At 50.1% G+C, this 70745-nt stretch overlaps 2 protein-coding genes across 3 annotated transcripts in view; one reads left to right on the forward strand and one right to left on the reverse strand.

Moving 5' to 3' along the window:
• Window positions 1-12103, forward strand: part of LOC311622040 (uncharacterized protein) — a 12356-nt gene extending 253 nt beyond the window's left edge. The window contains exons 1-3 of one of the 2 annotated variants that reach the window (XM_084882742.1): window positions 1-469; window positions 7575-7698; window positions 8712-12103. The exon at window positions 1-469 is cut by the window's left edge and continues 253 nt beyond it. In XM_084882742.1, the coding sequence (XP_084738868.1) occupies window positions 7578-7698; window positions 8712-10114 (1524 nt within the window). In that variant the 5' untranslated portion in view covers window positions 1-469; window positions 7575-7577 and the 3' untranslated portion in view covers window positions 10115-12103. Of the gene's footprint in view, window positions 470-7475; window positions 7500-7574; window positions 7699-8711 lie in introns of those variants that run through there. The other variant, XM_084882741.1, reaches the window with a different exon arrangement.
• Window positions 12104-23088: 10985 nt separating this feature from the next.
• Window positions 23089-54329, reverse strand: POLR3E (RNA polymerase III subunit E). The gene is made up of 21 exons (XM_084882726.1): window positions 54178-54329; window positions 44924-44996; window positions 43454-43504; window positions 40504-40581; window positions 39712-39827; window positions 39294-39376; window positions 37763-37870; window positions 37459-37508; window positions 36461-36580; window positions 35513-35598; window positions 35345-35389; window positions 35172-35263; window positions 34273-34393; window positions 31013-31094; window positions 30321-30380; window positions 30096-30253; window positions 29781-29839; window positions 28945-29465; window positions 27130-27207; window positions 24687-24812; window positions 23089-23881 (listed from the first exon to the last, which is right to left on the reverse strand). The coding sequence occupies exons 2-21, from the start codon at window positions 44957-44959 to the stop codon at window positions 23825-23827; spliced, it is 2127 nt and encodes a 708-aa protein (XP_084738852.1). The 5' UTR covers window positions 44960-44996; window positions 54178-54329; the 3' UTR covers window positions 23089-23824.
• Window positions 54330-70745: the final 16416 nt, after the last annotated feature.

Raw genomic sequence — 70745 nt, forward strand, 5'->3', positions numbered from 1 at the left:
GCAGTCCTGTAAATGATAAGGGAACTGGAAGAGTACTAAGTACTGAGCACTGAGGACTGAGCCCTGAGATCATACAGGCACCTGGCCTCTGGGCTGGGCGGGCACTGAGCAGCCTGAGCCCATAGAGCCTGCTGGTTGTCAGACTCCCAACAGACCATCATTTTCCCCCACAAAATCCTGCAGATGCAGAATCAATTAGGTGTACGTGTTTGTGGAACTTATTTCAGGGCCTCACACACTTGTGGCCTCTGAGGTTGTAGAGTCCTGGGACTGTCAGCCGCTCCTGTAGCCCTTGGACCTGGGGACTTTGAACAAACACTGAGCCCAGACGCCTAAGGTCACAACTAGGACTTCATGATGTGAACCTTGTTTCTGACAACCAGTGTAGTGAGTGCGCGGTCCTCCAGACACAGTTTCCAGAATGTGCAAAGGCTTGGAGTAAAGAGTGAGCTGAATCAGGAACCTGCAGGTATGTTTTTTAAAATACATATTTTTATTGATTTTAGATGTAGAAATGAAGGGAGAGGGAGAGAGACAGAGAAACAGGGATGAGCAAGAAACAAGGATTGGCCGAAACCGGTTTGGCTCAGTGGATAGAGTGTCGGCCTGCGGACTAAAAGGTCCAGGGTTCGGTTCCGATCAAGGGCATATACATTGGTTGTGGGCACATCCCCTGGAGGGGGTGTGCAGGAGGCAACTGATGCTCAGAAATGGGTTTGAGTTTGCTGCTAATAATATCTAACCAGTCTTCTTTTATTAAAGTTCACTCCTTTGAATCTTGACAGTGATGGTTTTGGGCAGCTCTGCGACAAAGTCTATGTGGATGAAGAAAGAGAGAACCATACTGGCTTTTTTCCGCTGTCATTTCCTACCAAAGCACACCCATCTCTTTGCCTATGCACAGCCCCAAAAGAGGTGGTCATGTGATCACATAAATGAGGCCCATCACATAGGTCAGGTTCTCTTCCGGACCCCCTGAATTTGGCTGCAGCCCTGTGATGTGCTTTGATCAATGAAATATGCTGGGAGTGAAGCTGACAGAAAAATCTGGAAGCACTGAGAGTGGCCACTGTTGCTGTCCATCTCTGAGTATGTAGGAGGTATCTACCTTTTGTTCCAGTCCCAGGAGAACCAGGGAGGACATGTAGCATGACCAAGAAAGATACTTCTTTAGCTTGTTATCCACAATATCTAGCCCAGCGTTTTTCAACCGCTGTTCCGCAGCACACTAGTGTGCCGCGAGATGTTGCCTGGTGTGCTGTAGGTGCAGACAAGACAAGAATTTTATAATTTTTCACTATTTTGTTTACTTAATATTTCATAATAAAGTAATTATAAAATACTTTCTTTGTGTTTATTTGATTCCTATTCAAGAGAATTACTTTATATATAGTCAATATAGGCACAGAGTTAAATTTTTTAACATTTTCTAATGGTGGTGTGCCTCGTGATTTTTTTCATGAAACAAGTGTGCCTTTGCCCAAAAAAGGTTGAAAAACACTGATCTAGCCCATCCTAATGGTTATACATTGCCAACTCTACTCTCTAGGAGGCAGGAGAGCCTAACATTAGAAGCCAGAGCTCTGTTGTTAGAGACACATGGGTTTGACTTCTAGCCCTGCCTTTTATTAAACTCCACAAGCAGTCAATTTACCTTGAAATAATAATGCAAGTGAAGCATTGAATCCAGGGCCTTGCACATGTAGTAAACATTCAGTAACTCTTAACTCCATAGCTTCACAATGTGTACTGACTACAAACATGTAGACAATGTAGGAAATGTCAACTTGTTCACCTATGTATGTTTTCAAATTTTGTTTTTAAACAAAAAGGGTAGGATTATGTATATTCTATCTTAACAATGTGATATTTTTTGTTAAAACTAAAAATGTGATGACTGGAGTGGGTCTCTGGTTGAGTGTAGTCCCATGAACAGAAGGCTACCAGTTTAATTTCTGGTGATGCACAAGCCAGGCTTTCTTGGTGGATTCCCAGTAGGTGGGAGGGGCCATGCACGAGGCACAAATCTGTGTTTCTCTCTTTTGCTTTCCCTTCTATACTCTATACTAAAATTCAAATAAACATATAAACAATATATCCATTCAGATTTGTGGTCTTCAGGAGTAACTGAAATAATGTTTTTCACCTCAGTGAACATTCTAAAATGCTCATGGAATCTGAAATGATGTCTCCAAAGAAGAGGTCAGTTGCACTTCCTATTATAGAAACCTGGGATCAGCCACCAGATCCTAAAGTTAGCATTTCCCAGTGTCACTGGGGCGCTCCAGTACCAGTGTTTGCAGTGATCCATCAGTGACTGGGATCTTAATGCCACCCGTTGGGCCAGAAAAACTAAGTCACCCAAAGGGCAAGGCGCCCAGTGATGGCTGTGGTTAGCCAATGAAAGCTCAGGACAGGTGTATTTACCCATGGTGATTGGCTTGGGTATTACTTTCAGCTTCTTTCTCAAGGTGGGCATTTTGAGCTCTTTGTTCTGTTCACATTCTTAAGCTCCAGTGCTGGATTACAAGAGGATGAGCCATCAGAGGCAGTGCCCCCTTGTGCAGTGGTTTGTCTGTAGCTTGTTGAGCAGAAACAGCCAGTATTGAGACCTGTGTGCTTCCCTGACTCCATTTTTCTTGCAGAGTACTGTTCATCCTCATTCCATTTACCCTTCATCCTTGGGTGCATGTCAAGTTCTGAAGCCCAGGTCACAACATCCAGAATAGTGAATCACTTGTGGGTGATACATAGAGTATGAAGGAAAGAGGGTGACAGGCTGCTTGCAATGCCCCCCTGTAAGGTTTTGATTGGTGTGGCTGAGCTGAAAGAATTCAGGAATCCTGAGCTTGTTTTGTATCTAAAGGCAAACAAACAACAACAACAAAAAAGCAAAATATTGTGTGAGAAGTTTTAGTTTCATTCTCAGGAACCTAGGCCCATCGATGGTGGAGAATAAAAGAGGGACATTATCTGAAGTAGGGTTCTAAACTTCCCAACTGCTCAGAGGAAGAAGAAACTAGAAAGGAGAGGATACCAGTAGGGGGCAGGAGTAAGAAGTCCTTTAAAAGATAGCAAACTAGGCAAGAGTGTGCCTTTAGGACTGAGGCCCTGATGTAATGTGGTCATCTCTCGGTCAGCTGGCCCTGGGTCTAGGGAAAGATCCTGAGCAGCCCGAGCCCATGGATCCTGGCAGTGTTTGCAAGGCTCTCAGCAGACCTTTGCTTTCCACAAGTTCCTGCAAATGCAACATCGCTTAGGGATACTGGTTTGTGGAGCTTATTTCAGGGCCTCACTCTCTTGTGGCCTCTGAGATAGTGGATTCCTGGGACTTTCCTGCCACTCTTCCAGCATTTGGGCCTGGGGACTTTGAACAAACACTAAGCCCAGATCCTAAGTTCAGGTCTAGGGTTGTATGAAGTGCTCCCTGATTTTGGCAATTAGAGGAATGAGATGTAGAACATCCTCCCAGAATGAGTAAACACATGGAGTAAGGATCAAACCAGTTCAGTCTTGCAGGCATCCTCTTTTTAAAAAGAGGGAGGTAGCCCTAACCAGGTTGGCCAGTGGACAGAGTGTTGGCCCGCAGACTGAAGAGTCCCAGATTGGATTCTGATCAAGGGCATGTACCTTGGTTGCGGGCACATCCCTAATAGGGACTGTGCAGAAGGCAGTTGATCGATGTTTCTCTCATCAGTGTTTCTAGACTCTCTATCCCTCTCCCTTCCTCTCGGTAAAAAATCAATCCTACCTAATAAAAGAGTAGTATGCAAGTTAACCATCACTCCGCTACACCCACAAGCCACACTCACCAGCCAATCAGAGTGAATATGCAAATAAACCCAACCAAGATGGCTACAGCCACAGAGAGCAGGAGGGAGGCTTGGGTTTCCCAGGCAACAGAAGAAGCCAAGCTTTCCACCTGCCCTAGCCAGCCTAGGCCTTCACTCAAGGTTACAAAGTTTCAATTGTAGAAGGTAAATCCAAACAAAAATGGTGGCAGCCATAGAGCAAGCAGAAGGTTTGGCTCTGCTCCAGGCTTCAAAGTTTCAATTGTAGAAGGTAAATAAATTCCAGATACCAGGGCCTCTGCTTGGGTCGCCAGGGGTTGTGGCCGGCCTGCAAACCACCACAGGCCCCTCGCTCAGGCCGCCCCACACCCCAAGGGAAGCCCCACCCTAATCCAAGACACCCTTCAGGGCAAACCAGCTGGCCCCCACCAGTGCACCAGGCCTTTATCCTATCTAATAAAAGAGTAATATGCAGCTGAAACCGGTTTGGTTCAGTGGTAGAGCGTTAGTCTGCGGACTGGAAGGTCCCAGGTTCGATTCTGGTCAAGGGCATGTACATTGGTTTCAGGCACATCCCCAGTAGGGGGTGTGCAGGAGGCAGCTGGTCGATGTTTCTCTCTCATCGACGTTTCTAGCTCTCTATCTCTCTCCCTTCCTCTCTGTGGAAAATCAATAAAATATATATTTTTTTTAAAAAAAGTAATATGCAGATTGACCATCACTCCAACACACAAAATCAAGATAACTGCCTTCATGTGGTCAAAAATCCTGCCCCCGTGTGGACACAAGGTGGCCAGCAGGGGAGTGCAGTTGGAGGCACTGGCCAGGCCTGCAAAGGAGGGCAGTTGCGAGGGACCAGGCCTACAAAGGAGGGCAGTTGGAGGCGATCAACCCTGCAGGGGAGGGCAGTTAAGGATGACCAGGCGAGCAGAGGAGAGAAGTTGGGGGCAAACAGGCTGGCAGGGGAGCAGTTAGACATCAATCAGGCTGGCATGGGAGTGGTAAGGGGGTGATCAGGCTGACAGGCAGAAGTGGTTAGGGGCAATCAGGAAGGCAGGCAGGCGAGCAGTTGGGAGCCAGCAGTCCTGGGTTGTTAGAGGGATGTCTGACTGCCCGTTTAGGCCTGATCCCACGGGCAGATGGACATCCCTTGTGAGGTCCCAGATTGGAGAGGGTGCAGGCTGGGTTGAGGGACACCCCCCTCCCCCACCCCCATGCACAAATTTCATGCACCAGGCCTCTAGTAAAATATTTTTTTAAAGAAGTCTTTAAAAAATAAATAAAAAGAGGGAATTATTAAAAATGGGAGAAAATCAGATCTAGAGGAGCATTGTGACAACTTTGGAGTCTGCTCTGCAGATGATGGGAGTGGGGCAGATTTGCAGCAGTGGTGATCTGAACCAGGTCTCATTAGACTCCTGGCGGCTGCAGCATGATGAACAATATGCCTGTGAGGAGGAGGAAGAAAGACTAGAAAGGAAGCAGCTGTGATGGATTGGACCCGTGTGATGGTAACTGGCTCATGATGGTGGCTGTGGAGATGGAAGTAGCAGTTGCATTCTGGATCGGTGATTTAGGTGTGGCCACCTGGATTTTCTAATGTTGGGGTTGAGAGAGACAGAGAGGTAATAGAGTTGAAATTAAGGCTTGGGTTTAGCACCTGAATGTATGGAAACATCATCAGCTCAGATGGAGAAATTCATAGTAGGAAGTGTTCTGTTCATAGGAGATACAAAACTTCTATTTTCTGGCCTGTTAGGGTATTTCAGAGAGCAGTTCAAGAGCATCTAGAATTTTGATGGGCAGTTCAATAGGAAGACTGCCTTAAATGTAGTGGAAAATGTATAGACCACATAGGAGTTGCAGATCACCATTTGTGTGTGTGTGTGTGTTTGTGTGTGTGTGTGTGTGTGTGTGTGTTGGTTTTGAATTGGATGCCAAAGAGTATTTCAAAGAAAATGAGACTGTGTTTGGTGCTTATTTTCTTCTCTAAACACTTACCAGGTTTATTGTTGTTTGTTTGTTTGTTTGTTTGTTTGTTACCATTGCTGTGGCTGGGTTGTTGCAGTCAGTTTAGTGCAGTGGTTGGCACACTCATTAGTCAGCAGAGCCAAATATCAACAGTACAACGATTGAAATTTCTTTGAGAGCCAAATTTTTAAAACTTAAACTACATAGGTATGCACATTGTTATTAACTTAATTAGGGCACTCCTAAACTGGCCTTTGCTAAAAACTCACGGGGCCAAAGAGCCACATGTGGCTCACGAGCCGCAGTTAACCTACCATTGGTTTAGTGGAATAGCTTAGGGGCGTGAGTGGTCATCTCAGCTCGTGGGCATGGGGTAGAGGGCCACAAGTGATGGGATTTAAGTGATGAAAGGCTGAGACTGGTGCAGAGACATCAAGTGCAGTAACAGTGAAGGTGGGCTCTGAGTATCTGAGACCTGATGTGGTTCACATTACGTGAGGTGGGAAGGAGGGAAAACAACCAGGGACACAACACTTCCTCTATGGTTGTGAGCTATGAATTATGGGTAGTACATCACCCAGTTGGAATTTTCTAGGCATTCTCTGGCCTACTCAGTAATGAGTGAGGCCAAGGAGATGACTATGGGTGCCTAGGATATGGGAGTGCAGGTGTGAGACAGGTGTGGTAGAAAAAAATATTATGCACTTGGAGAGGGTATGTGAATTCATGGCTGCAGGGTCCTGGCTTTAACATAAGAATGAAAGTGGATAGAGCATCGGCCTGCTGACTGAAGGGTCCCAGGTTCGATTCCGGTCAAGGGTATGTACCTTGTTTGAAGGCACATCCCCAGTGGGGAATATGCAAGAGGCAGCTGATCAATGTTTCTCTCTCATCGATGTTTTTAACTCTCTATCCCTCTCCCTTCCTCTCTAAAAAATCAATAAAATATGTTAAAAAAAAAAAAAAAAAAAGATGGAAGAAGGGTGAGTTCATTTCTGGTGGGGACTGGATGGTATGACATGGGGAATTTAGGGTAATTCCTGAAAAGAGAAGTTGTTGTGGTTCTACATGCCAGATGAAGAGCTCACATTACACACACACAACTGCCGTTTCTTGTTGAGGGCTGCCCCATGATCAGTAGGAATGAGATAGCATACATCAGCGTCACCTGAGCTTGAAACCTCCACTGGCATGAGGAAGGGAGACGATAAGGGGGAAATACATTATAGAGGTGATAAATTAGAATTTTAAAGAAGAAACTAATTAGGAAACAACCTGTCCTTGTCACAGCATTTTTGTATTTCCAGGGAGTTTGTGCCTCTTGGAATGAAGCTGCATGAAAATTATGTGACAAAAAATGTTGTAGTGAAATGTAATGGCTTCAGCAATCTGGGTTTGGAGTCAGAAGGGTGAAGTGTGATGCCATGTTTTTTGTGTCTTGGAGGGAAATTGAGAGAAAACACACATATTACCTGACAAGACCAGTGCCAAATCACTCACACTCCCTTTATGTGCAACTGCTCTTTTTACCCTAAGTTCCTTACACCACTGTTATTGAGAAGGAACAGTGTGACTCACATTGAGACTCAGAGCACAGGTATCTCCTATCTGCTCAACCCCCATTGTTGTTGTTGGAATACACAGCATCAGTAGGACTATAAGGAAAGATTGACTTTGATGGGACCGGTGCCTGGTATCTTCTCTGATGTGGGGAGTAGCCCTCTACAGATGGATGTGGTGAGTTAAGAATATGACAGAATTGGAATATTAGAAGAGAATCTGATCATGGCTGAACTTTCCCCATTATGACAGGATATGCACCTTGAGGATGTGGTCATTGCCTTCTCTCAGGAGGAGTGGGGGATCCTTGATGAGGCTCAGAGACTTCTGTACCGCGATGTGATGCTGGAAGTTTTTGCTCTTATATCATCTCCAGGTAAGACCTTCACATCTCTCCTCGTGTCCTGACGTGACGTTCTCTCTTACTTTATTCTCCAGGCATACACACTCTCTCTCACAACCAATCCATCGGTTCTGCAAATATTCCTGTCGTTTCAAATGTGCTATGGCTGCCAGTGCTGAGCACTGTGGAAAGCCCAGAGCAATAGACTCCACAGACTTCTCTTACAACACTTGCTTCAGCAAGTGCTTGAAGTTTCTGGGAGTCAGGGGTCTTACAGACAGCTTAATTGATCCCACCTGCTGTCTCTTCCTGGAACGGTTATATTCAGATCCATGGCTTCCATTTCTACCCCTTTCCTATAGCTAAATTCCTGGGTGACTATCAGTGCCAGATTATGGTCTTTACTCGCATGAACCATGTACTGTTCTTGTCAGACCTTCCTTCATACCAGGTACCAGTTCTTTTCCATCAGTGTTCAGATGTAGGTGCCACTGGCTATACCACATTTCTACCTTATCTTTTACTGACTGTACTCTTTCTGACATGTCGTTTTACCTGTGACTTTCTGGCTTTAGGCTATGCTAACCTTTATGGCATTTTTACATCATCTGCTCCTGGGCATTGCTGCTTCTGCTGTATTCTTTAATACTGCCTCTGCTGTATTCTTTAACACATGTGTTATGAATTGCCCATCCATGCTTAAGTAGGTTTCAAACACCAACTACTCATTTATTCAATTTTTCTGGAAATAAGACATAAGCAAAATTCTGCAGAGCTTGCCTATGTCACCTGCAGCAAGCTCTACTGAACACTTTTAGCCTAAGAAAGGACTCTGTGTCATATTTCTGGTGTCGTCTTCCTTCCTTTATGTATGATATGCAGAGGCCCAGAACTTCACAGAATAATCTTATTAATGCTTCCTTCACATCTCTTCTTATCTGAAAATTGCATGGAGCCCAGGTGTCATGGGCGACACACTTTTGTAATGGAACTTCCCCCTGTCACCACAGTCCTCATTCGTTTCCTCACCTTTTTTCTGTTTTCAGGTTGTTGGCATAAAAAGGATGAGGAAAGGGCCTGTTCTGATCAGAGTGTGTCTGTACAAGGAGAGTCACCCATCAGGGCTTCCAAGACAGCTCCAGCAATCCAGAAGTCACATTCCTGTAAGCGGTGGTTCACAGTATTGAAAGATATTTTGCACCTGACTGAGTTTCAAGCAGAATACTTTGAACACAAATGCTTCTTCAGTGACTCATGTGTGAGAGACTGCTGTTTCAGTGCAAACCCTCACCAGCAACAGAAGGATGTCAGTGGAGAGATCTCCTGGAAAGAAGCTATGGTTAGACCCTCATTTATTACCAGGTGTAGTTTCTATTTATCAGAGGTTCCTTCAAACAACAGGGAGGTTAGGGAAGATGTCCAATCTTCCTCAGAGCTCCTCCAGCCCCAGACCTCTCAGAACACTGAGGAGCCACATGGTGGCAGTGAGGTTTCCCAAGAATATCTCAGTGGAAAAAGTCATCACCAGTGGGCTGAACTTGAAAAAGCTGCCAGCAAGAAACAGAAAGTTGTTGAGTGTCATGGTGTCTGTTCTGGAGAACTGATTTATGATTGTGACAATTGTAGGAAAGTTTTCAGAGGAATCTTTAACCTCAATCAACATATGAGAGTTCACACTGGAGAAAATCCATTTTGGTGTACATATTGTGGGAAGTCCTTCAGTCATAGTTCTAAACTGATTAAACATCAGAGGATTCACACTGTTGAAAAGCGTTTCAAGTGTAGTGAATGTGGGAAGTCTTTCAGATATAAGTCGCATTTCAACATACACCAGCGAGTTCACACTGGAGAAAAGCCATATGAGTGTACAGGTTGTGGCAAGTCCTTCAGTCAGAGTTCTAAACTGATTCAGCACCAGAGAGTCCACACTGGAGAAAAGCCTTATAAGTGCAGTGAATGTGGGAAGTCCTTCGGAAGTAATTCCGAGTTCAATAAACACCAGCGAGTTCACACTGGAGAAAATCCATTTTGGTGTACATATTGTGGGAAGTCCTTCAGTCATGGTTCTAAACTCATTCAACATCAGAGAATGCACACTGGAGAAAAACCTTTTAAGTGTAGTGAATGTGGGAAGTCCTTCAGATATAAGTGTGATGTCAATAGACACCAGCGAGTTCACAGTGGAGAAAAGTTATATGAGTGTACAGCTTGTGGCAAGTCCTTCAGCCAGAGTTCTAAACTGATTCAACATCAGAGAGTTCACACTGGAGAAAAGCCTTATAAGTGCAGTGAATGTGATAAGTCCTACAGATATAAGTGTGATGTCAAGAAACACCAGCGAGTTCACAATGGAGAAAAGCCATATGAGTGTACAGGTTGTCGGAAGTCCTTCAGTAAGAGTTCTAAACTCATTCAACATCAGAAAATTCACACTGGAGAAAAGTGTTAGAAGTGTAGTGATTTTGGGAAGTTCTTCACAAGTATGTCTAATGTTAATAAATACCAGCGAGTTCACACTGGGTAAAAGCCTTGAGTGTACAAATTGTGGGAAATCTTTTGCCAAATGAGACTTCACAGTGGAGATAGGCCTTAAATGTGTAGTGAATGTTTTCTTTTTCTTACCCAGAATAACAACACTGAAGGAGAATCTATGATAACACTTTTATCTTAATATGATCCCTTTTTATGAGGACATACCCTGTGCTAGATTCCCCAGGTTTCAGGTACCAGTGAGGCTTTAAGGAGCTCCTACCCTGTCTTTCCTGCCCAGGTCCACTACGTGATTGATGTCACTGTGAGGTTTATGGCTGAAGTGATTTCTTCTCTACCACCTGGCCCACCTCTACAGTGTGAATCAATCACAAACCCTGCATGTTCTTTTGTGCTTGAGTACATTTTCAATATTTTGAGCACACCCTAGGAAGTTTGACACAGTGAATAACCTGTTTGACTGCAGATAGAAGGGTCCTGGTTTTGATTCCAGTCAAGGGCACATACTAAGGTTGTGGGCTTGATCCCCAGTGGGATGCATAGAGGAGGCAGCTGATCGATGATTGCCTCTCATCATTGGTGTTCCTATCTCTACCTCTCCCTTCCTCTCTGAAATAAATAAAATTCTTTTTATAAAGGAACAACTGGCAAAATTTAAAGTCACAGATTTGTAAATAATAAATACAAAAAGAAATATTCTGAACTCTTGGCAGGATCTTCCTTCCTCTCTGACCAGGAATGAGCCTGACTCAGGGTTTGTCCAGAATACTCATCTACAGCAAAGAAGTAGTCCCTCTTAAGGTGGTTCTCACGCTGTGCTGTGATGATTGGCTTATGTTCCAGTTCCCCAATCTGAACCCCTTGGCTCTGGTGATTTTTCTGTTGTACCTTTCATTGTGTTGGTTCTATTTACTGCATGCCATGACTTGAAAGCACTGTTGTGATCTGTCAGCAAGCGGGTGTGAACAGATACATCAAATCTTCACTGCTTCTGAAGGGAGAGCATGATGGCAGAAAGACACTCTTTGCCCACAACCTGCTTATCTTGCATTGCTGCCCAAGGCCTTGAAAGAAAGCAAGCATGGCTTTGTACTTTTAATTTACATCCCAGGACCTTGGTTATTGATGAGGTCAGTGGTCACCCAGAAGAGGAGGATTTTGCTGTCCTGTTCACAATAGGAGTTAAGTTCTGTTCACAGCATGTGTTACATACATATAAACAGTGTTTAGCGGAACTCCTCCCCATAAACTGCAAAGGAGCCATGTGCCATGGAATACGAAATTTCATAGTCCTGTGACACTTGTTTTAAGACTCTGAAGTTAAACTGCTATTGAGACAGAAACACTATATCCATAGTGATGGGAGAGACTGCATTAAATTAGATCGAAAATGTCTCTTGAACGTAAATCCAAAAATATTCCTGGGCCTATTGGTTGTGTCCTTTGTGTACAGACATTCTCAGCACCTCCAAAATGTTTCCTGTAGCTGAAGTCATTGGCAGAGAAAATCATTTAATTGTTTTGAGGATTTCCCTGGTTTCTATAAGGTCATTTCTCAATATGTAAGAACTCAATGCTGGAGGAAGAATAATCCTGTAATCAGTCCCAGGATGTGTCTTTTGTAACCTGTCAGCATTCCTGTTGATTCCATGGCAGTAGTGTTCCCTGCTTGCCACTATTTGTTGTCATTGAGGCAAAGCTGTTCCTCTCAGGAAATGAGCACTGACATGCAAGAAAGTGCACTTTTGCTGAAACCGGTTTGGCTTAGCGGTAGAGCGTCAGTCTGCGGACTGAAAGGTCCCAGGTTTGATTCCAGTCAACCGCATGTACATTGGTTGCGGGCACATCCCCAGTAGGGGGTGTGCAAGAGGCAGCTGGTCGATGTTTCTCATAGACGTTTGTAGCTCTCTATCTCTCTCCCTTCCTCTCTGTAAAAAATCAATAAAATATATTAAAAAAGAACGTGCACTTTTCTAATGTGTGTTATTTTATCAGCCTTGACCTAGAAATAAAGCTTTGAAACATCTTTTACTGTATTCAAGTAGTGACAAAAGTAGACTTTCAGTTGTGACTACACAAACCACACTGCGTATGCTTTTAAAAAATATTAAAAATACCTATATTTGGAAGGTGGAGACAAGATGGCGACCGAACAGACGGACTTGTTCTGACCCTGGCCCCAGAACAGATAAAAGTAGCGTCTGAGTCACTCAGGGAATATTGATTGGCAGCTAAGGGGCAGCGGAACTCTAAAGGAAGGTAAGGAAGGGTCCGCTGGACAGGATTTCCTGACCAAGCAGCCAGCACTGTGGCGGCGGCGACCTCTCCCAGAGCTACGGGCTCAGAGGGAAGGCTGAGCCATCTTACCAGGAAAGGAGGATCTTCTCTGAGGCCTGGAAAACCCACAGAGAGGAGACCATCGAGCAGCTGTGACGCCCCAATCGGCGCAAACACGTGGATTCAAGGGAGTTCTTCAATCACCCACGGAAAGGTCAGAATTTGCGGGGAATAGTGTGAGGGATCTGGGTCCCCGCTGTGCCAGCAGCAACTGCAGCCACTGCGCACCCCGCGCCGAGCTGCACTGAAAGAAGGCTGTGGCTGCAGCAAGAACCCTGCCTGGGGAGACCCAGTGCTGGGTTTGGCATAATCTTCCCCAGAAGCGGGACTCTTTTAAAACACCAAGGGGCACAGAACAGATTGTTAAGAATCGGGGCAGTCTGACCGGCGTGGACACGGGGATTCCACAGAAAGGTTGGATTTTACTGGGGATAATGCGGGGTGTCTGTGTCCCAACAGCGAAAGCGAAAGCAGCAGAGAAGGAAAAAAAAGCGCGCACTGGAGCCCCAGAAATCTGTGTCCACAGAAGCCCCCCACTGTTGGGGCTGGCGTGATTCGAGAGAGTGGACGGGGGTCCCCAAGGTTGCTACTAGTGGGGTTCTCTAGGGAGCAACCCATTCTGATCCCACACGAGGGAGAACATAGGGGCTAGAAAGCAGTCTGTTTGTAAGTGCGTGCAGACTCGCCCATCGCGCACCTGGGCTGGTTCCCCTGCAACACTTTGCTTCTGATTACAAAGGAGAGAACACCCAGATTGGCTGACCCTAAGAGACAGCAGGGGAAACTGCTTTTCTGGAAACTGAGAAGCAGAGCCAGGAGAAATCACCCAGGATTCAGCTCCCAGGCAAAAATAAATAAACAAAAAAACAAAACAAAACAAACAAAAAAAAAAACGGTATTGAGTGCCACAGAAAAAGAAGGCTAGAGCAACCAAAAAGACGAGCCATCAATCCACATACACTGCCACCTAGGGTCTGGAGTACAAACTGACTGTGTTTATTAATTTTATTTGATCAAAAAACAAGAAACTAAGGGAGCGCCACTGAAGTGCAGCAGAACGCAGGGAACTGCAATACGAGCTGGACTGAGAAACGGGCATGTCAAATGGAATAACAGAAGTGAATTGGCCTTCACAACTGCACATTTTTTTTTGCTAAATTTATTTTTTATTTTTTTCATTTTCATTTTTTGCATCTTTTACATAAGAAACAATTTTTTTTCCTCACTAGATTTTAACTTTTTAATTATTACATTTTTAGGTTCAATAAGCATTTTTAATACTGCTATTTTCATTTTTTAAGTGCCATTTTATTTTCTCTTTATTTTACATTGGAATTAGTGTTCATTTTATTTTCATTTCTCCTTTAACATTGTTTAACCCTAACTCAACACGACCTTTACACCATCATTCTCTTTCTACCCCTCCCCCTTTTTGCTATCCTGTTTACCTTAACCCTTTCCTGCTTTAGATTTCCTTACTCTTTCTGTATCCCCCCTGCTAAAATTTCTACGCTACTTATATATCTTATCTCCCATCCCTAGTGTCAAGTGCATACACACCCCTCTCTGAGCTATATTAACTAGCAAAAAAAAAAAAAAAAATTGTTTTCCTCACGGTTCTTTCAATGCTGTTTGGGGGAATGCTGATTATATTGTATTTTTATGCTTTTTAGTGAGAGTATTTTGCTTATTCTTTTGTTGTTGCTGTTGCTCGGTATTTTCTTATTTGATTGGTTTTTGTTAGTTGTTATTTTGTTACTTCTGTTTTCCCTTCCTGTGCTGGAAATTAGGGGACGTTGTAGATTATATTATTCTCCAGGTACTGCTGACAGCATTTGTTGGGGTTAGTGGTTGTTCAATTGAAATTCTCTCCCCATATATATAGTTTATTCCCCCTTTCTCTCTCTCTCTCTCTCTCTCTCTCTCTCTCTCTCTCTCTCTCTCTCTCTCTCTCTCTCTCTCTCTCTCTCTCTCTCTCCTCCCTGTTTCCCAAATTCATTTTGACATTCTTTTTCCTATCTTTTTCTTTTGCTCCCTCCCTCTTCTCTTTTTACTCCTCCTCTTTCTCTCCTATTCCCTAATTTGCCTTTCCCTAGTGGCTACCTTTATTGGAAGTTATTAATATTGCAAACACATTTCTGTTCAGTGCCTTGTGTGTTGTACCTGGTTGTGTTGTATTTTGTGCCTTTAAATCAACGCAGGAGAGATAAATCAATGCAGGAGAGAGACATCCTGAAAAGAGAGACCATGGGGAGACAAAGAAACAGCCCACAAATGAAAGAAAAGCAGGCATCACCAGAAAAGGAAGTAAACGAATTAGAGGCAAGCAACCTACCAGAGCAAGAATTCAGAGTAACGATCATAAGATGGCTAAAAAGAATGGAAGACAAATTTAACAATATGAGTAAGACCCATGAGTAAATGAAGAAAAACAAGAGGAAATGAAGACGACTCAAGAAGAAATGAAAAATGACATCGCTACCATGAAGAACTCAATAGAAAGAGCAGACTAGAAGAAGCAGAGGACCACATCAGTGAGCTAGAAGACAAGATGGAAAAAAATACCCAATTAGAGCAGCTTCTAGAAAAAAAAATTAAAAAGCAGGAGGAGAGCCTACAGGAGCTTTGGGACAATGCAAAACAAAACAATATTCGAATAATGGGGGTTCCAGAAGGAAAGAAAACTGAGGTAGACATGGAAAACGTATTTCAAGAAATAATGACAGAAAACTTTCCTGAGATAGAGAAGAAAAAACCCACACAGATACAAGATGCTCGCAGAGTCCCAAGCAAAATGGATCCCAGAAGACCAACGCCAAGACATATAATTAAATTGGCAAATACCAACGACAAAGTAAGAATCTTAAAAGCAGCCAGAGAGAGACAGAAAGTTACATATAAAGGAACCCCCATCAGACTAACAACTGATTTCTCAACAGAAACTTATCAGGCCAGAAGGGAATGGGATGAAATATACAAAGTCATACAAAGAAAGGGTCTGAATCCAAGAATTCTGTACCCAGCAAGACTATCAATCAAAATTGAAGGGGAAATCAGGAGCTTCACAGACAAAAAAAGACTAAAGGAATTTATCTCCACCAAACCAGCAATGCAAGAAATGCTAAAGGGTCTACTGTAAAAATAAAGAAATAGGAAGCGAAGAAGGAACACAGGGGTATAGAATAAAAATGGCATCAAATGAGTAACTATTATTAATAACATTAAATGTAAATGGTTTAAATGCTCCAATCAAAAGACATAGGGTAACAGATTGGATAAGAAAACAAGACCCATACATCTGTTGTCTACAAGAAACCCACCTCAGAAAAAGAGATGCACACAGACTGAGGGTGAAGGGATGGAAAAAGGTTTTCCAGGCAAATGGAAATGAAAAGAAAGCTGGGGTAGCAATACTTATATCTGACAAATTAGATCTCAGAGTGAAGGACATAACAAGAGACAATGAAGGCCACTTCATAATACTAAAGGGAGCAATCCAACAAGAAGAAATAACCCTGGTAAATATATATGCACCCAATATGGGAGCACCCCAATACATAAAAAAACTGCTGGAGGACATTAAGGGAGAGATTAACAGCAATACAATCATAGTAGGAGATTTTAATACCCCACTGTCACCCTTCGACAAATCATCTAAACAAAAAATCAGCAAAGAAATATCAATCCTAAATGACTCACTAGACCAGATGGAATTAATTGACATCTTCAGAACATTCCACCCCAAAGCCACAGAATATACATTCTTCTCAAATGCACATGGGACATTCTCAAAGATAGACCACATTTTGGGACATAGGCAAAGTCTCTTCAAATTCAAGAAGATAGAAATCATATCAAGCATCTTCTCAGACCATAATGGCATAAAACTGGAAATTAACTACAATAAAAATAATCCAAAGAAATCAAACACATGGAGACTAAACAGCATGCTATTAAACAAGGTCTGGGTTACCAGAGAAATCAAGGAAGAAATTAAAAACATCCTGGAAACAAATGACAATGAAAACACAACAATCCAAAATCTATGGGACACAGCAAAAGCAGTTTTGAGAGGGAAGTTCATATCCTTACAAGCCTATTGCAAAAAAACTAGAAAAAAGTGTAACAAATGATCTAACTCTACAACTCAAAGAGTTAGAAAAAGAGCAACAAGAAAAGCCCAGTGTAAGTAGAAGGAAGGAAATAACAAAAATCAGAGCCCAGATAAACGACATAGAGACCAAAGAAACAATACATAAGATCAACAAAACCAAGAGCTGGTTCGTTGAAAGGATAAACAAGATAGATGGACCTCTAGCCAGACTAACCAAGAAACAAAGAGAGAGGACCCAAATCAACAAAATCAGAAATGAAAGAGGTGAAATAACAACAGACCCCACCGAAATACAACGGATTGTTACAAAATACTATGAACAACTCTACTCCAACAAACTGAACAACCTGGAGGAAATGGACATATTCCTAGAAAAATATAATCTTCCAAAACTCAATCAGGAAGAATCTAAAAATCTCAATAAACCAGTGACTTGGAAAGAAATTGAAATAGTCATGAAAAAGCTTCCAGCAAACAAAAGCCCAGATGGCTTCACAGGAGAGTTTTACCAAACATTCAAGGAAGAACTAAAAACTATCCTCCTCAGACTATTCCAAAAAATCCAAGAGGAAGGAACACTTCCAAATTCCTTCTATGAAGCCAGCATCACCCTAATACCAAAACCAGATAAAGACAACTCAATGAAAGAGAAATACAGGCCAATATCCCTCATGAACATAGATGCCAAAATCCTTAACAAAATTCTAGCAAATCAGCTCCAGAAGAACATCACAAAGATTATACACCACGACCAAGTAGGATTTATTCCAGGAATGCAAGGATGGTACAATATCCGCAAATCAATAAACGTGATACATCACATAAACAAATTGAAAGATAAAAATCATATAGTCATATCAATTGATGCAGAAAAAGCATTCAATAAAACCCAACACCCTTTTCTGATAAAAACTCTTAACAAGGTGGGAGTACAAGGATCATACCTCAACATAATAAAAGCTATATATGATAAACCCACAGCCAACATTATACTCAATGGGCAAAAAATAAAACCATTCCCTCTAAGAACAGGAACAAGACAGGGATGCCCACTCTCGCCACTCCTGTTTGACATAGTACTGGAAGTACTAGCCATTGCAATTAGACAAGAGGAGGAAATAAAAGGCATCCAAATTGGAAAAGAAGAAGTAAAATTATTCTTATTTGCAGATGACATGATATTGTACATAAAAAACCCAAAGGACTCCATTAAAAAACTAATTGACTTAATAAATGAATTTGGCAATGTAGCAGGATACAAAATTAATGCCAAGAAATCCATGGCTTTTCTATACACCAACAGAGAAACTGCAGAAACAGAGACTAAAAAAGGAATCCCATTTACCATCGCACCAAAAAAATTAAGATACCTAGGAATAAATTTAACTAAGGAAGTAAAGGACCTATATGTGGAAAACTACACGAGACTGAAAAAAGAGATAGAGGAAGATGGAAGGAGATGGAAGAACATACCATGTTCATGGATTGGTAGGATCAACATCATCAAAATGTCCATACTTCCTAAAGCAATCTATAGGTTCAATGCACTCCCCATTAAAATACCAACGACATATTTCACCGACCTAGAAAGAACTCTCCAAAAGTTCATTTGGAACAATAAAAGACCCCGAATAGCCACAGCAATCCTGAGAAAGAAGAGTAAAGTAGGAGGGATCTCAATACCAGACTTCAAACTATATTACAAAGCCACTGTTCTCAAAACAGCCTGGTACTGGCACAAGAACAGACATATAGATCAATGGAATCGAATCGAGAACCCAGATATCAACCCAAATCACTATGCTCAATTAATATTTGACAAAGGAGGCACGAATATACAATGGGGTCAAGACAGTTTCTTCAATAAATGGTGTTGGGAAAATTGGACAGACACATGCAAAAGAATGAAACTAGATCACCAACTTACACCATTCACAAAAATAAACTCAAAATGGATACAGGACTTAAACATCAGACGGGAAACCATAAAAATACTAGAAGCATCCACAGGCAGCAAAATCTCAGACGTATGCCAAAAGAACTTCTTCACTGATACTACCCCTAGGGCAATGGAAGCTAAAGAGAAAATAAACAAATGGGACTACATCAAAATAAAAAGCTTTTTTACAGCAAAAGAAACCATCAACAAAACAACAAGAAAGCCCACAGTGTGGGAGAACATATTTGCAAATGATACCACTGATAAAGGTTTAATCTCCAACATCTACAAACAGCTTATACAACTTAATAAAAGGAAGATGAATGATCCAATTAAAAAATGGGCAATGGACCTAAATAGAACATTTTCAAAAGAAGACAGAAGGAAGGCCAAAAGGCACATGAAAACATGCTCAAAGTCACTAATTTTCCGAGAGATGCAAATCAAAACAACAATGTGGTACCATCTCACACCTCTCAGAATGGCCAACATCAACAAATCAACAAACGACAAGTGTTGGCGAGGTTGTGGAGAAAAAGGAACCCTCGTGCACTGCTGGTGGGAATGCTGACTGGTGCAACCACTGTGGAGAACAGTGTGGAGTTTCCTCAAAAAACTGAAAATGGAACTCCCATTTGACCCAGTAATCCCACTTCTAGGAATATATCCCAAGAAACTAGAAACACCAATCAGAAAGGATATATGCACCCCTATGTTTATAGCAGCACAATCTACAATAGCCAGAATTTGGAAACAGCCTAAGTGTCCGTCAGCAGATGATTGGATCCAAAAACTATGGTACATCTACACAGTGGAATACTATGCTGCCATAAAAAAGAAGGAATTCTCATCATTTGCAGCAACCTGGATGGAATTGGAAAACATCATGCTGAGTGAAATAAGCCAGTCAATGAAAGAGAAACACATGACCTCGCTCATTTATGAATAAAGAACATTATAAACTGATGAACCAAAAGATAGATATAGAGACAGTATATCAACAAGTAGACTGTCAAATTACAGCAGGGAGGGGAGGAAGATCTGGGGGAGATAATAGATCAACCGAAGGACTTTTATACATGCATATAAGTACAACCAATGGACACAAAACTCTGGGGAGGGAGGGGATGTTTGTGAGGGAGGGAGGGGGGCAAAAAAAATCAATAAAATATATTAAAAAAAATAAAAAATAAAAATAAATTTTTTTAAAGTAAATAAAAAAATAAAATAAAAATACTGGAGAAAGATACACAGGAAATCCACAACAGCGATTACCTGTTTGGAGAGGTAAAGACTGGGCAGACATGGGACAGATGCAAGAGAGCAAGTTTCCACTGTATGGCCTTTCATATTTTCTAAATATTTATATCAAATAAAATATAAATTTAAAAAATAAATAAATAAATAAATAAATAATAAAATAAAAACAATGAAAGGATTTATTCCCTTCCATTGTGCAGAGGGTCTCCTAGAAAGGCACCTGAGCATTCTATATTGGCCCCTCTTACTCTTTTGGCCAAGAGTGACCCTCTTCTCACAATAGAATTGCCCACAGCTGCTGCCTGAGCTTTCTGTTCATGTCAAGATTGGAGCCTTGTGATGACTGATACCATGGATCTGTCTCTCACCCAGTGGGGCGGGCTGGGCACTCCCTGGAGAAGAAACCTGGCTTCCCCAAGATATGTGATCAGTGCTGGGGACCCGCCAGCAGGCATGGGAATCCTAAGACAGGAGCTGGGTGGAGGCAACGGAGGCATAGGATACCAAGGAGACAGAACTGAACCTCATATCACCCTGTTTGGCCCCAGAGGATGGCTGGTTAGCCAGAGACGGGAAAGAACTACCTATGACAGGCAGTCAAAGAGGGGCCATCAGGAGAGAACTTGTGAGTCAACTGAGGTGGGGCACAGACCCTCACCCCCAAAACTTTGCAGGGCCTGAAACCTCAGCCCTGCTGAGGGAGTCTCCTGCCCCCATGCCCAGCTCAAATCAGACCCGGGTAACAGACAGAGACTTGGCTGACAGCAGCTGCCCTTGCACTACAACAGGACTTGTTTCAGAGGTCTTGCACCCATGGTGTGGGGAAGTGGGTTTTTAATCTCTAAATCCAGCCTACCACCAGGAATGCTCAGGCCTACTCAAGAAGGCAAATAATCCTTTCCCCTAATATTTACACAGTAAAATAACATTGTTTTAGAGTGATAAATTTGACAGTAAAATAGACAAGTTTTCAGGCTAATTTAAATTGGCTAATTGAAATAAGCAAATATCCTAGAAAAACTAATTGCACTTAACAAAAAGCTGATCCTAAAGTGTTAACTAAAATTTTAATTGGTAGTTCATCTCAGGATAAAATTTCACAACAGGAAATGAACCTAAAGCAGTCATATTATAGTGCAAAAAATTAAAATTTAAAAGCTATCAAAGCTACATAATAAAATTTTCAAAAGCCTCCTAATATTTAAATCAAAAAGGGGGAAAGTAGAATATCATGTAAGGAAAAATATTCTCAAAGCAAATTACATCTAGAAAATTTGTACTTTAGAAAATTGTCATGCTATCAGCAAGACACCCATGAAAAACACACATGGTGTCAAAACAAGTCAGAGGAAATCATTTGGACAAAAAATGAAAAAGGATCCCAAGTCAAATTTATAGAAAATATTCCTTTATTAGCTTTTGGTCGAAGATATGTTTGTACATTTCAGAGACCATGTGGATTCTGGCAACAGAGGAATTGACAGGACTACTCCAGCCATGAAGACAGAAGAAAAGCAGTCCAGAGATGGAAGCCGCTGATGACACCTTGCCATACTAGCAGTCAGCAGCTGTATCACTGCAGGTTGCCCAGGACCAAACCAGAGTGTTGGACCTGCATTACCATCATTTGCCCACCATCCAGAACTGAAATATCATTGCTGACATGTACACATAAGGAACTGTTTGACATTGAAATTGGGTCTCAAAAGAACTGGTGGCCAAGAAAGCAGCTCACTACAGACTGATTCATATGCTTTTCAGCATAACGATTATTGCTTGTCTCATTTTTTATTCTTATAGTTCCAGTAGGACATGATCTCACTCATCTAGGGGAAATGGTGAACAACATAGCCTGAGGAACAAGAACAGACCCAGAGATAAGGAGCCATGGGTCAGACTGCTGGACCTCAAAGGGAGAGTGGGGAGAAAAGGGAGATCAACCAAAGAACTTATGTGCACACATATGAGCCTAACCAGTGGTCAGGGACAATAGGGGGGAGAGGGCATGAGTGGGAGGGGGTGGGGATTAAAATTGGGATTTGAGGACAAATATGTGATACTTGATTCAATAAAGAATAAAAAAAAATAAAAATTTAAAAAATGCTAACTCATTGGCATTGAAGTATAAATGTAACCAGTATCCACCTCGGTTCTCTGATTTTTTAACATGATTTCCCTGTTATTAAACAATGTGTTACAGATAAGATAGTTCTTTATGTATTCCTAATGTTTCAAGCACGTTCTTAGACATTAACCTAGCTTATGTTTGTGAGTTTCCGGAGTTTATTCACCTTCTACAAGTGTCTCAAGCTCATTCATTGTGAATTCCAAGTGTTAAGCAGTGTTTTTACATATATACCAGCACTTCAAATAACCATTACCCTTTGAAAGGCGATCCTGCCTTTCCCAGGGCTTGGGATGCAAATTCTCAATATTTCAACATCCATTAGAGATGTTAAGGTTCTAAAACGAATTCCCAATATTGTAGAACACTCTTACACATACATTCCCGTGGTCTGTTATTTTGAGCTCAGAGTTTTTACATTTTAATGCAGGTATCATAAGCGCTTTGTGAGGAACATTATTACTACTTTGAACACAAGCCTAGCTACCGTTTTCATTTCTTAGTGCTTTAAATACTTTCATACTGTTATATAGCTCTGTGAAAACGAATTGTTGAATGTTTCACCAACTTTTTCCCCCCCAAAAAACACCAACTCATTTTGATGGGAAAAATAAATGTAAACAGTACCACACTGAGTTCAACACGTTTTCCCCGTGACAACATTGTGTTGTTCAGATATTAAATCTATTTGAACGTGTATTCCTAGTGTATGAAGCACGTTTCTATATATTTTTCTAGTCTGTAGTTTTGAATTCTCATTGTTACACTCACTCCATTTGTCCAGTGACTGCAACTCATTCATTGTGAATTCCAAATTGTAATACACCATAACCCCTCCCGGAACCCTAACCCTACCCTAAACCTAGCACTTTGTGGCTCTTTCAATTTGAGAATGTTGTATGTGTAACACACCAGATTTTGAAAACTTAATACTAGAAAATGTGAATTTTTTATTACATGTTCATGTTTCCGTTGTATTGGGCTAAATAAATAGTAAGTTGAATCGGTTTCTTTTTACTATGTCCATGTCAGTTCTCCAAATGTGCTGGGCAGTGCTGCTCTCAGGAGTCCCGCCCACTTGCCGACTTGGCACACGAGGCTCCGCAGACAGCACCGTCTTCCTGTAGCCAGCTGAGGGCAGCAGCACCCACTGCGATGCCAGGTTAGTGTGAACATTTATTTAAAAATACACAAAATAGAGATTTTTTACATCAAAGTGTGATAACCTCACTATACATTGTTCCATACTTACCTGATTTTGTCTGCATCCTTATGCAAACATTAATAGAAGGATTTGATTCTAGTTTTTGCTACGGTTCATGTAAACAGTTGAGACTGCTACATAAAGTGGGTTGTTTTACAAGGTAAAGTGGCCATAGAAACCCGACAGTAAAACAATTCAATTTGGTTTGTTGGATTAAATTGGCAAAAGTCTTAGCAGATAGATCATCAAAGACTACATATTGGCTTCTAGGTGTTTTAAATTATTAATAACCTTGAGAGGGTTTTTTTAATCTTGTAAACATAACTTAGACCTTGTTGGCATTAAGTTTGAAAAGTAGAATATTAAACCATGATTTTCATCATCCTGCCCATGTCAGAATACACTCTGTTATGAGAATGAAACCAAATAACCAAAATAAACCAGGATTTTCAAATTGTACTGCAAAGAAGGTTCTGATGGTCTCTTCTGGGAGCAATGCAACTGAAGGTAATCCTAGCACTGGCTGAATGCAGTCTCCGCTGTCCCCGGACAGTGCAATGCCATAGGCTCCGGATGGTGGTCCCTCCTGCTCTGTGTCTTCTAAAGCAACTGAGACTCTCCTTCCACCTCTGCTGGCCTGCTGTCCTTCCTGGGGCTGAGATTCACTGACGTGGCGGTTTGTGGTAACTGTCAAGATTGTACTGTCCCTTTAAGGTACCACATGCCACCATAGCTTACACAGCAATCCTATGGAGAGAGAAACGTGTTAAGGGCAGGCATCAGCAGGAAAGGTAGCCGCTCGATGATTCTGGGCAGAATTTCACAACTTGACTCGAATTAATAGAACAAATGGAAAATCAAGACCTGCCTGATCTGTCCCTTCAGTGTTTGGGCCTCAGTCCCTGACCCCCTTTTTTGCTCACAGGGGTCTTAAGAGGGAGAAACTTAATCTGCTTTATAAACACAAAATAGAAAAGCTGAATAGCTGACCAGAACAAAGGTGCTTCCCAAATAGTGTCACTATATGTACAGCCGTGGATGTTTACGATAATATCGATAGATAAAAGAACATAAGGTAACCGTCACCAACTTTCTGTGTTTCAATGTATCTGCAAATACGGTATTTGGAGCAGTCAGTTCATAAAAGCATATAGGCAGCAGTACACTCAAGTACTCTCAGCCACCGGACAAGTCCAACAGGTTCTCCTGAGCGTTAATATGCAGGAGTTGGTACGTGGCTATGGACAGAGTCATGCAAGAGATACCAGGCGAGGGGGGGGGGGGGGGGGGACACGGGACGACATGGGGGGGGGGTTAGGACTCTGAAGGGTGAAGGTGGAGCCTGTACCTCACTCAGTTTAGTCCTTCAGCACAGACCACACCAATGTCCATCATTTATCTGTTGCCAAAGACCTGATCTAACGTCCACCGAGTGGCAGGAAGCAGCCGACTAGAGCCCGCCTCCATCTACCACGAGGAGGAGCCTGGCACCCTCGCGCTGACGCTCAGGCCAGAGCAGCCGCCTCTGGACTTGTCACACACACAGGCTCACCTTCAGCACTTTATCCACCTCCTGCTTGCTGAGATCTTCGCCGCACTCCTGCGTCAGCCGAGACTGGATCATGTTCCGACGCACCCGGTAATTTTTGGAGAAAATTTCAAGCAAAACCTGTCGGTGCTTTAATAGCAAAAACATGTTACTATGGAAAGCAATCGATGAAAAGAGAAGCATCCCGAACCGGTCTCTGAGCAGAGTCCTTGCTCACAGACTCTGGGGAACGATGAACACGTTTGGCCACTGGTTCTCACAGCTCAGACCCCAGCAAAGGAAGACTCCGAGCAGAGGGATGCGCCCAGCAGAGCGGGGAAAGGTGGCAGTGCAACGCCGCCGTTCAGACACCCTGATGCAGAACAAACATGAGAGCTGACTGGGCAGGGGACAGCGCCATTCAAAGTCCATGAAGCCAGCCAAAACCGGTTTGGCTCAGTGGTAGTGCGTCGGTCTGTGGACTGAAAGGTCCCGGGTTCGATTCCGGTCAAGGGCATGTACCTTGGTTGTGGGCACATCCCCGGTAGGGGGTGTGCAAGAGGCAGCTGGTCGATGTTTCTCTCTCATCGACGTTTCTAGCTCTCTATCCCCCTCTCTTCCTCTCTGTAAAAAAATCAATAAAATATATTTAAAAAAAATAAAAATAAATAAAAACAAAGTCCATGAAGCCAGAGAAGGGGCGAGGAGCATGTGCTGAAAGTGCTGGCACTGACATGACATGGCACCTAGGAAACAGATGCCCCAAAAGCATTGCACCCCAAAATAAAAACCAGACAGATAGAAGAGGAAGTGGGACTCATGGAACAGCTGTGAAAGCTGGAGCAATGGGAAATGTCTCATATTCAGAGGGAAAATGATTTGCCCTCCAACATTCCAGCCCCAGACAGACAACTCTACTTGAAAGAACAGCCAACTCCCCATCCCTGGGAAGCCAAAATGAATTGAGAGGAAGACACGAGACTCCGTGAGCCATCCTGTTGGGAATCACACAACACGGTTATCACGGTTGGTAACGTGTTTAGGAACCAGGCAATTGAAAACAGGAAGTAGCGTAAGAAGGAAGACAATAGCAGCACAATTTACAACAGCTAGGATTTGGAAACAGCCTAGGTGCCCGTCAGTAGAGGATGGGATCAAAAAACTATGGTACATCTACACAATGGAATACTATGCTGCCATAAAAAAGGAATTCTCATCATTTGCAGCAACCTGGATGGAATTGGAGAACATCATACTGAGTGAAATAAGCCAGTCAAGGAAAGAGAAACACCACATGACCTCACTCATTTATGGATAATCAAGAACAATATAAACTGATGAACCAAAAGATAGATATAGAGACAGTAAAGCAACAAGTAGACTGTCAAATTACAGCGGGGAGGGGAGGGAGATCTGGGGGAGATAAGAGATCAACCAAAGGACTTGTAAACATGCATATAAATACAACCAATGGACACAAAACTCTGGGGAGGGAGGGCATGTATGAGAGGGAGGGGGGGACAATGGTAAGATATGTACACAGATAATAATTTAATAAAAAAATTTAAAAGAAGGAAGACAGTCAGCCTAATGCTGGCATCTGGCTCCACAATAGCACACTGGCAGCCACGGAGCTGAAGCGCGGGCACGGCCGGGGCAGGCACGTCCAGCCACGGTCAGCAGTCTCCGGCGCTGTGGGCGCTCCTCTGCCTTAGAGAAGCGGAGCCCCTGCGTTAACTACACGCGTTTGCCGGGAGTCGAGGGGTGGCTCCAAGGCGGGTCCGGCACACCATAAAGCTGCCAGTCTCACTGGATGTTAAAATGCACACTTACTACTTTAAGCTATCAGAGTATTCCAGGAGTAATGAGCTCAGAGACCTCCTACCTATTCTGGCCAAAGCACAGAGGGCTGCTCCCCAACCACGGCCCATCAGAGCCCCCATTTTATATCCTGCTGCCAGCCAGCCCCCCGCCACGAGGCAGAAGGAGCCAAGAACCCAGCGGGGGCTCTTGCTCTCTCCCTTCCGACACCCGTGGTGTGAGCCATGCAGCCCTAACCTCAAAGGCGGGCCAGTACGTGGGAAGGTCAGGTCCACGACGGCAGACAGCTTCCTGTTCTAACTCCTGTCTGCTCACGGACCCCCGTGACTGCAGGGGTGACGAGAGGAAAAGGACAGTTTCTCTTAGAAACCCAGCGCCCAAGACTGAGAGGCCTCCTTGTGAGGGCTGCCGCCGGAGGCCCAGCGACGGGGTCAGACCCTCGGAGAGCCGTGGAGCCTGCACGCACCAGGACCGGCCGCTCCCGGCGAGCCTCTTCCAGGCTACTCCCCGCAGCTGGCCCACGGATTGCCCTGGGAGCCGACGGGGGCTCACACCACGGGCACCGCGGCCGGTGTGACAGTGCCAGGCCGTCAGGGTCGGGAAGGGCTGGGAAACCGGCTGGAGGCTCAGCAGCCAGGTGCCTCACCTGATCGCTCATGTCTCCGGACTCCCAGAGGGCGAACACCTTCTGCTCATCCGGGGAGGCGGCCGTCTGCGGGGGAAACTGACGAGGCCCGGTGTGAGTGGTGTTTGTCTTCACCGCGGCCCCTCCCGCTGGCACCAGCCTGGCTCTCGGGGAGGGGCCAGCCACCCCACCAGGACCGTGGGGGGCTCTGCATTGGCGGGAAGCGTCTTTTCCCACGAGCCTGGCATCCGCTCACTCTGCTTTCCCATCAGCCTTGTCCTTCCCTGAACACCAGCCCTCAGACGTGTCCGGAGACGCCCCCCCGCCCCCCCAGCTCCCTGGCACACGCCTCCTTGCAGTCCCTCCACAGGCTGTGCGCGGGGGCTGAAGGCCCTGTCTGCCTCCCAAGCAGCCCACGCCGCTGTGCTGGGTGGGCCCAGAGGCGGCCCCGGCTCGGTGCCTGGAGAAGGGAGGCGGGAAGGTGGCACCGGCACAGCTGGCACCACCCTGGAAAGCCCAGGCGGCTGTGAATCCGCTCACTGGGCCGCCAGGCCCGGAGGCAGGGAGGGGCCACGCTCCCTCTCCCGAGGAAAAGCAGCCAGAGGCTTCCTCACTGCCCTGGGCGCACGGCCAGGCTGTGCGCCCACCGCCCTCCCGGGGCCTCGGCTGCCTGTGAAGCCGCGGGGCTGCAGGCCTGGGCCTCCTCCAGCTCGGCCGTGACTGTGACCCGGGCCCGCGTCGGCGTCACAGGAGGAGGGTGACTGCAGAGAAGGCCGCAGTGTCAGACACCGGCCTCCCGGGAGGAAGCAGGCGAGAGCAGGCCCTGGGGGAGGAGAGGAGAGGCCACTCCGTGTCCCTCCTCCTGTCCACTCCAGCACCAGGACAGCCGGGCGCAGCTCAGAGAAGGTGAGCCTGCAGCTGACAGGGGGAGGCTCCGAAGAGGGCGGGGCCTTCGGTACCAGACTTACCCCAGAGGCTCCCTGCCACGAGGGCCAGCTCCCCCGGACGGCCTCCCAGCCTGGCACCAGGGCCTCTTGCCCGTCTGTTCTCAGACACAGAGCTGGGCCTTAGCTGCAGACGCACGGCTGCAGGCTCCGGCCGGGGACGCAGACACCCATGCTCCCTGTTAACACAGGCTGTGCCACCCACCTCCCCCGCCTGCTGCCAGGCCGGGGCAGAGCCTGAGGGGATAAGGGCCAGCAAGCTTCCCTGCTTCCCGCGCCACAGCGGGCAGCCCACGCCCAGCGAGGCCTCCAGCGCAGGCCGGGCCGAACAGCCAGCTCACCAGCCGGAGCAGAGAGGACTGGGGAGCTGGAGCCACTCCGCCGACGCTCAGAACCAGCCGTCACCTCCTGGGCCCGTCCTGACACAGGCTCACCCGCTGGGCCCCTGTCCTGACACAGGCTCACCCACGGGCCTGTCCTGACACAGGCTCACCCACAGGCCCCTGTCCTGACAGGATCACCCACTTCTCTGAAACCATCTCTTCTCTGCGGGTGCAAGACCAGTGACACTAGAAATCCCCATCTCGGCCAGGGGTGAGCGGAGGTGTGGAGGGGTGGGGGGGGGGGGGGGGTGTGGTGCCAGAAACCAGGTTGGCGCGTCTCCTCGGCCCTGGCGGAGGCCTGTGACACAAGGCGAACCATCACCCACCTCAGAGGAGGGCGCAGAGCCCAAGGCTGGCTGGCCCAAAGTCACGCACAACCTCCACCTGAGAGCCAAGACTGAACCCCGGTCAGTGGTCTTCCCTGGTCCCCACGCCGCTCTGGAGTGACGGGACTTCTCTCTCGGGCCCCTTTCTACCCCGCCGCCCCCGCGGTGCGGGCCCTCACTCACAGGCACCAGAATCTGCTTGCAGCCGGCGGCCAGCACCGTGTCCTGCAGCATGCGGTCCGAGATGCCGCTGAAGAGCGTGTGGCCCGGGGGCAGGCTCGCCAGGTGCAGGTTGAAGAGGCGCTTGAGCTCGCTCAGCGTGAGCACGAACTGTCTCTGGAAGGTGGCCTCCACGAAGGCCCGCAGCTCCTGGGCCGCCGGGGCGCCGGCTCCGCTGGGGGGCGGGTGCCCGTTGAAGCCGTCCCCGCCCGCAGCCCACCCAGCGGGCAGCCCGTTGGTCAGCCGGCCGAGGAGGCCGCCGCCGGGTGAGGTGTCCATGGGCTCGCCCTCCTCCACGGCCGGCTCCTCCTCCTCGCCCTCCTCGCTCAGGGGCTCCTCCTTGATCTGCACGCCGGGCGGCACCGCAGACCCCGCGGCCTGCTCCTTCCTCCGCTGCAGCTCCCGCTCCAGCAGCGCGTGGTTCTGCTGGGCCCTGCTCTTGGCCGCCTGGACCCGCTGCTCCCCAGACAGCAGCCCCGCAGGCCCTGTGCGGAGAGGGCTGCTCAGGAGGACAACCCTCCCCCGACGGGGCGGGACACTGCAGCCACCTTACCAAGGGCGGAGCTACCCCAGCAACGAGGGGGAATGAACTGGCAGAGCCAGCTGCCCACGCTCAGAGGCCCAGGCTGGGCTGGTGCTGAGAGCAAAGTGGGCGGTGCCAGGGGCTGGGCCCTCGCCAGCCCTGAGCACAGGGCCTGGTGTGGAGGCTGCAGCCGCCTGCGGCGGAGCCAGTGGGGAGGGAAAGCCCAGCGGTCCCGGCCCAGCCCCGAGCCCGGTGCGAGGTGAGGGCGCCCACACACCTGGCTGTCCGTCCAGCTGCTTTGGCGTGGTTTCCTTCACCAGGTTATAGACTTTCTCTCTTCACCAGGTTATAGACTTTCTCTAACCTGAAAACAAGAGTCAACACTTTACACCACGTCCCCGTCATCTCACCGCCCAACCCGGGCAGCCTGCTGCCCGGAGACCCGTGTGCCCGCAGCACTGGGCGCCGCCTACGGGCCAGGCCCCTCTGCCCTCCCCCCTCCCACCACGAGCAGGTGTCAGGCCTCTGCCGGGACCGGGTCGGCAGCGTGACCGAGTGGGAGGGGCCAGCCCTCGCCGCCCGGGAGCCGTACTTGGCCTGGATGCCCATCCACAGCATGTGCTGCCGCTGCACCACGTCGGGGTGCTTCCGGATGAACTCCCCGTCGTGCGGCAGGACGAACTCCCAGCCCCGGTTGATCCTCACCACGGCCATGTGCTCCAGGAAGTCCTTCACGTCCTCTGCACAGAGCTGGGGGCGGGCGAGGGTGAGGCGGGCGCCCCCACGCCCGGCCCTCCCCCCCGAGAGCGTCACTCACTTTGGTCACCGCCGCCACCTCCTTCCGCACCACCCAGCGGCTCTGCGTGAACTTCCACATCTGCAGGCGGGAGAGAGCGTGTTCCCGGGAGCCAGGGCCGGGCCACGTGGGTGTGGTCTGCCCGTGGGCAGTCACTTGCGCTCTGCACCCGCCTCCTCCTTCGTACAGGACCAGGCCGTCCCCTCAGAGGCAGCGGGACCTCCCACCCTGGGCCCCGGCCCGCCGAGAGCCGTGCCTCGCCGAGGGCCGGGTAAGGCAGGGCGGGTGGGGACGGAGAGGACCACGCTCCGGAGCTGCCAACGCCAGAGCCAGCTGGGACACACGAGACGGACCCGCCAGTGCGTGTGCACGGGAATCCCAGCCCTGTCCCAGTGGGTGCTGTTTGGCTGGGCCAGTCCCACAGACTAATTATTCACAGGAGCTGGAAACCTGGTCTGTAATATAATTTTGATTTGCAAAAATCAACCAAGGTAACAGTTCAAGAACAGCACTTGAGCCAAAGGAAGCTCGCGGGCCAGAAGCCTCGGGTTTGTGAGCCTCGGTGAGAACTCAAAGGTCTGTGTGAAGCAGGCCCTGGATCCCCGCCCGGCCCTGCCCCGCACAGGCCTGGCCTCTGCGCTGCCCTGGCCCCGGGCTGGGAGCCCTGTGCCGCCCCGCCCTCCTCCCAGGGGACGCCAGAGCCCGGCACTCACCACGAAGTCTCGGCCCCGGCAGAGCACCTCGGCGGGCACACCACTGTGCGGGCTGGAGGAGTCCTTGGGGTACAGGATGTCACTGCCAGAGAGTGGTGGCGGTCAGTCCGTCCGCAGTCCCTCTGCCGCCGTCCCTGCCCGGCCTCGCAGTGCGAGCCCAGCCCCGCCTCCTTCCTCTTTCCAACACCCCCCATCCCCCCTTAGCCCCCCTTTCCCCAGCCTGGCTCGTGAGCACACTCCCCTCCCCTCCCCACCCCGAGTTCTTCCACCCACCCCTCTTTATTAACAAAGAGAAATAAAGCTTTTAGGTTTTTTTTTGTCTTTGCTGCTGTTGTTACTCTTCCCTCACCTGAGCACCTGAGGGTATTTCCCTGCTGATTTTTAAAATATATTTTATTGATTTTCCACAGAGAGGAAGGAAGAGAGATAGAGAGCTAGAAACGTCGATGAGAGAGAAACATCGACCAGGTGCCTCCTGCACACCCCTGCTGGGGATGTGCCTGCAACCAACGTACATGCCCTTGACCGGAATTGAGGGTACAGGATGCCACTGCCAGAGAGTGGTGGCGGTCAGTCCATCCTCAGCCCCTCTGCCGCTGTCCCTGCCTGGCCTCACAGTGTGAGCCCAGCCCCGCCTCTTTCCTCTTTCCAACACACCCCATCCCCCCTTTGCCCCCCCTTTCAGTCCGCAGACCGACGCTCTATCCACTGAGCCAAACCGGTCTCGGCTCCCCGCTGATTTTTAGAGTGTGGAGGGGAGAAGGGGAGGGAGAGAGAGAACACATTCCGACCAGGGCCGGGATCGAGCCTGCACCCAAGGCACGTGTCCTTGACTGGAATCAAATCTGAGACCCTTCAGCCCCAGGTTTGCGCTTTAACCACTGAGCCAAACCGGCTGGGCCCTCCTACCCTTCCTGAGCCCCCAGCGCCACAACTGCCCAGCCCCAGGATCGGTGCGTGGCCACGAAGGGGCCAGGCCTCAGAGGCAGGCGTGGCCAGCCCAAGGCTCTGGGAAAACAAATGGACAGCACGTGCAATCCTGAGGGAGACCATGACAGAGGGGGTGGGGGGCAGGGCGGGGGCCTGGACAGGCCTGAGCACAAGGGGGAGGCCAGCACCAGGCCCAGAGAGAAGGGCCAGCACCAGGCCCAGAGAGAAGGGCCAGCACCAGGCCCAGAGAGAAGGGCCAGCACCAGGCCCAGAGAGAAGGGCCAGCACCAGGCCCAGAGAGAAGGGCCAGCACCAGGCCCAGAGAGAAGGGCCAGCACCAGGCCCAGAGAGAAGGGCCAGCACCAGGCCCAGAGAGAAGGGCCAGCACCAGGCCCAGAGAGAAGGGCCAGCACCAGGCCCAGAGAGAAGGGCCGGCACCAGGCCCAGAGAGAAGGGCCGGCACCAGGCCCAGAGAGAAGGGCCGGCACCAGGCCCAGAGAGAAGGGCCGGCACCAGGCCCAGAGAGAAGGGCCGGCACCAGGCCCAGAGAGAAGGGCCGGCACCAGGCCCAGAGAACTTCAGGCCGAGGCGAACCATGTCCACAGCACAGCCCGCCCAGCACACGGCCTGTGCTCAGGACACTCACCACCGGCACCACCGCCACTCCTCTGCCCCACCCCCCAGTCCCAGCTGGCCACCAGCTGCTGCCCATTCTGGAGGCGGAGCTCCGTGCCCACCACCTTCCCGTAAACACGCCCGGGACAAGGACAGGGCCGGCCCCGGGCTCACTGCTGCAGGGAGGGCAGGTGGCCGCTGAGCAGTGCTGCATGAATGTGGCCCAGGCCCAGACCTGACACCCTGTGCCCGCCTGGCCCACGGCCTGCGGTCAGGGACAGTGTGGATGTGAGTGCCGTTGAGGGCCCGGACAACGTGTGAACGCTGCACCATCCCCACAGGGACACAAAGGGACAGGGCGGAAGGAGCCACAGGCCTTGCTGGGGTAGCCAGGACAGCGTCAGGGTGGAGACCACAGCAGGACCCATAGACCACAAAGGCCCATCCCAGGAACAGACCACCGGCCGAAAGGGGTGGCTGCACCGGGGCACGTGGCGCCGGGCGGCCCCGCCGCCAGGGGTCAGTGTCCATCGCTCCGGGCCAATGCCCTCCGTGAATGATGGGATGGCCCCTGACTCTCGTTCACGGTGCCATCGCACAGGCCCATCTAACGAGTGATGTGCTTCTCCATGATGTGCATAAGATACCCAATGCACATGCAGGCCTGTGCTTGCCAGGGCGAGGGCGCCACCCTGTGGCCATGACATGAAGGTACTTAGTCAACCAAATAGGTATTCATGGACTGCTTGCAGTGAATTACTTTTTTTTAATTGGTCTGAGAGAGAAAGGGAGAAGAGAGACAGAGAACCATCAACGTGAGAAATATCAACTAGGTGCCTCCCTCTGCACCCCAATCAGAGATCAAACCTACATCCTGGGTGTGTGCCCTGACTAGGAATCGAACCCACAACCTCTTGGCGCATGGGATGACGTTCCAACCAACGGAGCCACACTGGCCAGGGCCGCAGGCATCATTTTTATAAAAATTTGTAACAACTCACTCTTTAACAGCTTTTCCACTTTGCCGCACTTTCTAAAAAGTGTGTACGTTATACCGTTTAGAACTAATATAATAAAACATAGATAGCCACCTATATTCACTCTGTGCCAGGCGTTACACTGAGAGCCAGGGACATAAGGGAGCCAGTCAACAGGCAGCCCCACCCCCTGGAAACGGACAGCCTGGTGCAGGAGGCATCGCAGGGAAAGAGAAGCTGCTGGAAGACATCATGTCACACATGTGAGACCCAGGACACGTCCAGGGAAGTTTAACATTTAGACGTCCAGGGAAGTTTAACATTTAGACACGCCTTCGTGAGCCGTGGAACACAATCCGAAGGCAGACATGTAACAGATGGGAAGAATGCCGACCAGAGACTACGTCTTGTGGGGTTTAAAGTCGCGAGAAGGCCACTTCACAACAGCATGTGAGTTGAAAGATAAATGTAAAACCTTCTGAGCTCTTTGAATTACCCCGGGTGAAGGTAAAAGCAGCAATTAATATAACTGAGACAAGTCACGAGTGCATGCTGAAATCTGTAGGGAATCACTGAAACAGCTGCTAAAGGGTAACTTCCAAATTAGCAGGAAAAATGGAATAAAAGAAGGGCCAGTAGAAGGTAAGAATGAATGTTAAATGCAATGCAGGCAGATTTAAACCAGATATCAGCAACCATATTAAACAGAAGTGGATGGAGGGGCTACAGACAACTTACCTCTTCACCACCCAATTTCCTTGGACCAACATCGCCACCTTCTGGATGCCACGCAGAACAGCCACGGAGTCCACGGCGGGGCCCAGAAGGCTCATCAGGTTGGCAAAAGGCATGACCTTCACTGCGGAGGCAGAGTGTCAGACGGGGAGGAGCAGCCCGGGCCCTCCCTGCCCCGGCTCTGCCTGCCCCGCTCAGGGCAGCCCGGCCGCGGGTGACAGCCAGGGCACAGCCGGGCACGGCTCCGTGGATCCTGAAGGCAATGCCCGGCAGGAAGACTGAGTGTCAGGAGAATCTATCAGGGCCAGAGGTTCAAGACCGGCCCCTGGTCATCTGGCTGGTCAGTGGCAGAGTCAGAATGAGACGCCAGGTCACCGGGGTAGAGTCTATGCACTTAGCCATGGTGCTCTGCTCACCCCAACTGCCCGAGCCCCCCATCCAGGCGAGCAGGGCGGGTTGGGGAAGCCTCAGGCCTGCAGCCTCAGGCACAGCAAGGAGCTGTGCTCTGCTCGGGCCCCAGAGACCCTGGAGTGGGCATCTCGGAAGAAGAGCCCAGGGCCTGAGATTCAGCTCTGAGGTTCTAGGCCCATGCCTGCTGCTCGCTGGCTCCAGGCCCCACAGGTTCTGGCTCCCAGGATCCTCCAAGAAAAGACCCGTCCATGTGGGCACCACAGCACCGGCCGGTGAGCATGCTCAGGACTGCAGCTCGCGGTCATGGACAGGGCTCGGGACCAGCCCTCGTGGCCCCTTTTCACAGACCCACAAACTGAGGCGCAGGAAGGGCTCACAGCGGGGAGCCCAGCCCTCTAAGGGGTCCGGGAATGTAAAGCTGGCAGCTCCGAGCAGAGGCAGGAGCTCGGCCGCACCCCTGGTCCTCAGTCTGCCCCGCCTCGGGCACCCACCGTTCTTCATCAGGATCTTGATCTGGTCGGTGAGGGGCATGGTGCGCAGCTGGGCCATGGACAGCACGTTGCTGGGGGCCACGGGCTTGTCTCTGTGAGAAACAGCGGCGGCGGGTCAGGGCCGGTCAGAGGCCACAGGCAGAGCCCGGGTGTCGCCCAGCCCCTCTGCTCACCTCTCCTCCTCCTGGCTGGGCGGCACCAACATCAGGAGGTACTCGCTGCGGGGGGAGAGGGCAGTCAGCGGCCTCGGACGCAGCCCCGGCGTAGCTCCTTGCCGGCAGCCAGAGAGGCCCAGCCCTCCCACGTCGCTCCCGCCACCCGAGGGGCCCCGCCAGTCCCACCTGGGCGACTTGACGAGCTCCGTGTTCTCGGCGCTGCCGCAGCCCTGGCACAGCAGGTACTGGCGCTCGTGCTCGGAGCGGCTGTCCTGGGGGGGGGGGGGGGGGGGGGGGGGGGCACAGGCCTCAGCGGAAGCCCCGAAGCCCTCCCCCACCCAGTTCTCACCACGTGCCGCTCGAGCCACCCGCTGGTACCCCGAGGCCCCGGCACCGGGGCTGGCACTGCGGTGTGGCCGCGGCGGCTCCCTGACAGATTTCACGCCGCACAGCCCAGCACGGAGCCTCGGCGCCTGTCTGACGCAATGACAGTGAGCACCTACTGTGCGCCACGCTCTGTACCAAAGACCAACTCACCTATCCTCAAAGCAATGCCACCCAGTCAGTCCTATTATCATCATCCCCGTTTTACAGATGAACAGGTTTGGAAAGGGGAGGTACTCGCCCAAGGTCATACTAGGAAACAGCAGAGTGTCTGACCCCGAGGCCAAGGCTGTCACCACAAATCCCTCCAGGAAGGGTCCAGAAAACCGACTGCTCCTTGGAAAAACGCTGGGAGCCCTAGCCTGTGGGTGCCGGGAGCTAATACTCAGTTGCTTCCCTCCTCCACACAATTTCAAGAGCTGGTTCCAAGGCCAATGCACCACTTGGTGAAAACGGGCACAGTAAGTCACACAACGACCTTGGCCATGAGTGCAGATGAGCGGCCCGAGGTCCAGGGCCCATGTGCATGGCAGACGTGGAAGCCAGCAGCAGCCCGCTCCGAGCTCAGCAAGCAGCTCGCTCGGCCGGGGCTGGGCTGCACCAGGACCGGGTGGCAGCCAGGCCGCCCTCCGGGGTACAGGGACCACGGGAGGGGAGGACTCTGCATAGGATGGATGCCCTCACCCTGTGTTAGCAGCAACCACAATGCCACCCTCCCGCCTGCTCCCCCGTTCTCCCCCGCCCCCTCACCCTCCGGCCGTGGTAGTGCAAGTGCACCCAGGGCTCCTCGGCGTGCTTCTTCTGCAGGAACTCGTACGACTGCACACGGCGCTGCCGGGCCTGCTCCGACTCGGGCCGCGAGAACCGCACCTGGGGACGGGCGGCGTGACGGCCGAGGCCTGGCCACCCCTGGGCTGCCCCCCCGAGGCCAGAGGACCCCACATTGGGGCACTTCCCACGGCCCCTCCCCTCCTCCTCTCAGTGCTGCCGTCCCTGTGACCTGCCAGCCAGGCCAGGAGCAGCTTTCTCAGGCTGCTGCCTGGGTTCCAGGTCCCGGAGAGTCTACTGGAGCCTGGAGGACACTCAGGCCTGAGCGTGCCTGGGTACAGGCCAGGGAGCACCAGGAGGGGAACGGTACCCAAGGGCATCCAGGAGGACAGGTGAGTCCCACGTTGGTGATGCCAGAATCCATCAGCCTCCAAGGTCATACAAACACCCTATGTCCCATCCACGCCATTTGTGCAGTACTTTGTTTTAAACGCTTACTCACTTAACCTAAATATACTTAAATGGGGGAGACTTTATAAGCCGTAGTGGAAGGTCAACATTCTTCCTACAATCTCTGAAATGCAGGAGTAACCACTGAGATAGAAGCACTTCAGCCTGCACCACTGGAGACAAAGCCACATTCAGTCCCACAGGCTGTGGCCCAGGGCAGACAGTGTGCCTACAGGCCTGGGACGAGGCCCTGGCTTCCTCTCCGAGCACACCAGGCCGGCCAGGATCCTGTCCCTCACAGGCAGGGCTGCCTCCCGCCTCGGCCGGGACAGCTCCGCAGGCAGAGGCCCGCAGTCCCTCAGGCAGCCACAGAGGGCCCTGCGGAGCAGGCAGTTCCTGCGCCCGCTTCCCCAGAGTGGACCCTGCCCAGACCTCCTGCCCCGCCCCCCCCCGCCCCCTCCCGCTCCCCAGACACTGCGCTGCCCAGCGGCCTGGCTGCGTGCGCCACCCGCCCTCTGGGCTGGGCTCACCGTGATCTGCTTCACGTCTTCCTCCGCCTCGTCCTGCGAAGAGTCGCCCGCTGCGAGAGAAACCAGGCTGCCTCAGCCTGGGGAGACCGCGGCGCCCGCCCGCCCCGCCCCAGGCAGATGCAGGCCAGTTCACCGCGGGCACGTTTCCCCGAGGGGACGTCTGGAAGTGCACGGAGGCCTTTGGGAGGTGGGTGCTACAGGCACCCAGTGGGCAGAGGCCTCCGCCTTCCCACCCCTTCCCTGCTCTCCCCTCGGCCGGCCCACCACCATCACAGACGGGCAGGGCAGGGCGGGCAGAGCTCACCCTCGCTGGCTGCCTCCCTCTCCCGGTGCTTGGCGTCTGCCTTGTCCAGGTAGGAGAAGCTGGGCCGAAGCTGCAGGATGCCGTGCAAGGGCGTCAGGTGGAGCTCGCCTGTGGGAAGGACTTTCACGTGACTCCAGGAACTGAGCCACCCACCAGCCTGGCCCACGGCCGGCAGTCACCCAGGGCCCGGACTCCACCTCCACCTCTGATCCTGGGGCTTTGGGACCACCAGGCCGACCCATCGTCCCCCAGCCCTGCTGGACACAGCAAGCACACAACCGAGATCAGGACAGGGATCCTGACTCAAAGCCACTTCCGTAACGCCTGCTGCAGACGCACGCCCGTGGTTCCCTCCTCCGCAAACACCCAGGGCCCTGCCGCCAACGGCTTCCTACCACCGTGCCACCAGCAAACCCACACACACAGCCCTTTCCTGCCGGGCCTCCCCTCATCCTCCTGCCTCGTCCTGCCAGAACCCCCGTCCCATTAGGCCTGTCTTGTCTTCCTTTCCGTTTGGCCCGCGATACCCGATGTCACGATATGCTGGCAGCACGTGACTGAGTGACCGGACAGAAAGCACAGTGCCCGTCAGTGACTGCCATGGGCTTAGCGTGCTGAGCCAGCTATGAAATGTGGAGGAGTCCACAGGCTCGGACAAAGCCACGACTTCCCCTGAGTCAGACCTCGCCTGGAGGCAGGCAGAGACCCTCTGTCTTACAGGTGACGTGGCTGCGGCAAGCAGACACCAGTGGCCAGGCCCCGGGGCAGCTGTCTGAGCCCAGGAAGCCCCGAGGGCGCTCCCTCTTCAGACAGGAGCCCCTGAGGGTCATCTGCTGCCAGGAGGTGGTTAAACATGGAGAAGCGTTATCTGTTGCGACTTTTGTTTCCCAAGTATTCACATTAGTTTCACTAACTCTCAGTACTTACGAGGCCTTGTACTTTTTACAGCTGAGATGCAGTTCACAGGTGATACAATTCAATGTGTTCTAACTCACAAAGAACTGCACACCAGCACCACAATCACTGTAAGAACGGCTCACTGCACCCGGAGCCGTGCACGCAGCAACCACGCCCTGCTGACTGTCCCTGCTCTCCAGGCTCATCGGCGTCTGTCTCCCTCTGAGTGACTGAGAATGTCCCCGAGTGGCCACACCACACGGCCACACACCAGCTCATCACAGACAGCCGCACGCTCGTCTCACCAGCTTTGCGTGCACACGGTTTCCACTCTCGGGCAGGCGCTGCTGGGCCCCGAGCACCTTGTTTAAAACAAGCCCCCCACCTCCTCCGTTCCGCTGTGTGCCCTGAGCCCGGGCTCCGTCAGGCTCTGGACCATCTTGAAGATGGCCAGCTCCAGGTCCGTGACATTCTGCTATCTGCACAGCTGCCTGGCCAGCACTGGGGAGAGGCTGGACACCAGGTAGCCAGGCCCCGCCCCGCCCCAGCCCCAGCCCCAGCCTCAGCCTCAGCCTCAGCCCGCTTCCCACCCCCTCGGCAGCTGCCCGCTCCGGCGCCCGAACCCCCGAGGTACCTTGCCTGTAGAGCGCGGCAGCATAGCGGGAGGTGTTGCTGGTGGTCTGGGAGGAGCAGAATGTCTGCTTGTCCATCAGCTTCCTGGGAGCACAGGGAGAGCGGGCGTCTGGGGGGAAGCGCCAGCTGGCAGGCACAGCCCCCCCGACTCCAGACGCCTGCTGAAACCCGACAGCCAGGGACCCAGCCCACAGGACAGGCTGCACGCAGGCAGAAGGAAGCTGAGGGGACAGGTGGGCGCCCCTGCGCCCTCGGGGCCCAGGAAGGACGTGTGGAGGAGCCGCCGCGGGGAAGCGTTCCCCGGAGAAGGGTCTGCACCAGGCCTGCCCCGAAGGCCGGCGTAGGGGCGGGAAGCCAGCTTGAGGCCTGAGGAGGCACCGGGCAGAGTGAAGCTCGAGGCCTGGAGGCCAGGGACTCACGAGGAGTAGGTGCTGGTCTCGTCTGCGCAGGTGCCATCCACGTTCAGCGCAATCTGCTCCCCTTTGCTGCGGCAGTAGTTGGGGTTCAGGGTGTCGATGGCCATCTCAAGCTCCACCTGGAAGCACCCGCACCCCCACCAGCCATGAGGACTCCAGGCACAGCCCTCAGGGGACCCGGCGCCCCCTCCTGGCCCTGCGCAGACTCAGGGCTCAGCTTCCGTCCACACCACAGGCCACAACCCCCATCCCGCCGAAAAGGCCAGAGAGGCTTTCGGGAGGTGGAGAGGGTCCCACAGCTCCACCCCCGGAGGTCTAGAGCGGCATTAGAAGCCAAGAGCCTTCTCATAAAAACCTTATTTTCACTTTCTCTTGGAAAGTCAGCAGGGCTGGAAGGGCGGTTCCAGCTGTCCTGCCCCGGGCCCTGGACTGCTCAAGCCAGGCCTGCTTCACACACACACACACACACACACACACACACACACACACACACCGCCCTGTCCCAGGCCCGCCATGACCCCCACTGTGCCCCCACCACCCCCCCGCCCCGCCATGGCCCCCGCCCCGGCCCCCGCCCCCGCCCTGTCCCAGGCCCACCACGGCCCCGCCATGCCCCCACCCCCCCCACCCCCCCCCACCCCCGCCGTAGGCTCACTCCTCCAGGCCTCCCTGAGCCGCCACCTTCCTCAGCTTGCAGGCCCTGCAGGCCGCTGTCTAACTCCCCTCTCCCTCCCGAGCCCCAGGCCCGCAGGCTCCTGGCCTCCCGCCCCCAGCCCTCCGGCGCAGAGGGCCCACCTTCTGCTGCTTGGGCTTGATCCGGGCCGAGAGGTGCGGGATGTCGTCGTAGGTCATCGAGGCCGGGCGCACTGGGTACTGGAGGGAAGGCAGGCGTCAGACACACAGCCGGCTCTCCGCCAGCCCCCTTCTCGCCGGCTCCACCTGGTCCTTCCAGACCGGCTCCGACCTCCACGCCTCAGGACCAGACGCACACCACCCCGTGGGCGCTGCACCCACAGCCCCGCGTGGTCAGAGGGAGGTCCGAGGGAACCACGAGGGAAAGCAGGCCTGGCCACGGCCACTCACTGCCGAGGCGGCGAGGCCCAGCGGAATGCAGGCTGCAGGCTCTCCTCTGCTCGGGAGCGCCTGTCCCACCGGGGGCCCTGTCCCACTGGGGGCCCTGTCCCACCGGGGGCGCCTGTCCCACCGGGGGCGCCTCTCCCACCGGGGGCCCTGTCCCACCGGGGGCCCTGTCCCACTGGGGGCCCTGTCCCACCGGGGGCGCCTGTCCCACCGGGGGCGCCTGTCCCACCGGGGGCCCTGTCCCACCGGGGGCGCCTGTCCCACCGGGGGCGCCTGTCCCACCGGGGGCCCTGTCCCACCGGGAGCGCCTGTCCCACCGGGGGCGCCTGTCCCACCGGGGGCCCTGTCCCACCGGGGGCGCCTGTCCCACCGGGGGCTCCTGTCCCACTGGGGGCCCTGTCCCACCGGGGGCCCTGTCCCACCGGGGCGCCTGTCCCACCGGGGCGCCTGTCCCACCGGGGGCGCCTGTCCCACCGGGGGCGCCTCTCCCACCGGGGGCTCCTGTCCCACCGGGGGCGCCTCTCCCACCGGGGGCGCCTGTCCCACCGGGGGCCCTGTCCCACCGGGGGCCCTGTCAGCCCTCACAGGCGCACTGCTCTGTCCCCGCCACACAGGAGCTCCTGAGTGAACAGGAGCCTCGGCTCGATGCCCTCTCCGAGCCCCCGCGGCCTCGCAGGGAGCCGGCGGGCGTGCAGTGAGGCCAGCGCTCCTCTGGCCATTAGCCACGGAAAAGACGCTTCCTAACGCCGCTCAGCAGCAGCGAAGTGACCCTCTGCCTCCCGGCCCGTCTGGAGAGGCCGGTGGTGACGGGCACAGCTGCTGGGGGTGGGGGGCGGCCGTCAGAGCAGAGCCTGGGCTCACGGATGCAGCCCGCACCCCGCACTCGCTGCTGCCGTCCCAGGCCCCGCACAGGCAGGCCCGGTGTCGGTAAATGGCCTCCCTGTGCTTGTTCTATCGTAAGCAACAAGGGGGAAACACTTTAAATAAGAGACTGATGGTCAGGAATGAAAAGGGTACAAAACAGTCTGGCTGGTCCCCACAATGATAAGCTTCCAAGTGACCAGCAAACCCACTCCTAGGGACACCCCAAGAGCAATGAACACACACTCGGCACCTGTTCGGAGGGTCACCGCAGAGTTCGTTACAGAGCCAGTGGCCACCGATGGGTGCACGGTAAACAAAGCGTGCTGAGTCCAGACCGTTCTGAGGACTCACTCCTCCATGAAAAGGAATGAGGCACTGATGTGCTGGTGAGCCTCAAAACCACCATGCTAACCCTGAAAGCCAGACACAAAAATGGCCACGCTGTGTGATCCCAGGACAGGCAAACGCAGAGAGGCAGAAAATAGGTTAGCCCAGCAGTTGAGCAGCAACCTATGAACCAGGAGGTCACATGACTCCCAGTCAGGACACATGCCTGGGTTGCAGGATCGATCCCCAGTAAGGGGGTGTACAGGAGAAAGCAAATCAATGATTCCCATCATTAATGTTTCTCTCTCCCCCTTCCTCGCTGTAATCATTGAAATATACACATACATATATCCTCTTATACAATAAAGAGCGAATATGCAAATTGTCATCTTCACGGCTCAGACACTCAACACCGGGGAGAGAGGAACGGGGACCAGCCAGGCTGGGGCCCGGAAGAGGAACGAGCTGCCCGCCCCAGCCCTGGGCGCCTGAGGCTGCAGCCGGGTAAAGCCGGCCTGGGCCCTGGATGCCTGTGGCTGGCCAGAGGGAGGGAAGCCCAGGGCCTGGGTGCCTGTATCCGGCCAGAGGAGGGAATCCTGGGTCCTGGGTCCTGGGTGCAGGGCGAGGTGGAGGTGGTTAGAGAAGATCAGACCAGCAGGGGAACAATTAGGGGCGATCAGGCTGGTAGGGGAGCAGTTAAGGGTGATCAGGCAGGCAAGCAGATGAGCAGTTAGGAGCCAGCAGTCCCGGATTGTGAGAGGCAGTCGGACATCCCTCGAGGGGTCCCGGATTGGAGAGGGTGCAGGCCGGGCTGAGGGACCCCCCACACATACACCATGTGCACCAATTCCATGCGCCGGGCCTCCAGTATACATATAAATAGGCTGATGGCTCCCTGGGCTGCAGGTGGGGATGGGGAGGGGGGTGAATGTCCTAACATAGACCGTGGTGCTGCTGCACAGTCCTACGAACAGACTAACATCTGTTGCTTTATCCACCTACCTGGGGACTCACATGTGTGCAGATGAGGTCTCAATAAAGCTATTATAAAACTACAGTGCCAACGAGCACCACAGGGCTGCCTGGGGGTAAATGAGTCTCTGCTTTCAGTGAGGTCAGCGCACAGTCCACTCAGTGCTGTGAGCCACACACGGCCGCACAGCGGGGGAGGGACTCCGAGGCGGCCCTCTGAGCCCCGGATGGGAACCTGCAAGTCAGGATTAGCACTATCGCCGTTTTGCAAATAGGGAAACTGAGGCACGGCGCGCTAGGTGGAAACAGCTTTAGCCAGACCATGCTTCTGCCTCTTGGCCGCGTTGCTTTCTCATCTTGGAAATGAGAGAGTTTAACCCCCCAGAGCACGCCAAGGCGGTCCCATCACACTCGGAGGCCTCCGGGTTCTGGGCTCCTCCCCGCACTGCACTCCCACCACCACCTGCACCCGCGTCCCTCCTCTACCCCAGGTCCCACATACCTGGAACAGATAGAGCTTCTCCGCCAGACTCTTGGCCAAGTACACGTCGACCTGGGGAGAGGGAGAAGACTCAGCCAGGACTCAGACCAGGGCCTGTCCCCTGCTGTGTGCGGGGCAGTGGCCCCGGCTGGAGGGAGAGCTCAGCTGCTGCTAACACCAAGGGAACCGGCCCCGCCCTCCGGCTCCCAGGGGCCCTCCCAGGTTCACTGTAAGCAGGGAACCGTCCTCCCTGTGCGGGAGGAGCAGCCCTGAGGGGATGCAGACGCAGAGGGGAGGGCGCCTCCCCGCCCAGCACGGTCCGCCAGCGCCCGGCCTACACTGAGGTGGCCTGCGAGTCCCTCGGGAGACGGCCTGGCCAGCTCTCCTTCCTCTGACACTCACCTCCCTGCCCGCCATGGCCTGCCTGCCCCACCTCCTCCTCACAGGAGCCACAGGCCTCCTCTCCCGCTCCGGGCGCGAGGACCAGGGAGGGCCAGCGGGCGCAGGGGAGGACCGTGAGGGCCTTCTCCTGCGGAGCCCAGGGTTCCAGTGTGTCCTGATCGGGCACTGACACGGCCGCCCACCGTCTGCTCCGGAGCCCCGCCCGTCAGTGTCTCCGGGCGCCCCTCCCCCAGGCGCCCCAGGGGATCAGGAACTAGCCCTGAGTGGAGTGAGGGGAGCCTCAGACCCATTCCCTCCGTCATCATGTCCACGGGCCTGCACCTGGCTGTGGGGACACGGTGAACTGAATAAACTGCTCTGCTTTCGTCCGGCCGGCGCGGCTCAGTGGCTGAGCACTGTGAACCAGGAGGCCATGGTTCAATGTCCAGTCAGGGCACAGCTGGGATGGGGGCTCCATTCCCAGTGTGGGGTGTGCAGGAGTCAGCCAATCAGTGACTCTCATCACTGATGTTTCTCTCCTTCTCCATTCCTCTCTATATTTTTTTTTAATTTTTTTTTTAGTATATTTTATTTATTTTCCACAGAGAGGAAGGGAGAGAGATAGAGAGCTAGAAACATCAATGAGAGAGAAACATTGACCAGTTGCCTCCTGCACAACCCCTACGGGGATGTGCCTGCAACCAATGTACATGCCCTTGACCTGAATCGAACCTGGGACCTTTCAGTCCGCAGACCGACGCTCTATCCACCGAGCCAAACCGGCTTCGGCCATTCCTCTCTATATTTAATGAAAATATTCTTCTCAATAAAAATGTTAAAAAAAAAAAAAACAAAAAACAAAACATAAAATTCTACTTTCTCCAAGTTTCCATTCTGCAGAAGGGGTTAAGTCCAGGGCTCAGTGCTGTGGCCAAGAGCAAGGCGAGGCCGAGGGAAGGGGCAGAGGGCTGGGGCTGAGGGCGGTGGCGGGAGAGGCCACACTCACAGGTGGTCCAGAGCCGCACAGAGGCCTGGAGGATGAGGGCAGCCAGGCAGGTGGCGGGAAGGAGGGTCCCAGGCTGGCTGAGGATGGGCCGGCACAGCACTTACCTCCTGCACGACTGGGTCATCCTCTTCATTGGCCATACTAGGGGGGAGCCAGCCGGAGGTCCTCAGACTCAACCTGTAGGGAGAGCGAAGGCCCGGCCTGTCAGTCACTGTCCAGCCGACACTTCACTGAGCCCGCTCCCCCGAGCCCACTCCCCCCCTCCAGGCCCGCCCCCCCCCCCGCCCGCTCCCCCCCCCCCCGGCCCGCTCCCCCCGAGCCCTTCGGTGGAAGATGCTGCTCTGGAGGGAAGAGCCCGAGACAAACACAAGTCGATCTTCTTTCTACATGTGCCCTGGAGTCGGCAATGGATGGCCCACTCTACAATCCCGCCCTCGGCACCCAAAGGAGAGACGCCAGGCCGGGGCGCAGACGGGGTGGGAGCCCCTGTGGGGAGGGATGACACCCACAGTGAGAACCGCCGTCAGGCAGGAGAGCGGGCGGCGAAGCCACAGCCGTGACTGCGGCACGCGGGAACTCACTGGACCATGGGGAGGTTTTAAAACATTCAGAGAGAAGAGGATCCAAGATGGCTGACAGGTAAACACCTAACTGCAGCCGCACACAACAATGTCAATAAAATACAACTAAAATATAAAATGGACATTACCCAGAACTACAGGAAAGTCGAATGACTGGAAATTCTCCAACGAGAAGGAAAGAGAAAACCAGAAGGAAAACCAGAGGAGGTGTAAAAGCCTAAGGTACGGAGACACGCTGTGCGCGCAGAGAGGACAGAGCACGGAGAAGAGAGGCCGCTGAGTGCCCGGCTGGCGTTCCCTAGTGGGAAGGAGATAAAGGCTCCGGATTGTACCGAACCCCAGACCCAACAGCGCTGAACCCCAGTTCTAGGCCAGACCCTGGGGACCCAGGCTCATACAGAGGGAGCCCGGGCTGTAAGTCAGAATCCCAGGGGAGCGGCGAAAGGCAGAGCCCCCCGGAGGCGCGCACATTACGCACAGAGGACCGACTGTTCACTCTGCTGCCAGATTGCCCTAGCGAGAAGGAGACAAAGGCTCCGGGCTGTGCTGAGCCCCACTTCCGACTGCTCTGAACCCCAGTTCTGGGCAAGATCCTGGGAACCAGGATCATACGGAGGGGGCTTGGGCTGTAAGGCGGAATCCTGGGGGAGCGGCAAAAGACAGCCCCCGGAGGTGTGCACATGGCGCGCAGAGAAGGGATGGTTGGCTATGCCGCGGGATTGCCAGGCAGGAAGGAGACAAAAGCTCCAGACTGCTCTGAACCCCATTCCCAATCCCACTTCCAACTGAACTGAACCCCAGTTCCGGGCTCATTGGGGGAGAGACTAGACTGTTTGGTAGCAGGCAAAACTCGAGGGCACCTCACTCTCAGAGGTGCTTGCAGCGAGTACCAAGGGACCCTGAGGAACACTGAGACTCAGGAGCCACATAGGGCGTGGCTGACAGAAGCCAAGGCTGTAGGCTCCACCCTGAAACTCCGCCCCATCCAAGCAGAACACAGAGACTTTTAAGGCTACCAAATCAGGGAAGCTGCGAAAATGCCGAGACAAGGAAATAGATCACAAACGAGAGTATCGATTGGAGGAGAAACCAAGATAGCAGAGTGGGTGAGCAGCTGGTGTGCCGCTCCCACAACAATTTGAAGATTGAAATAGTATGAGGTACATCTATCATCCAGGACCACGGGAGGGAGGTACTGGATGGTTGATAGTCAGCAATTAACGTGATGGTGGGAGCAGTGAGGGACCGATGGGCTCTTGGAATGCGACCAGCTGGAGAGATGGAAGAATGGTGGGCCCGGAGCAGCCAGGCCCGGAGCAGCCAGGCCTGGAGCAGCAGCAGCCAATCCCGGAGCTGCAGCAGCCAGGCCCGGAGCAGCCAGGCCCGGAGCGTTGTGGGGTCGAACCCTGGGTTCAAAATGAAAGGAAAGAAGGAGCAATGCAGCCAATTCGGGTGCCAGAGTGTTAGGTCCGCCATCACAATGGACTCAGAGAAGCTCCTGTGTCCCTTCACCCAAAAGCACTGAGAGTTGCCCAGACGATAGCAAAGTGGGAGAAGAAAACTGAAGGCTACGCGAGGGACTGAGGTGCCTACATGGAGTCACCTGAAGAAATTAAAGACTGAGGTGGAAGCTACTTCCTTAATCATGTTCCTGCTCATGCTAGCATCTGTTAGCTTCCAGTCTTCTGCAAAGTCTTGTGCAGCAAGTCCAAGGACTCTGAGTAAATCTACACCAGCAACAAAAGAGACTCATTTAGTAGCTAAAAATAATATGTCCATAATTCTGATTTCTCATTTTGTTGTTTTTTTTTTTTGTTTTTTTTTTGTTTTTTTTTTCATTGTTACTGTAGTATATTTTTTTTTTAAATAAATTTTTATTGTTCATATTATTACAAGTGTTCCTTTTCCGCCCCCTTCCCACCCCACCCTCTGCCCTTTCCCCCACCCCCATTGTCCTCATCCATAGGTGCACAGTTTATGTTCAGTCTCTTCCCACATTCCCCTGTCCCCTTTTCCCCAAGAATCATCAGTTCACTCCCCTTCCATACCTCTGATTCTATTATATTCAACAGTTAATATTGTTCATCAGATTTTTTTTTTTTAATTTCCTTGGTTTTTAGATTCACTTGTTGATAGTTACGTATTTGTTGTTCATATTTTTATCTTTATTTACTTTCTCTTCTGAAAGAACCCCCTTCAGCAATTCATATAATTCTGGTTTGGTGGTGATGAACTCCTTTAGCTTTTTTTTATTAGTGAAGCTCTTTATCTGACCTTCGATTCTGAGTGATAGCTTTGCTGGGTAGAGTATTTTTGGCTGTAGGTTCTTGCTATTCATCACCTTGAATATTTCTTGCCATTCCCGTCTGGCCTGCATGGTTTCTGTTGAGAAATCAGCTGACAATCGTATAGGTGCTCCTTTATAGGTAACCACCTGCTTAGCTCTTGCTGCTTTTAATATTCTCTCTTTGTCCTTTGCTCTTGGAATCTTAATTATGATTTGTCTTGGTGTGGTCCTCTTTGGATTCCTCTTATTTGGAGTTCTGTGTGCTTCCTGGACTTGTAAGTCCAATTCTTTCCCCAGGTGGGGGAAGTTTTCTGTCACTATTTCTTTCAGTATGTTTTCGATATCTTGCTCTCTCTCATCTTCTGGGACCCCCATGATTCTGATGTTGGATCGTTTGAAGTTGTCCCAGAGGTTTCTTACATTATCTTCAATTTTCTGGATTCTCTTGCCTTCTAGCTTCTGTGGAGGAGTGTCTTCTGGCTCTTTATGTTCCAAATCTTTGACTTGATTCTTGCGATCTTCCCTTCTGTTTTTAGGACTCTGTAGAATATTTTTTATTTCAGACAATGTATTCTTTATTTCTTGTTGATCCCTTAGCATTTCTTGTTGATCCCTTTTCATATCCTCATAGGTCTCATTTATTTTATCGGCCTTTTCTAGGAGTCTCTTGAAAAACCCTATAAGTGTGGTTTTGAACTCTATATCCAGTCGCTTTTTGTCCTCCATTTCTTTCCTTTGTGATCTATTTGGTTTAGGCATTTTCGCAGGCAGCTTTCCTGATGGGGCGGCGTTTCAGGGTGGAGCCTACAGCCTCGGCTTCCGTCAGCCCCGCCCTATGCGACTCCTGAGACTCAGGGTCCTTCAGTACTTGTTGCAAGCGCCACTGAGAGAAAGGTGCCCTCGATTTTCGCCTGCTACCAAACAGTGTAAGCTCTCCCGCAATGGGCCCGAAACTGGGGTTCAGTTCAGTTGGAAGTGGAGTTGGAGGTGGCGTTCACAGCAGTCTGGAGCCCCAGTCTCCTTCCCGTCAGGGCAATCCCGCGGCACAGCCGGCCGGCCCTTCTCTGGGGGCAGTGAGTGCGCCTCCGGGACCTCCTTTCTCCGCTACCCCGGGGTTCCGACTTACAGCCCAGCTCCCTATGGCTGAGCCTGAGTCCCCGGGGTCTGGCCCAGAACTGGGGTTCAGAGCAGTCGGGGGCCCAGCACAGTCGGAGTTTTATCTCCTTTCCGCTAGGGAACACCCGCCAGGCACTCGGCCTCCCTCCTCTCCGGCTCCGTCCTCTCCGCGCGCGCCGCGTGTCTCCGTACCTTAGGCTTTTACAGCTCCTCCGTGCTTCCTTCTGGTTTTCTCCTTGCTTCTTGTTGTAGGATTTCCAGTCAGTCGACTTTCCTGTAGTTCTGGGTAATGTCCATTTTATATTTTAGTTGTATTTATTAAAATTGTTGTGTGCGGCTGCGGCTAGTTGCCTACCCGAGCAGCCATCTTGGATTCTCCTCATCATTTTGTTGTTTTGCATTGGCATTGTTGTTATTATTTAATAGCCAGAGTTTTGCTCTTGACATTCAAGTTTTGAAAATAGCATGTATGTGGTTTAGTTTTGCATTGGCATTGTTTGCAATTGTTTTTAATTTTAGAGCCCTATTATTGATGTTTAAATTTTATTTTAATTAGTAAAAAAGGTGAGATGTAGAGAGCCGCCTGAGAAGGCGTGTGGACATTCTTTTAATTCTTATCAGCTAAGCCCAAGGGCACTGGAAGAATCCTCTGATCAGTACTGATTTCTTAATCCATGTGCTTGGAATGAGGAACAAATAGGACCTGGACTCACCCAGGTCTAGATATGCTAAATCTTGTACCAAAAAATAAGGAGCGGTACAACCACTGTGGAGAACAGTGTGGAGTTTCCTCAAAAAACTGAAAATGGAACTCCCATTTGACCCAGTAATCCCACTCCTAGGAATATATCCCAAGAAACTAGAAACACCAATTAGAAAGGATATATGCACCCCTATGTTCATAGCAGCACAATATACAATAGCCAGAATTTGGAAACAGCCTAGGTGCCCTTCAGCAGATGATTGGATCCAAAAACTATGGTACATCTACACAGTGGAATACTATGCTGCCATAAAAAAGAAGGAATTCTCATCATTTGCAGCAACCTGGATGGAATTGGAGAACATCATGCTGAGTGAATAAGCCAGTCAATGAAAGAGAAACACCACATGACCTCACTCATTTATGGATAATAAAGAACATTATAAACTGATGAACCAAAAGATAGATATAGAGACAGTAAAGCAACAAGCAGACTGTCAAAGTACAGTGGGGAGGGGAGGGAGATCTGGGGGAGATAAGAGATCAACCGAACGACTTGTATGCATGCATATAAGTACAACCAATGGACACAAAACTCTGGGAGGGAGGGTATGGGGGGGGGGGCAATGTTAAAATATGTACACAGATAATAATTTAATTTTAAAAATGTTTAAAAAAAAATAAGGAGCTTACCCAGATTTTGATGAATGGGATCTGGGCACACCCGAAACTCCTTTTGACCTTAAGCTCTCCTTTGGAAGCCAATAAAAATAAATAAATAAATAAGTAAAAATAAAATAAAATAAAAGAAGGGAAAAGAAAAAGAGAAAATGAATTCCTTAGGAACCCAGCGTGGGATCAGGGCCCAGCCTGGGAGGCGGAGAGCCGAGCTGAGTTAGCACTGCCCAGCACCGCCCAGCGCTGGGTACTCGCCCAGGAGAAGGCAGGGCACGTGCAGAAAGTGGCCCAGCACCAAGCGGGGGCCAGCGGGTGGGGCTCTGCCTATTACAGTGCAGCCAGGATCTCTGCAGAGCCAACTTCAGGAGCCAACAGAGAACTCTGTGGCAAAAAACCCTTTAGATGAGAAAAACTCTATAAAACCCAGTAGTAGGTGGGGGAGATAAGAGATCAACTGAAGGACCTATATGCACGCATATAAGCATAACCAATGGACTCAAGACACTGGGGGGTAAGGGCATATATGGGAGTGGGGGGGGGGGTAGGCAATGGGAAGATATGTACACATGTAATACCTTAATAAAAAAAAATGGAAAAAAAATAAATAAAATAAAACATTCAGAGAATTCTGGTCCAAGCAAAGCAACAGTAATGCTCCCCTCCTTCCGTGGCCACATTACAATTACAACTGATGACAGAGCCACCACGTTTAAGAACCATCTGAAAGCTAGCTGAGCACAACTCCCACTACTGAGGGTGAGGGTGAGGGTGAGGGTGAGGGTGAGGGTGAGGGTGAGGATAAAGATGAGGGTGAGGGTGAGGGTAAGGGTGAGGATAAAGGTGAGGATGAGGGTGAGGGTGAGGGTGAGGGTGAGGGTGAGGGTGAGGATAAAGGTGAGGATGAGGATGAGGGTGAGGGTGAGGGTGAGGATAAAGGTGAGGATGAGGGTGAGGGTGAGGGTGAGGGTGAGGGTGAGGGTGAGGATAAAAGTGAGGATGAGGATGAGGGTGAGGGTGAGGGTGAGGATAAAGGTGAGGATGAGGGTGAGGGTGAGGGTGAGGTGAGGGTGAGGGTGAGGGTGAGGGTGAGGGTGAGGGTGAGGGTGAGGATAAAGGTGAGGGTGAGGATGAGGGTGAGGGTAAGGTTGAGAGTTAGGGTGAGGGTGAGGATGAGGATAAAGATGAGGGTGAGTGTGAGGATGAGGATGAGGGTGAGGATAAAGGTGAGGGTGAGGGTGACCCCTCTCATTGTCGAGGACTAGAACAGCAGAGCTGGTGGCGGCCAAAGGAATAGAGGCAATTGGTTGCAAGATAACAGACAGTTTAGAGGTAGGGACAGCAGATGGGGGTGGCCAATCGATGGCACGGACCACCCTGGGGTAACAACCAGCAGCACAGACAAGGACCGTACCTCCCTCAGCAGCATGGCAATTACGGCTACAGCCAGCAGCCTCCCCATGGTTACTACTGAGGGAAACCTCAGCAGCTTTTACTGAAACTGTGTACTTCGTTAGCAAGACAAACATTTGTGTGTATTTTCTGTTGGTCATCATTTTGCATCTGACTTTAGAAAATAATTTTTTTTTTAACTTGAGACATTTTTAAAAAATAAGATCTTTCTGGAGTGGTGGGATGGTTGCTGGGAATAAACACCTCCCTTAAAAAAAAATGCTGGTTAATATCCCAAGTGGACTTTATATCCCTCTAACACTCAGTCTTGACCTGCAGTGTGAAAAGTGCTGCTTCAGCCAGTTTTCCTGAGGTCCCTCCTTCCTCCCTCCATTCTCCTGGAAGCAGCCAGAGTTGTCCTCGTAAGAAAGAAAGCCACAGCATCCTACTCTGACAGCCCTGAGCTGCCACATCGAACAAATCCAAACTCCCTGCGTGACCTCACCCCACCTTTCACCACCCACTCGCTGGACCTGCACCCCAGCTGCCTCGGGACCTTTGCACAGCATTGTTCCCTGGGCCTCTTCAGGCCTGGCTCCTCTCCGTTGGGTATCACACCGCCTCTTCCAGAACCAGGTTCTCTGACCACCCACCTCACAGCATCCCCACCCCAAGTCCCTTCCCAGTCCCCCCATCTCCCTGTTCCACTTCCGCTGTGCTTCTTCTCACAACCTGGAACTACCGAGTCTACTTGCTTATGTGTCCTCTATCTTTTGCACTGGAGTATAAGCTCCACCATGGTCTCTCAGTGAAGATAATCACATTTATTTAATCGTTGTGACATTTATTTAATCTCTCTCTATTTAATCTAATTACAATACAAAGAATAAATGAGTGAATGAGTACATGAAATCAGGTGTCATAAAACCTCAACCCGGTGAGCCCACCTCGGCCCCAGCATACTTGAGAACAGACAGGGGCTGTGACCGGGAGGGAGCGGGCTTCCAGCCGGGCAAAGACCAGCTGTGCCACATCAGCAGTGGCCCGGGGCCTCCACAGGAGACTGCCCCCAACGGTGAGCGGCTCGGCAAATGAAAAGGGACAGGGACCGGGTGGAGCTAAGAGGGATCCAGAGCTGAGGAGGTACCCGAAGGCCAGCCATGGGTGTACCATGCTGCACCCAGGAATCTAACCTGTCAGCCAATCAGAAAAGCAGAAGCAATTTCAAAAGCTCTCCAGCTGCCGAAGGGAGAGAGGGGTCTGAGGGGAAAGACAATAGGTGAAGGGGAAGGAGCCCAGGGCAAGGCCCAAGCCTGGCTTCTAGTCGGCTCTACACCCCAGAACAAGGCTCTCCCTTTTCTGAGTCCCTGGCTTCACGGTGAAAGGCAGCTGGGCTCCGGGCCGAGAACTAAGACCCTGGCCAGGTAGCTGATCCCGGCAGGTGAGAGCCTGGTCCTATGCACCAACATACACTGAGTGCACGAATAAGTGGAACACAAATCCACACTTTTTTCTTTCTCTCCTTCTCTTCCTGCCCCCTTCTCTAATACCAATAAAATAAAAATTTTTTAAAGAATTATCCCTAAATGAGCATCAGTCCCTTCTCTAAGGACTTCACATATATTCTCATTTCATTTCCTCAGTAAGTCCAGATTTATCATCTCCAAAAAATAAAGGAGTAAACTGAGGCTCAGGGAGTAGCTTGCCAAGGTCACGGCGCTGGGGAACGGCAGCCAGGGTCTGGCTGATGTCGAAGAGCCTTCCTCTCATTCTTATCCGCTGCTCCGCTCCCTCCCTGAGAGCAGGCGGCGTGGCACAATGGCCAAGGGCCTGGACTCCCGAGCCCAACTGCGCGGGTTCAAGGCCCGCGTCCGCGGCCCAGCACCGCGGGAGCGACCCGGGGCGGGGACTCCTCCTTTTCATCCCCGAGCCGGTGACCAGGGGCCCGGAGGCCGCGCCGAGGGCTCAGCGCTGTGACAGGATGTGACCGGGGACGTGTCCACCGGGCGCCGTTTTCTCCACCGTCAGAGGGTCTGACCCAGCAGCGCGTCCCGAACCGGCCTCCCGGTCCCCACCCGCCCTCACCACCCCCGGAGGTCCGTGCCCCATTGCACAGATGACCCGGAGCCCCGGGACGCCGGCCTCCGGCCCCACGCCGCTCCGGGGCACACAGACCGGGGCCGCCATGCTGAGGCCCGGCCGGGCTGACACCGCCTCCGCTCCCGGCCGGGCCGAGCTCCCCGGGAACGCCGGGCGACGCCGGGCAGGCGCAGGGGGCGGCCCGGCAGCAGCCCGGCACCCCGCCATCGGCCCAATGGTCCCCGCCCTCCGGCGGCGAGACCCCGCGCAGCCACCGCCACGCCGGGCTCCGCTGCCCGGACAGGCGCTCGGCCGGGGGCCCGGAAGGACGCGGCCGGCGGCCGGCCTGAGTCACCGCCGGCGCCGCGGCCTCCGGACTCCCGGGCGGAGGGCGGAGAGCGCGGCCGGCGGGTCCCCGAAGCGGGCTGCTCCTCCCGCCCGGACCGGCGGCCTCCGGCTCCCCGCGGCCCAGGCCGCCCCGCCGCGGCAGGCGGGCAGCGCGGGGGCGCCGGCCTCAGCACTCACCTCCACGAGGCCGCGGGCGGCGGCGGCGGCCCAGGCTCCCGGGGGCTTCAGAGTGGCGGCGCCGGCTCCCCGCTCAGGCGGCGGCCATGTTGTTGCTGGAGAAACTCCGGCGGACACGTGGGGGGAGCGAGGCCGGGCCTCGCACTTCCTCTTACCCACAATGCCTCGCGCCGCGCGCTGGGGCCCGCCCCTCGCCGCCGCGTTCCCCGGGCCTCCACCTGCCGGCAGGGGGCGCATTGGCGCCCGCAAAACCGTGCTGCGAGGAGGGACAAAAGGACCTGTGTGGCAGCGGTGGGATTCGAACCCACGCCCCCGAAGAGACTGGAGCCTTAATCCAGCGCCTTAGACCGCTCGGCCACGCTACCCAGATGTTGGCTGGCCTCCCCAGAGGGCTCCTTAATGCATTTACAAGGAAGTACACTGCCCCTTCACTGAGATGTGTGTTTTATCTGATCGTAAAAGAAATATTTAGAAAAACAATGTGACATTCCTCAAGTATTAAAAGCATAATTGCCATAGGATCCAGGAATTCCAGCTCTGGGAACGGGCCATGTATTCAGACGTTTGCTGGGACATGTAAGCCCAGACTTCAGAGCAAAAAGCGGTTCAGGATCCGCGTTCCGCGTGGGCCGCGCGGCCGAGCCGGGTTCCCCGGACCCGGACCCGGCGGGCTCCGCGGAGGAAGGCCGGTCCGGAGGGCGGTTAGCGCGCCAATTACTGCAAATTGTTGGAACTTTGGGCCCCTCCGCAGAGGCTTCATTACCAGCTTCTGTGTCCTTTTGCATCTTTTGCTGTGAATTTGGATACGGATGTATCTGAGGAAAATGGATGTTTTGTTTCCATTTTTTTTTTTTGGTTTTTTTTTGTTTTGTTTCTATTCAGTGTGGTTTTTACATAAATATTTTCATACTGTTATCTGCAATTAACTAGTTTTTCACCTATTATTTTAACATGCCTATCCATGTTGATGTATGTAGTTATTTAAAATACAGAAAAAAATACAAAGAAAAAATAATCATCCATATTCTCACCACCAATTATTTTCCTGTACTGTACTTTTTTTTAAAGTGACGTAGGGAATGGTATGAATATGTTGTCCTTTTAAAACTCCATTAAAAATTATCTTAGATCATTACAAATAAAAAGACCCCTTCCCCAGCACCCTCCCCTGATTGTAACTAGTATCATGAATTGGATGTGTATCCTTCCCAACCATTTCCTGTATTTATATATACCCATGAACAATGTATAGTAAGGTCTTTTATATGTTTTTCCTTAACATAAATATTACTATATTGCACCAATGTCATCCTGCATCTTGTTTTTCTACTCCACATTATGTTTTTGAGGTCTATTATGATACATATAGATCCAATTTATTCCATGCCATGCAAATGGACATTTAAGTTGTTTATAATCAGCTGTTATATGCAAGAAAAATAAAATAATAAGAATGAGAAGGTGTTATATTTAAGTTTCTGGTTAATATCAAGTTGGCACACACCCAAACATGTGGGCATTCCATTATTTCTCTCTTCAGTTCCTCTTTGAGCTATTTTATTTTCCATTAACCTTTACATAAGTTGATGTGCAAAGATTTCACTGTACGAGGAGAGTTTGTTGCTTTTATTTAAAGGAATTTTTTTAAGTACAGAAGCAGCATGTATGGGGGTACCTGCCAGGGATGGGGCGAGGGAGAGGCAGTGGTTAAAGCTAAATGAGGACTGACTGGTCCTTGAACAGCAGCATTGATCTAGTCATGGGGTTTTAGTCCCCGAAGGACTGTGTTTATTTGTGAGCTGCATTCTGGGTTTTCTAAAAGGAAATACCAATTTTCAATAGTGAAAACAATTGCTGGAGTCTCTGCCCAATCCTATTTTCTAGGAATTCCTGACCAGCCGGGGTGTGGGTGCGTTCCTGCCTCCACACCAGGAACAGAGAACTCAAGTCTAACCAATCAGACGCTCTTTGAGAATCTGACCGGAGACATCCTAAATTCCTGATGTGCTCATTTGACCATTTTGTTGGAATTAGTCTCTGAGACTGACTGGAACACGGGAGAAAGGGGGGTTTGGGGCGGCCACAGGCTGCGAGAGGGATTGGAGAAGCAGAGAGAGCTAGTGCGTGGAAAAGGAAGTTGATAAAATAAAAAGATCAAAGCCAGAGAAATCCAGTGGTTTTCTGGCTCCCAGCTCCAGGCCCTCCCCAGGGCTCAGAGGGGGCCACGTGCTTGCAGACATCCCTTTATCATTATAATAAATTCCTCTTTGATGCTACAGCTGGTGGTACCTGGTAGCTGTCAACCTTAACCAATGGCCCCTTGACACTAGAGATATTTCTGCCAGAATGTTCTAGAGCAATTCAGGTCTGTCCCTACTAATGCATTCTGAATGGGATACTTAACAAGGAGTTTCTTACCGTCTTACAAGCTCCGTCATTACCAGACAGCTGTGTAATGGGGCTCAGCTTTAATTGGAAGACAAACAATCCAAATGAAAAATGAGCAAAGGACCTAAACAGACTCTTCTCCAAAGTGGACATACAGGTGGCCAGGAGACATAAAAAAAAAAAAAAAAAAAAAAAAAAAAAAAAAAACGCTCAGAATCACTGAGCTTTGTTCTCCTTTCACACAGCCGTTTGGTGACACTCCGATGGGAAGCCAATGAGCAGGAGGAGCAGAAGCGGCATCAGAACTCCTGCCCCACAGGCTCCCAGCAGCTTTGGGGGGGGGGGGGGGCAAACACCCTGCTGTCCCTCGGCGTGTCCACGTCTCTGCCCTGGGAGAGGTGGGTCGGGGGGGAGCAAGCACCACAGATCCAACCCCGGCCACTTGTCCCGACCCCAGCCGCGGATGCCAGGAGAAGAGTCTGCATGCATAAGCCCCCAGCTGTGTGCAGTGAGGGGCCGGGGCTCAGTCCTGGATCCCCTCCCTTCTTCACTCTCCTGTCCCCAGAAAAGGAAAATCACCCCAGATGGGTCTGAGGCCAAAGCTCACTACATGAGTCTCCTTCTGGAAAGAAATGGACATGCCTGATAAAATGCTTAAGCGTTTTTCTTGTGAAATTTAATAGCATTGAGATTTGTACTGGGAAACTAGTTCTCTGGCCTCCGAGATGGCTGTTGTTTGTCACATGAGAGCATAACGAACTGAAACTGGACGTTCTTTTCTTGTCCGTTTTATTTTATTTTATTTATTTTATTTATTTATTTATTTATTTATTTATTACATATTTTCTTGATTTTTTTTTATTGCCCCCCTCCCTCCCTCCCACACATCCCCTCCCTCCCCATAGTTTTATGTCCATTGGTTGTACTTATATGCATTTATACAAGTCCTTCGGTTGATCTATTATCTCCCCCTGATATCCCTACCCTCCCCACTGTAATTTGACAGTCTGCCTGTTGCTTTACTTTCTCTATATCTGTCTCTTGGTTCATCAGTTTATAAAGATCTTTATCATCCACCGATGTGTGAGGTGATGTGGTGTTTCTCTTTCGTTGATTGGCTTATTTCACTCAGCATGATGTTCTCCAATTCCATCCAGGTTGCTGCAAATGATGAGAATTCCTTCTTCTTTATGGCAGCATAGTATTCCATTGTGTAGATGTACCATAGTTTTTGGATCCAATCATCTGCTGACGGGCACCTAGGCTGTTTCCAAATTCTGGCTATTGTAGATTGTGCTGCTATGAACATAGGGGTGCATATATCCTTTCTGATTGGTGTTTCTAGTTTCTTGGGATATATTCCTAGAAGTGGGATTACTGGGTCAAATGGGAGTTCCATTTTCAGTTTTTTGAGGAAACTCCACACTGTTCTCCACAGTGGTTGCACCAGTCTGCATTCCCACCAGCAGTGCACGAGGGTTCCTTTTTCTCCGCAACCTCGCCAACACTTGTTTGTTGATTTGTTGATGTTGGCCATTCTGACAGGTGTGAGATGGTACCACATTGTTGTTTTGATTTGCACCTCTCGGATAATTAGTGACTTTGAGCATGTTTTCATGTGCCTTTTGGCCTTCCTTCTGTCTTCTTTTGAAAATATTCTGTTTAGGTCCATTGCCCATTTTTTAATTGGATCATTCATCTTCCTTTTATTTAGTTGTATAAGCTGTCTGTAAATGTTGGAGATTAAACCTTTATCAGTGGTAATATTTGCAAATATGATCTCCCACACCGTGGGCTTTCTTGTTGTTTTATTGATGGTTTCTTTTGCTGTAAAAAAGCTTTTTATTTTGAAGTAGTCCCATTTGTTTATTTTCTCTTTAGCTTCCATTGCCCTAGGGGCAGTATCAGTGAAGAAGTTATTTTGGCATACGTCTGAGATTTTTCTACCTGTGGATGCTTCTAGTATTTTTATGGTTTCCCGTCTGGTGTTTAAGTCCTGTATCCATTTTGAGTTTATCCTTGTGAATGGTGTAAGTTGGTGATCTAGTTTCATTCTTTTGCATGTGTCTGTCCAATTTTCCCAACACCATTTATTGAAGAGACTGTCTTGACTCCATTGTATATTCGTGCCTCCTTTGTCAAATATTAATTGAGCATAGTGATTTGGGTTGATATCTGGGTTCTCAATTCTATTCCATTGATCTATTTGTCTGTTCTTGTGCCAGTACCAGGCTGTTTTGAGAACAGTGGCTTTGTAGTATAGTTTGAAGTCTGGTATTGAGATCCCTCCTACTTTACTCTTCTTTCTCAGAATTGCTGTGGCTATTCGGGGTCTTTTATTGTTCCAAATGAACTTTTGGAGAGTTCTTTCTAGGTCAGTGAAATATGTCGTTGGTATTTTAATGGGGAGTGCATTGAACCTATAGATTGCTTTAGGAAGTATGGACATTTTGATGATGTTGATTCTACCAATCCATGAACATGGTATGTTCTTCCATCTCCTTACATCTTCCTCTATCTCTTTTTTCAGTGTCGTGTAGTTTTCCGCAAATAGGTCCTTTATTTCTTTAGTTAAATTTATTCCTAGGTATCTTAATTTTTTTGGTGCGATGGTGAATGGAATTGCTTTTTTAGCCTCTGTTTCTGTAGTTTCACTGTTGGTGTATAGAAATGCCATGGATTTCTTGGCATTAATTTTATATCCTGCTACGTTGCCAAATTCATTTATTAAGTCAATTAGTTTTTTAATGGAGTCTTTTGGGTTTTTTATGTACAATATCATGTCATCTGCAAATAAGGATAACTTTACTTCTTCTTTTCCAATTTGGATGCCTTTTATTTCCTCCTCTTGTCTAATTGCAATGGCTAGTACTTCCAGAACTATGTCAAACAGGAGTGGCGAGAGTGGGCATCCCTGTCTTGTTCCTGTTCTTAGAGGGAATGGTTTTAGTTTTTGCCCATTGAGTATAATGTTGGCTGTGGGTTTATCATATATAGCTTTTATTATGTTGAGGTATGATCCTTGTACTCCCACCTTTTTAAGAGTTTTTAACAGGAAAGGGTGTTGGATTTTGTCAAATGCTTTTTCTGCGTCAATTGATATGACTATATGATTTTTATCTTTCAATTTGTTTATGTGATGTATCACGTTTATTGATTTGCGGATATTGTACCATCCTTGCATTCCTGGAATAAATCCTACTTGGTCATGGTGTATGATCTTTGTGATGTTCTTCTGGAGTCGATTTGCTAGAATTTTGTTGAGGATTTTGGCATCTATGTTCATGAGGGATATTGGCCTGTAATTCTCTTTCATTGAGTTGTCTTTATCTGGTTTTGGTATTAGGGTGATGTTGGCTTCATAGAAGGAGTTCGGAAGTGTTCCTTCCTCTTGGATTTTTTGGAATAGTCTGAGGAGGATAGGTTTTAGTTCTTCCTTGAATGTTTGGTAAAACTCTCCTGTGAAGCCATCTGGCCCTGGGCTTTTGTTTGCTGGAAGCTTTTTGATGACGGTTTCAATTTCTTCCCACGTCACTGGTCTATTGAGATTTTTAGATTCTTCCTGATTGAGTTTTGGCAGTTTGTATTTTTCTAGGAATATGTCCATTTCCTCCAGGTTGTTTAGTTTGTTGGAATAGAGTTGTTCGTAGTATTTTGTAACAATCTGTTGTATTTCGGTGGGGTCTGTTGTTATTTCACCTCTTTCATTTCTGATTTTGTTTATTTGGGTCCTCTCTCTTTGTTTCTTGGTTAGCCTGGCTAGAGGTCCATCAATCTTGTTTATCCTTTCGAAGAACCAGCTCTTGGTTTTGTTGATCTTATGTATTGTTTCTTTGGTCTCTATGTCATTTATCTGTGCTCTGATTTTTGTTATTTCCTTCCTTCTGCTTACACTGGGCTTTTCTTGTTGCTCTTTTTCTAACTCTTTGAGTTGTAGAGTTAGTTCATCTGTTACCATTTTTTCTAGTTTTTTGCAATAGGCTTGTAAGGATATGAACTTCCCTCTCAAAACTGCTTTTGCTGTGTCCCATAGATTTTGGATTGTTGTGTTTTCATTGTCATTTGTTGCCAGGATGTTTTTAATTTCTTCCTTGATTTCTCTGGTAACCCAGTCCTTGTTTAATAGCATGTTGTTTAGTCTCCATGTATTTGATTTCTTTGGATTATTTTTATTGTAATTAATTTCCAGTTTTATGCCACTATGGTCTGAGAAGATGCTTGATATGATTTCTATCTTCTTGAATTTGAAGAGACTTTGCCTATGTCCCAAAATGTGGTCTATCTTTGAGAATGTCCCATGTGCACTTGAGAAGAATGTATATTCTGTGGCTTTGGGGTGGAATGTTCTAAAGATGTCAATTAATTCCATCTGGTCTAGTGAGTCGTTTAGGATTGATATTTCTTTGCTGATTTTTTGTTTAGATGATTTGTCGAAGGGTGACAGTGGGGTATTAAAATCTCCTACTATGATTGTATTGCTATTAATCTCTCCCTTAATGTCCTCCAGCAGTTTTTTTATGTATTTGGGTGCTCCTGTATTGGGTGCATATATATTTACCAGGGTTATTTCTTCTTGTTGGATTGTACCCTTTAGTATTATGAAGTGGCCTTCATTATCTCTTGTTATGTCCTTCACTCTGAGATCTAATTTGTCAGATATAAGTATTGCTACCCCAGCTTTTCTTTCCTTTCCATTTGCCTGGAAAACTTTTTTCCATCCCTTCACCCTCAGTCTGTGTGCATCTTTTTTTCTGAGGTGGGTTTCTTGTAGGCAACAGATGTAAGGGTCTTGTTTTCTTATCCAATCTGACACCCTATGTCTTTTGATTGGAGCATTTAATCCATTTACATTTAAGGTTATTATTGATAGGTACTCATTTGATGGCATTTTTATTCTATACCCATGTTCCTTCTTCAATTCCTATTTCTTTATTTTTACAGTAGACCCTTTAGCATTTCTTGCATTGCTGGTTTGGTGGAGATAAATTCCTTCAGTCTTTTTTTGTCTGTGAAGCTCCTGATTTCCCCTTCAATTTTGATTGATAGTCTTGCTGGGTACAGTATTCTTGGATTCAAACCCTTCCTTTGCATGACTTTGTATATTTCATCCCATTCCCTTCTGGCCTGATATGTTTCTGTTGAGAAATCAGTTGCTAGTCTGATGGGGGTTCCTTTGTAAGTAACTTTCTGTCTCTCTCTGGCTGCTTTTAAGATTCTTACTTTGTCGTTGTTGTTTGCCACTTTAATTATAATGTGCCTTGGCGTCTGTCTTCTGGGATTCATTTTGCTTGGGACTCTGCGAGCATCTTGGATTTGTGTGGGTTTTTTCTTCTCTATCTCAGGAAAGTTTTCTGTCATTATTTCTTGAAATACTTTTTCCACATCTACCTCAGTTTCCTTTCCTTCTGGAACCCCTATTATTCGAATATTATTTTGTTTTGTAATGTCCCAAAGCTCCCGTAGGCTCTCCTCCTGCTTTTTAATCTTTTTTTCTAGAAGCTGCTCTAATTGGGTATTTTTTTCCATCTTGTCTTCTAGCTCACTGATGCTGTCTTCCGCTTCATCTAGTCTACTCTTGATGCTTTCTATTGAGTTCTTCATGGTAGCGATGTCATTTTTCATTTCTTCTTGGTTCTTCCTCAATTCCTGATGGTTCTTCCTCATTTCTTCTTGGTTATTGTCAAATTTCTCTTCCATTCTTTTTAGCCAACCAATAATCATTATTCTGAACTCTTGCTCTGGTAGGCTGCTTGCCTCTGGCTCGTTTACTTCCTTTTCTGGTGATGCCTGCTTTTCTTTCATTTGTGGGGTGTTTCTTTGTCTTCCCATGGTATCTCTTTTCAGGATGTCTGGTTATGTGGTGTTCTTTCTCTTGCGTTAATTTATAGGTGCAAAATACAACACTACCAGGTACAACACGAGAGGCACTTAACAGGAATGTATTTACAATATTAATAACCTCTAATAAAGGTAACCCCTAGCGATAGGCAAATTAGGGTATAGGAGAGAAGGAAGGAAGGAAGGTAAAAATAAAATAAAGAAAAATTAAAAAAAAAAAGTCAAAGAAGAAATAAAGTAATGACAAAATGAAGTTAGAAAACAGGGAGAAAAAGAAGAGAGAGTAAGAGAGAGAGAGAGAAAGAGAGAGAGAGAGAGAGAGAGAGAGAGAGAGAGAGAGAAGAAGCAAACTAAAAAAATGGGAAACAAACTATATATATGTGGAGAAAATTGCCATAGATCAACCACTGAGCCCAGCCAATGCCGGTAACAATACTTGGAGATTAATACAAACTACGATACAATATCCACTATTATTAAGTAAGGTTATGATATACAGAAGTCAAAGAAACAAACAAAAACAGAGGATTTAAAAAAAAATACAAAGCAACAATAACAACACTGGAATAAGCATAACAATTTCACTGAAAAGCACAAATATTCACAATAATCAACCTTCACTCAAACAATGAGAAAAGGATAGAAAGTAGAACCGTTTTTTTTTGTGTTTTTGTTTTTTTTTTTAACTAGTTAATATAGTGCAGAGAGTGATATTTATACACTTGTATCAGGGGTTGGAACTTAGGTCTATGAGTATAGTGAGAGCTTTAGCAGGGGGTATACAGAAAGAATAGAGGAAAAACTAAAGCCGGAAAGGGATAGGATAAACTGGAGACTAAAAGGTTAAAGTTTAGTAAGAGAGTGATGGGGTAAAGGTCGAATTGAGATAGGGTTGAATGATGCTATAGTAGAGATTAAAATAGAATGAAGGTTACTCCCAATGTAAAATAAAGACGAAGTAAAATGGTACTGGGGAGGAAAAGAAAAAGAAAAAAAAAATTGCAAAATAGCAGTAGTAATAGTGAAGATAGAGATTGAAAAATGTAATAATTGAAAAGGTAAAATCAAGTAAGGAAAAAAGAAAAAAAAATCGTTTCTGAAGTAAAAGATGTAAAAAATGAAAATTAAATAAAAAATGTAAAAAATGAAAATAAAATAAAGAATAGTATAATTAGCATAAAATTGTCCAGTAGAGTTCAATCACTTCCTCTGTTATTGTATTTGGTATGCCTGGTTCTTGGATCAGAGAGTCTTGCAGTTCCCAGCTTTCCACTGCACCTCAGTTTTGTAAGGTAGTCCTTAATTTTAGGTAGGCTATATCTTAGTTATTTGTGTCCATTTATTTTTGATTAATTAAAAGAAAAAGAAAAAAGAAAAAAAAAAAAAAAAAGAAAAAAAAAAGGCAGTTTGTAGTTCAGCCCTTAGGTGTCAGTGTTACTGGTTTGACCTCCCAGACTTTGGTTGCTCTGGCCTTCTTTCTCTCTGGGGGCGGGCCCTCGCAGCTCTCCTGGGCTACAATATAGGCGGGGCCGCGGCCACACTGGGGGCGGGGCCTCGCGGCGCTCCGGGGCGCAGCGCTCAGGGCCGCACTGGGGGCAGGGCGGCGCTCAGGGCCGCACTGGGGGCGGGGCCTCGCGGTGCTCCAGGGCCGGGGTGCTCTGGGCCGCACTGGGGGCGGGGCCTCGCGGTGCTCCAGGGCCGGGGTGCTCTGGGCCGCTCTGGGGGCGGGGCCTCGCGGGAGCAATGGGGCTATCGCAGCCTGAACTCTCAGCCTAGCCAAGCAAACTCTGACCTTTCTGTGGGTGGTTGAAGAGCTTCCTTGAATCCACGGGCTTGCTCCGATCGGGGCGCCACAGGTGCTCGATGGACTCCTCGGCTGTGGGTTTTCCAGGCCTCAGAGAAGCTGCTCCCTTCCTGGTAGGGTGGCGCCGCCTTTGCGCCGAGCCCGGAGCTCCGGGAGAAGTCGGGAGTGCTGGCCGCTTGGTCAAGAAAACCTGTCCAGCGGACACTTCCTTACCTTCCTAGAGTGATCCGCTGCCCCTTAGCTGCTAATCAACATTCCCTGAGCGACTCAGATGTTGCTTCTATCTGTTTTGGGACCGGGGTCAGAACAAGTCCATCTGTTCGGTCGCCATCTTCAAGCTCCGCCCCCTTGTCCGTTTTATTAATCACTCTCTTGTCCTATATAACGCTTCACCTTTGCTTCCACAGGAGTGGCCACCCTGAGGGGGGCGGGCAGGGGCCTGAGGGGGCTCTCTGCCCATGTTGGAAAACTCATCACGCTGCACACGCAGACCATGCAGGTTACTTGGCCTGAGACTCACAGAAAACGGTTTTTTAAACCAATGTCCCCGTCGAGTGTGGATCCAGGTTGGTTGTGAACAGGCTCCTTCGGGCCTTTTCCTCTTCCTCCCAAAGGGAGCCCTCACTCTGCTCTGCTGTCTCTGCCTCTCCGGAAGCCTGTCCCACTGCTGCTTCCAGTTCTGCCTTCACCCAGGGAGCGTTCCTCTCTGCAGTCCCCGGGAAGCTGTGGTGCCAGCACCACGGGGCAGCACAAAGCCCACACGTGGCCCACTGGAGGTTGGGACCACTGGGATCAGGTCTAAACAGGCAGTCGGACATCTCTCGAGGGGTCCCAGATTGGAGAGGGTGCAGGCTGGGCTGAGGGACACGCCCCCCCTTGTCCGCCATGCACAAATTCCGTGCACCAGGCCTCTAGTTGACTATAAAACCCAGCCCTGACAGTAAGACACGGGAAGAAAAGGAAATGAGTCTCTCTAATGTCCGGAACACAGGTGACCCAGGATTAGCAGCAGGAGGACTTCCCCTGCCATCCCCCCTTCCGGTAGGTTCCCTTGAAATAGGTCAGAGGGACAACAGCCCCACCCCTGTATAAGTGAGGACCCAGCTTTCCTAGAATAAGGTGACCAGATTTTAACATTGGTGAAGCGGGACACCATTGACCGGGGTGGGGGGGTGGGGGGTCCTTGATTAAAAATTTGGTCTATATGGAGCAACAAAAACTTTCATAGAACGCAAAAATAGTATTGTAATATATTTATTTAAATTTCAACATAAGTACAATTTACAAATATAATAAATAAAAAATTATGTATAGTATTTTATTCTTTGGCATATTTCTCATTTGAGTGAATTCTAACAACTGATCAACAATGCAAACTTTTTTTTTTTAAATATATTTTATTGATTTTGTACAGAGAGGAAGGAAGAGAGATAGAGAGCCAGAAACGTCAATGAGAGAGAATCATCGATCAGCTGCCTCCTGCACACACCCCACCGGGGATATGCCCGCAACCAAGGCACATGCCCTTGACCGGAATCGAACCCTGGACCTCTCAGTTCCCAAGCCGACGCTCTATCCATTGAGCCAAACCGGTCCCGGCAACAATGCAAACTTTGATAAGCAGTTCTTGATAATCAGTTCTCAACAATTATTTGTTATTATTAAAGTTTAACATTATAAAATTAACAAAAATAATATAAAACTCATATCCTGGCTAAATAGCCACATGGCCGCCAAAACCCGTATATTCCCTTCTGGTTCTCCCGCTGTTCCCTAGCTTATTGTGCATTCTTTCCAAAAATCGGGACTTTTTTAAAACGCCGAGGGAGGCGGGACAAATTGTTAAAAATCGGGACTGTCCCGCCAAAAGCGGGATGTCTGGTCTTCTTATCCGAGAACATTATAAAAGGTGCACGTTGGAAGGGCTGGAGAAAAGGGTGCCTGCACAAAAGAGCCCGGATATGATACAGGCCGTTCAAGAGAAACCAGATGAAGATCCTTCTGAGTTTTCAGAAAGAGTCAGGCACTAGGAAATGTCCACACGGTCAATGTGACTTTTACTGAGCACAGTGCCCCCGATATGAGGAGGAAGCTCAGTGTCCGGACGGAGCATTGGGAATGGCCTTACAGTTCCCAGTGCCCAGGACACAGGAAGTGGAGGCAGGCCACCATTTTCTTAGAAACAGAGCAGGAAAACAGAAAGAGAAGCCAGGAAGAGGGAAGGACCTGTTAGGTGCCAATTAATGCGCCTGTTGCAAAGCGAGAGGCCCTCTGGGCAAAGGACTGCCCGTGACTCAGAAATAAGAAAGAGCCCAGCCGGCGTGGACCTATGAACCAGGAGGTCCAAGTTCAACTCCCGGTCAGGGCACACGCCGGGTCATGGGCTGGATCACCAGTGGGGAGCATGCAAGAGGCAGCCCATCAATGATTCTCTCTCATCATTGGTATTTCTGTCTCCCTTTCCCTTCCTCTCTGAAATCAATAATAAAAATATTTTTCCAAAAAACAGTAAAAAGAAAAAGGACGGAAGCCGTTGCAGAGAAATATTAGAAAGTGGTGATGAATCTGACGATGAATGAGGAGGCCTGGGGGCTCCCCAAGACACCTCCTGACCTGTTAGTGTCTCTCTTCAGGAGCCCCAAGCACAATGGACGTGGGGAGCAAGCTAATTGACTTCCTCTTACTTAGGGGAGCTACGTACTCAGTGCTCAATACAACACGAACCAAACACATTCAGCTGTGCTGGCAGCCACTGGGGTGACCAGGCTATTATAGAAACAGGGCGTCCTTCGGCCTCTAGAACGCCAGCGTGGGGATCAGAAGCGAATGCGTAGTTCTCTGCATGCCAGACTCTCCTCCCAGCGCTGGGCCTGGATCAGTTCACGTCGCTGCACAGACAGCCTTTTCTCCTGAGCGGCAGCACGCTGGGACTGCTCTTGGCTCCAGCTGCTCCTGACTTTCCCGGAAGGACCCAGAGCTGCATTCCTCCCCCCGAGGGCGCCTCGCAGGTGGAGGGAGCTGTTTGGGACGATGGCACCCCAGGCAGGGCAGTTAACAGCTGAGCCATAAAAATGAACTGAAGCCCTAACTGGTGTGGCTCAGTGGATAGAGTGTTGGTCTGCAGACTGAAAGGTCCCAGGTTCGATTCCAGTCAGGGGCATGTACCTTGGTTGTGAGCACATCCACCAGTAGGGGGAGTGCAGGTGGCAGCTGATCGATGTTTCTCTCTCATCGATGTTTCTAGCTCTCTATCCTTCCTCCTTCCTCTCTGTAAAAATCAACAAAATATATTTTTATTTATTTTTATTTTTTTTATTATTATTTTTTTAACTGACTTTTCCAAAGTCTCAGAGCTTGATATTTGCAAAGATGACAACAATGCAGGAATATTTTGACCCTGGAGTCCGGGCTTTTACCTGTAACAATACAATGACATAGCTTCCTGTAGAAGCACAGAAGTAAACAGAGCTACAGTTCATCGAGTGGTTAAAAAGAAACTTGGGCGCCATGGCCTTGTGAAGGAGGACAATTGGAGAATCACGAAAAGACTCTGTGGGGGAGATTTAAAAGGAGTCCCAAAGAACAAGCAAGGAAGTCTGGTAGAGGAGCAGTGGGGGGAAGGATAGGGCATCCAGGTAGAGAAAACGGCATCATATCTCTGCCATGTCTACGATCTAGATCTGCATTCAGTTCACAAGACACAGTGGAAAACATGGTGATGCAAATAAGGAATAAGCTAAACAATTCACTCCCTGTAATGAAAGGTAATGTATTGTCAACACAGTCATTGAAAACAAAACAGAATTCCATTAGTGAGAAAAACAAGATGACATTTGATTATATTGAGATCTGGGGATATATATTTAATTACAACAAAATATATTTTTAAAATTAACTGAAAAGAAGGGGTGCTGGCCCCACAGAAGAAACAATACCACCTTGAAAAGGAAGCTTTTAAGGGGCATTCTTGAATGAAATTGTAGAAATTCTTAAAATCAGGATTAACTCGGTCAGGCCAGTCTCCCTATAACACCCCCATTTGCCAGTAAAAACGCCTCACTCTGATGAATATCGGTGAGCACAGGACCTGAGGGCCACAAGCAGCACATCCTCCTGCCCAACCCTCATCCTTCTGACTACGCGGCCCGGACAAAAAGCGGTTTTAAGTCCTAGATGGGAAGGATGCTTTTTTCTGCATCTCAACAGAAGCCCAGGCCTCAGCGTGAAAGGCGAACCTCAGCCCTCACCAAAGCCTTAGAACTCTCCCAGGGAAAGCATCATGCAGTCCTGGCCACGGCACCATGGGAAGAAAGGAGGCTCTTGCGCTCGGGGAATAAGGACCTCTCACGCGCAGAGACGTTAGAGCAGCCGGAGGCAGTGAGCACCAGAGCAGACGGCCAGATGCGCGGCCCGGACGGAGGCGGCCCAGTCCAGCCAGGGAGCCACGTGCCACGCCCGGGGCCCCACGTCCTGGGGCTTACACTCCCCACTGGGGCTCGTCAGTCACCCAGGCGAGGTGAGGAACTGGCTGCGAATGGGGTTCCCTCACACTGACCCTGGAAGGTCAGCGTTCACGGCATGACCTTTCCCCCGGAAGCTCTGGTCTACGCCATCCTCAAACGCCCACACTGCGGGAGGAGCTTTAACAGACCCCATCAGACCGCACCTGAGGGCCTTTATTACAGAGGACCGCTGGAAAGATCGTCCCAGCTTGTCAGACAGGCTCGAGCAACAAGCCTAAAACAGAAAACGCCCCAACAGGAAAGGGACGACAGTATAAAAGGATATGCCTGCTTGAGGGCTTGCAAGTTGGCTTTATACCGATGCCTAAAAACATAGAAAACTTTAAACTTTCATTAGATTTAGTAGACACCTTTTCTGGGTGGGCGGAGGTATGTATACCTCACTAGAACTGAGAAGGCAACTGAGGCTGCAAAACTTCTGCTCAAAGGAATAACCCCTTAGCCTGAGGCTCAGAGCATTCAAAGTGACAAGAGACCATCGTTCACTTCAGAAACCTCCTGGAAGATGGAAGAGGCACAACAGACCCAACGAATACTCCGTTCACTGGGAAACGCGGCAGACTGAGACAGGGAACCATGCAGTACAGACTCTGGTGGAAATACGCCAGGAAACACATTTGAGACGGGTCCCGGCACCCAGAATGGCCTTAACGTAAGCCCTTCCCAAACAGGCTGTGGGAGACCCTTCCAAAATCCTTGGAGCATCCCTTTAGATTAGAACGTGAACAAAAACGTCGAACAATATATACCACGTTTAGGGAGCACTGACAACCTGGCACACGTGCGCTCCTCCTCTTCTGCTGAGCCCTGGCCGTTCCCGCCGGGGACGGTCTTGCTGAGGACCCGGGGCTGGGTCCCGAGCAGCGGCTCACCGGCAGTGACCGGCCCTCTGCAGCCCGTGACAGCACGCTGTCCCTGAGCCCCGGGGCCGAGCCTGGGCCCACACACCGGGCGGGCGCGTCCTGAAGAGGACGCCGGTTCTGCGGCTGCTGCTGAGGCTGCGAGGAGACCTGAATTCCTCCTCTGGAAGGGGGCGTGCCCTCCAACACTCAGTGATGACGCCACTTCTCATTTCACTGTGTTTGACAATTGTTATACTTTATGCTCACGCTTGGACCGATGACACCTTTGTCCACACTGCCCAGACGGTGGCCTCCTGGGCAAATGTCATCCACAGCCCCACTCAGCATTAGATTATGGGGATCCCTCATGTAAGGTTTGGGGCGCAGGAAACTGACCACCAAGGAGTTTTAAAGTAAAGTTTATTCCCCAGTAATGAGCGGGACTCATTATGGAGGTAGAGAAATCAGAATTGAAGGAGTTGGGAGGGGGGATGGACCCAGCCGGGCTGCCACCTGGACATGGAGGATCAGCAGCACGTGGCTGGTCTGGGGGTCCTTTTCAGGGGAGGAAAAGGAGAGAGTTGGGACCCAGGGCAGACCAGGAAGGGGTGGGCTCCAGGACACTTTGGCAGGCGCTGATTGATGGCTCAATGTCTTGGAGATGTCTCTGTGACAGATGCCAGTAATGTCATAACTCCACCCACCAGTTGGGAGGAAGGAGAACCTTATACCTCACGCTCCAGTTCTGACTTCACCACAACCCGTGCACTCCCAGCCATGCACCTCGCTGAGCACCTGTCTGTCCGCACAGCAGGCCTCCCTTCGGAGCCGCCTGTGACTCCGCCTCTGGGGAGAGGAAGCGAACCGTTCCAGCTCCGCTCGCTGAGCAGTGCGACCTCCACAGCCACACCCCGCCTTCCAGACGAAGCACTGAAGAACGCCCCTCCCCTGCCCTCCCTCTCCTTTGGCAGACAGCAAGAGCCTCTGGCCTGGGGTGGTCAGACGACACCCCTTGACGGCAGGAGAACACCGGAGATGAGACCTCCCCCGTTTGCCCTTGTGAGATGCCCAGGGCCCGGGTCGGGAAGGGTCCAGAGTTGTGAACTGTGAATAGACAGTCAGGGAGGGCCGGGGAGTCTCCCCATTGGCCAAGATGGTGCAGGGGGCGGGCCT

The sequence above is a fragment of the Pipistrellus hanaki genome, assembly GCF_964339955.1.
Source record: "Pipistrellus hanaki genome assembly, chromosome: 4".
Classification (NCBI taxonomy): Eukaryota; Metazoa; Chordata; class Mammalia; order Chiroptera; family Vespertilionidae; genus Pipistrellus; species Pipistrellus hanaki.

What these genes read in the sequence shown, in the direction of transcription:
- POLR3E (XM_084882726.1), bottom strand. Translation starts at nt 44,959, where the DNA reads ATGGCCAATGAAGAGGATGACCCAGTCGTGCAGGAG. An exon ending in TCAAGCCCAAGCAGCAGAAG is followed by an intron (nt 39,828 to 40,503) that starts GTGGGCCCTCTG and finishes GGGTGCTTCCAG; the next exon opens with GTGGAGCTTGAGATGGCCAT. An exon ending in GGAAATTGGGTGGTGAAGAG is followed by an intron (nt 31,095 to 34,272) that starts GTAAGTTGTCTG and finishes ACTCTCTGGCAG; the next exon opens with TGACATCCTGTACCCCAAGG.